This window comes from Lampris incognitus, chromosome 12, assembly GCF_029633865.1.
Source record: "Lampris incognitus isolate fLamInc1 chromosome 12, fLamInc1.hap2, whole genome shotgun sequence".
NCBI classification, from domain to species: Eukaryota; Metazoa; Chordata; class Actinopteri; order Lampriformes; family Lampridae; genus Lampris; species Lampris incognitus.
In genome coordinates, this window is record NC_079222.1 from 15,097,085 (window position 1) to 15,169,173 (window position 72,089).

Below are 72,089 nucleotides of genomic sequence, written 5' to 3' on the forward strand. Positions count from 1 at the left end.
TTTCATAATTAGCATTTATCCATTTATTTATTTACTACTGCTGCTTGTCTCCCCATCTAGATTCTGCATGCCAAAAGATCTGTGCACCACACACACACACACACACACACACACACACACAGATTGAAAAACTCATCAATGTCTTTGCCATGCCATTAAAACCCACAGATCCTAGTGCCCTAGCAAATCTCACAACTTGCTTCTCTGATATTAAATCCTGGATGTCCCAAAATTTTCTTAAATTTAATGATGATAAGTCCAGAGGGTGTACTCCAATTATCAGGGCATCACATTGTTCAGCCTCCCAGGGAAAGTATACTCTAGGGTGCTGGAAAGGAGGCTCCAATCGATTGTCGAACCTCGGATCCAGGAGGAACAATGTGGATTCCGTTCTGGCCGTGGAACAACGGACCAACTCTTTACCCTTGCGGAAGTGCTGAAGGAGACATGAGAGTTTGAACAGCCAGTCTACATGTGTTTTGTGGACTTGGAGAGGGCTTACAACGGTGTCCCCCGAGGCACTCTGTGGGGGGTACTGCGGGAGTATGGGGTACCAGGGCAGTTCCAATAAGCCATCCAGTCCTTGTATAACCAAAGTTGTGTCCGCATTCTCAGCACAACGTCAGACACGTTTTCAGTGGGTGCCAGACTCCACCAAGATTGTCCCTTGTCTCCGATTCTGTTTGTGATATTCATGGACAGGATCTCAAGGCGCAGTCAAGGTGAGGAGTATGTCCGTTTTGGGAACCTCAGAATTGCATCTCTGCTCTTCGCAGATGATGTGGTTTTGTTGGCTTCATCAGAACGCGACCTCCAGCATGCACTGGGGCAGTTTTCAACTGAGTATGAAATGGCTGGGATGAGAGTCAGCACCTCCAAATCTGAGGTTATGGTTCTCTACCAGAAAATGTTGGATTGCTCCCTCCGAGTTGGGAATGAGTTGTTGCATCAAGTGAAGGAGTTCAAGTATCTCGGGGTCTTGTTCAAGAGTGAGGGTAGGATGGAGCGGAAGATTGACAGGCGGATTGGTACAGCACCAACGGTAATGTGGACGTTGTACTGGACCGTTATGGTGAAGAGAGAGCTGAACCGGAAGGAACATCTCTCAATTTACCAGTCAGTTTTCGTTTGAACCCTCAGCTATGGTCATGAGCTTTAGGTAGTGACTGAAAGGGTGAGATCGTGGATACAAGCGGCTGAAATTAGTTTCCTCTGTAGGGTGTCTGGGCTCAGCATCAGAGGTAGGGTGAGGAGCTCAAACATCCGGAGGGAGCTCGGAATAGAGCCGCTGTTCCTTCACGACGACAGGAGCCGGTTGAGGTGGTTCGGGAATCAGATTGGGATGTGTCCTGGGCACCTTCCTTTGGAAGTTTTCTGGGCAGTGCAACTGGGAAGAGACCCCAGGTTAGACCCAGAACTTGCTGGAGGGACTACATCCCCAATCTGGCCTGGGAACACCTTGGGGTCCCCCAGGAGGAGCTGGATGGCATTGCTGAGGAGAGAGACGTCTGAAGTTCCTTACTTAGCTTGCTGCCACTGCGACCCGACCCCGGAGACACGACTGATGATGAGATGAGATGAGATGAGATGAGATTAGTCTGAGGTCATTCTGTTCAGTTCCCCAAATTCCATCAGCTCTTTTGGTACTAATCTTGGTGGTCTGTCAAATGATATTAAACAGGCTGCTAGGAATCTAGGGGTAAAGGTATTTGACGCTAACCTCTGTTTTGATGATCAAGTCAAAAATGTTGTTCAGTCATGTTTCTTCCAGCTCAGGATAATCTCTAAAATTAGGTCATTTGTGTCAATTGCTGATATACAAAAAGTTCTACATGCTTTTATCTATTTTCGGGTTGACTATTGCAACGTACTTTACTCAGGTGGAGGGTCCACCGTCTGCAGTTGGTACAAAATGCCACTGCTCGGCTCATTACCAGGTCAAAGAAGCATGACCACATCACCCATTTGCTTGCTTCCTTACACTGGCTCTCTGTTAGAGTTCAAATTGATTTTTAAAATTGTATTGTTCACTTTTAAGGCCTTCAACCAGGGGTCTCAAACTACCGGCCCGTGGGCCACATCTGGCCTATGTTTTAGATTTATTAAGAGATCCGGGCCACGTATCCATTTTGCATACTACTTTCGTGTTTTTTTTAAACGTTTCTGTTTCTAGTTCTAAGTACTCAGTTAAGATTAGTTGTAAGGCCAGTTGCAGATGACATAGCCTTATGTCAGTTTTGCAGGACTCTCTCACACACACACACACTGGAGCCACTGGCAACGCGAGTACATAAACCCAGTAGACTAGCCCACTGGGAAATATCTCACGTGACCTTGCTAACATAAATTGTTGTCACCACTTGCAGATGTTCTGTAAAAATGTCACTTTTAAAAGCCAAAAGAAAAGTTGACCAGGAGCACCGACAGTTCCAAGAGAAATGGACATGAGACTACTTCTTCACTGAATTTAATGTGTCCAAGTTTTGTCTACTTTTCCAGGAAAAAGTTGCCATCCTGAAGGATTTCAGTGTGAAGTGACATTACATTACTCAACATTCGGAGGAGTATGATCAGTTCAAAGGCGAGGAGAGAGAGAGAGAAAGGCAGCACACCTTCAAAAAAGTCTGTCCTGTCAGCAGAACTATTTTCACAAAGCCAAACAAGACTGTGATGCAACTGTCGAAGCTAGCTAAGTTGTAAGTGAGGCAATAGTGAAGGCTGGCAAGCCATTTACAGAGGGACAGTTTTTGAGAGACTGCATGCTGCAGGTAGTGAATATCATTTTGTCTGGAGAAGGCATCTTTATTCAGAAACGTCAGTCTCAGCCCAAATATAATGGCAGAACGGATCAGTGAGTTGTGGGGCAATATTTACAGACAGTTGTGCACTAAAGCAAATGGTTTCACGCACTATTCTTTGATGCTTGATGAAAGCACAGATGTAAATGACAATGCTCACCTCGCTGTATTTGTAAGGGGTATCAATGACTGTTTTGAGTTAACAGAAGAACTGCTAACATTATATCCAACGCAGGGAAAGACTACAGCCAAAGATATATTTCAGGTGCTGTGCAATGCAATTGAGGGTGCTGGGATAGGCTCCAGCATCCCCGCGACCCTGAGAACAGGAAAAGAGGTTTGGATAATGGATGGATGGATGGATGGTCTACCCTGGAATAAATTGACTGGAATCACCACTAATGGTGCCCTGTCAATGGTGGGACAAAAAATAGGCTTGTAGCACTGATTCAAAGAAAGCTGGAGGAAGAGAATATTGATCCTGCAATTGCACTGCATCATTCACCAGCAGGCACTCTGCAGCAAATCCTTGAAATTTAACAGTTATGACTGTTGTGGTGAAATGCATTAATTACATCAGATCAAGAGGTTTACAACACTGTCAGTTCTGTGCGTTTCTGGAGGAAATAGATGCAACACATGGAGATGTGTTGTACTTCACAGACATGTGCTGATTGATCAGGAGCAGTGTCCTGAAAAAGTTTTTTTTTAAATTGAGGGAGGCGATCAGAGAATTCATGAAAGAAGGCAGACTACATGTTCCTCAGCTTGATGATCCCAAATCGCTCACGGATTTAGCTTTATTAGTTGCTTTAGCTTTATTAGTCACACAGGCACTTAACACTCTTAATTTAAAACTGCAGGGGGCAGACCAACTTGTCACTGTAGCATTTGACAGTATGAAACCTTCTCTGTGAAACTCAGATTATGGTAAACACAGCTCACGGTAAAAAGATTTGTTCGCTTCCCAACATGCAAGTCAGTTATTGATGATGGTGCCAAAGTCAGTGCCGATGAGTATTTTACTGCCATTGGCAATCTGCAGCAGGAGTTTTGAGTTATCGCTTTTCTGATTTTAAGACTCACAGCACCACTTTCCAGTTACCGGCAGACCCCTTCTCCTTTGATGCGGACAGTGCTCCAAGCACATTTTCCAAATGGAGCTCACAGACTTGCACTGCAACACTGAGCTCAAGGCAAAGTTCAGAGAGGCACAAGGAAAGCAGGTGCTTCCCAGAACATTCCCACAGTTGTCCAAACTGTTCAGGCAGTTCATGTGTCTTCTCGGCAGGCCTTATCTGTGTGAGAAACTGTTCTCAACCATGAACTTTAATAAATCAAAGCATCGGTCCAGACTGACCAATGAACATCTCTCCAGGCTGTCCTCAGGGTGTCCACTGCCCAGTCCCTGAAAGCAAATGTGCCTTGCCTGTGTCAGCAGAACAAGTGCCAGGTTTCTGGCAAGAAGTAGGCTAAATATGTAGGCCTAGGCCAGGCTACACTATGTACATAGTTACCTATTCATGTGAAAACTCTGAAAAAAAAGTGAAATAATAATAATAAAAAAACGATGTGAAGGTTATATAATCAAACAGTTTTTTTCTTCATCCCTATTGCACCGGCCAATAAAAGTAAAGTGTAAAGTGGCCGCCAGATGAGTTTGAGACCCCTGCCTTAAACAGTCTTGCTCTGAAATACATATCTGATTTATTGACCTGGTATATGCCCTCTCAGCCATTAAGATCTGCAGATGGAGCCCTGCTAGTTATTCCTGTGTCACGGTTTGTTAGGAAGGGTTTTGCTGTTGGAGACCCCACACTAGGGAACTCTCTTCCTGTTGAACTAAGACTAACCAAGTCTCTAGTAGCTTCTTTTAAAGCTCTTCTTAAAAATGATCTCTTTGTAAAAGCCTTTGGAAATGTTTGATATTTGTTTTATTTATACTGTTTTTATTCCTATTTGTTTGATCTTATTCATTTTATTGTCTTTAATTCATCTGTGCTCATGCCCTTTGGCCTTAATCTCATTTTGTCTGCCTTGTCTGATTTCCTTTTGTAAAGCACTTTGTTACATTGTTGAGAAAAATACTATATAAATAAAGTTCATGACTATTATGATTATTATGCTGATGATTATTAATATTGTTATTGTTGTTATTGAGCGGCACGGTGGCGCAGTGGTTAGCGCGGTCGCCTCGCAGCAAGAAGGTCCTGGGTTTGAGCCCCGGGTAGTCCAACCTTGGTGGGTCATCCCGGGTCGTCCTCTGTGTGGAGTTTGCATGTTCTCTTTGTGTATGCATGGGTTTCCTCCGGGTGCTCCGGTTTCCTCCCACAGTCCAGACATGTAGGTCAAGTGAATCAGCCGTACTAAATTGTCCCTAGGTATGAATGTTTGTGTGTATGGGCCCTGTGATGGCCTGGCGGACTGGCCAGGGTGTCTCCCCGCCTGCTGCCCAATGACTGCTGGGATAGGCTCCAGCATCCCCGCGACCCTGAGAGCAGGATAAGCGGTTCAGCTAGTGGATGGATGGATGGATGGATTGTTGTTGTTGTTGTTGTTGTTATGCATTTAACTTTTATGATAGCTTTAAAGCACACTTGGTATGGTTATTGATTGAGGTTTTTTTCTTATTTTTTGTTTCTTTTTCTTATTACATTAAAAGATCAGGAATGAATCAACGTGTATTAGAAGTCCTTCTGTTTTTAACTTTAGCGCTTTGCCCACAGCATTATACTTACCTGAAGACGTCAGTCATTGTTTTAAGGTAAAGAAAGACCTTTGCAGTTTCTGTCATCTTATATACTTCAGTTGTTCTATGGGTCAACAATGACCAGTAACGGTGTTTCACAGCAGAGAAAACTCTTTAAATTATCTTTTTTTCAGTCTGAAATTTTATGACTTTTCCTGGAGTGACCCCAACATTAGAAAAAGAGGAACATTGTTTTTGTTCATTTTTCCATGAAAGCTGCACACCACTAGGGTACTAAGATTGTCTACTAAGATTAACTTAGGGTCATGTTTGACCCAGAAGTTGAAATCATAACCACGGTCAGTTACATACCACAAAAACCACAAAGACACACACCCACACCCACACACACCACACACATTAAGAAATTGAGATTATTATTACGCTTAGAGGATGCAAGTCTACACAGGGAAGCTGACCAGTGGAGGTAGGCCTGAAGAAGAACCAGGGGATGCGGGTTGTCCTTGATATGACAGCTTGACGGAGGAGCACAATGTCCCATGCGACACTTTCTTCACCTCTTACAAACTCAGCCAGCAGGTGACATCAGTGTTCGTAACGACAGGAAGTCAACCATCATCCTGGACTACAACCACAACAAAGGAGGCGTGGACAACCTGGACAAGGTGGTTGGAACTTACAGCTGCAGGAGGATGACTGCCAACTGGACACTGGTCGCCCTCCATAACATCATTGATGTGTCCTCATACAATGCCTTCATGATATGGAGTAAGAACAACCCTACCTGGATGTCTGAGAAGCGGAACAAGAGGAGGGTGTTCGTGGAGCAGCTGGGGAGGGCACTTGTAAACCCACAAACTGAAAGAAGGGAGTGCCCCCCCCCCCGCACAGCGAGTGGTGTCCTCACACTTCCACACTGTGAAGGGGGGAAACCCAGATAGTGAGTCTGTGATCAACAACAGGTTGTTTCTTCATGCAAAATAGATTTGGGGTTTAAAATTCAATTAAGATGCTTTAATTTTGAGGTTTAATGACCATTAAGACACGGGCAGTATACAGAATGTTAGGACAACACAATAAAGGTTTCTCAAACATTAACACAGTGGTTACATAAACAAAACAGCAACAATGGTTAATAGCTACTAAAACATATCAGTTAACAGTATTTGTTTTGTTGTCACAGACGTCGGATGCTTGACAAGCAGTGCGATATGTTTTATGTTGATTGTTGTTCAACAATTCAGTATAATTTCATGACATAATGATAATAATCATAATGGGTTACATTCATATAGTGCTTTATTAAGACACCCAAAGCGTTTCACAGTGAAGGGGGGAAACTCAGAGCCTCAACCACCACCAATGTGTAGCACCCACCTGGGTGATGCGCGGCAACCATTTTGTGCCAGAACGCTCACCACACATCAGCTTGAGGTGGAGAGGGAGGAATCATTGAGCAAATTACATGGGGGGATGATGAGGTGGCCAGATGGAGAGAGCCAGGTTGGGAATTTTGCCAGGACACCGGGGAACCCCCTACTCTTTGTGATAAGTGCCATGGGATCTTCAGTGACCACAGTGAGTGTAACAGCAGTTGTGAATGGCAGGCCAGATGGATACCGACACTGGTAATACAAAATGGCGCTAAGATTGAAGCCTTCAACATGTGATGAAAGTTGTTCAGTAGAAAAAAGAAAGGTCATGTTTTTTGGTTGACCTCCAAATTGGCTAACTGCTAAGCAGTTGGCTGTACTAGCCGCTCCGTCCCAGTGTGAGAGGTTAGGAGACAGCCTGTCGTGTTTTGTTTTTTTTAATATATTTTATTAGTCCCCGTGGGGAAATTCTGCATTTAACCACCCTAGCTGTGTAGCAGTGGACAGCCGCCGTGCAGCACCCGGGGACCAACTCCAGTTCCTCTTGCCATGCCTTGGTCAGGGGCACAGACAGGAGTACTAACCTTAACATGCATGTTTTTTTGATGGTGGGAGCACCCGGAGAAAACCCACCGCAGACACGGGAGAACATGCAAACTCCACACAGAGGATGACTTGGTATGACCCACAAGGTTGGACAACCCCGGGGTTCGAACCCAGGACCTTCTTGCTGTGAGGTGACAGTGCTAACCACTGGGCCACCGCACCACCCGTTTTGTTGTGTTGCAGGTTCCAAGTATTCCCAGAAGCCCCAGAAATTATGCTAGTGGATTTACTGTGGTCCAACTGCTAGCCCATGCAGACCGGCGGTTCCGACATCCATCCCGGCTGCTGTTCATTCCCTTGGACAGTGATTTCTTGTTTAGTTTTGATATACCATGTGTTAGTTTGGATATGTGTGTTCTTATAGTTTTTGGATGTGTTTTTGTCTTTGTGTTATGCTGCTGTGGGCTGGGGGAAACGGCAATTTCGTTTCATTTCATGTAGGCATGAAGTGAAATGACAAAGTGTTCCTGATTCCTGATTCCATTGTTTTGTTCAGGGTTTCCTTTTGCTTTATTAGAAATGTCCTGGTACACAAAGTGGAGTGAGGGCATAAAACACAATCAAGCATGACAGCACAGACAGAGAGAGAGAGAGAGAGAGAGAGAGAGAGAGAGAGAGAGAGAGAGAGAGAGAGAGAGAGAGAGAGAGAGAGAGCATACAGACGTCTGCTTGTGGATATAGTCACTTGTTATTACGGCGTCACAGCACCACTCCCTGGATGGGCTTCAATAATGAAAGCCTTTCAGTGCCGAATAGTATCTGCCTGTGTAAAATTCAGCCCATTCAGTGTTTTTCTAAAGTAAAGGGCCTGTCATTACCCACCTGGACACGCCTCAAATCTCAGCTGTCAAACGAACAAAGAAAAGCATACATACTGAAAACAAGCCTAAGTGGTGTAGGTTGAAACTACATGTTACCATGAAACTCTTACTTGTTTTTTCTCCTTTCTGTGATTATGGAGGGCTGAAAAGCCCTTTCCTCCACACAAAACAATCTTTGTTGCATCTCAGCTAATTGCAGGTGTGAGAGGTTCATGTGGGAGTTGGGGAGGAAGTGTACGTTGTAATCATTAAAAGATTTATAGGGGCCAAACTGATGGTGTAATTCTTCTGGGATAGGCAGATGGAGAAAACAGGCAGTAAGCCGTGCTGCTTGTGGGTGGCCAAAAACTGTTCTTTTCTATTAACAACAGATAACCCAGTGGTGCTCTTTACCTCTGAAAGAGATGGGAGAAGAATGACAATGAAAATGTCTCAATGGCCTATCACTCAGAGGACAGGAAGACCAAAACAATGTCCCAGATTGGGGAAGGATGTGCAGTAGTAGTAAAGAAGCGGTTCAATGGTTACTTAACTTGGCTGGCATCCCAGAGGAGGTATCCTTGTGACAATAGCTTTGCATCTTTGAAGGTACATTGTATCTCGGTAGATTGTTTTGACGAACTATTCAGCTGGGGGACCTTTGTTATATTCAGTGAGTCGACAACAAAACTGGAGGTCCACACAGTAGTTCGATGCAACATAAAAAATCTTTACTTCACAATGCACACTCCCGTAAAGCTGTCAACTGTCGTAAAACACAAAAACATGGTTCTCACATACACAAGATTTTCCCCCCTCCTATATAAATCTCTAACACAAAGGTGTGAACAGTGCTCATTTACCATAATTCAACCAGAGTCTAACACACCTGAGAGGAACAGACCTAGGTATGGAAAGAGGTTTCAAAGTCCTTAAGGTGGGCAGGGCGAGTCCATACCCGTGTAGACCGACCCTCAGCCTTGACGACTGGTTCTGGTTCTGGCTCCTGAGGCTCAGGTGGAAGGGTGGGTATGGGTTGTACTGGAAATGGCGCAGACCAGCCGGTTGCTGTAGAGGAATGTGGAGGAGACTCAGGTTTATAAACTGGAGGAGGTGCGGGCACTTTCTTGAGGCAACTGGCATGCCAACTTGAACCATCACTCAGTCTGAATGTGACAGCCCCCAGTTTGTGTGTGACTTGCAGGGGCTGAGACCAGAATAGGCTCATGTTGTTGACTCGCTGGTGCTGACAGGTTCGCACCCAGTCTGACACCTGAATGCGAGGCTTCTTTGCCCTACGTGCATCCGAAGCATTGCTTCATCTCCCTCTGGCGCCTAGCCATGGCCTGTTTTGCTTTGGCCCGCCGAGCTCTGTGTGCTGCCATGCCCCGGGCCCTGAGCCTATCCAGTGGGAGCTCCATCTCACATCCCAACATTAGGGATGCCGGAGAGGTGTTAGTGGTAGAATGCTGACTCGCCCGAAAGTGCATCAGCGTTTGATTCAGGGCAGTCTGGAACGAGTACCCCTGGGACAGGTGTGCTCTAATACCATTCTTAAAGAGAGACTGACATGCCCTTCCTGAACACATTTCTTTTTAACATCTGGAGTTGGAATCATAACCGAAAATAGGTGTGGTATTATGAATTCAAAGCTATTGGCTACTGTCTTCCTGGGTAATTGTTTGGGTGTCCAAGACATCGCCCATGTACAGCCAAGAATGGTGCCGGTGGCGTTAGACTAAACTCAGCCATCTCTTGTTATATTCAGTGAGCCGACAACAAACACGGTAGTTCATTCGATGCAACATAAAAATTCTTTACTTCACTACACACATACCCGTAAAGCTGTCAACTGTCGTAAAACACCAAAACAAGGTACTCACGTACACAACAAGCTTGATCTGCTGGGTCCTGTGAGACCAGGGACCACGGCTCTGCCCGGAGCTGTGCCCGAAGAGCAAACACCTAGAGCGGCCTGACAGGACGCGGTAGCGGGGCAGGCTAAGCTAACTACTAGCCCATGCAGACCAGCAGTTCCGATAACACCGAGGGCAGTCTGGCGGCGCCCTCGCCTGGCATTGACTGTGTTTTGGTGTCGTCATGTGGAGTGCGGGAGGTGTGTCGAGGGTGTGTGGCTGGGAGAGCTGGTGTTGGATCAGCTGGGAGAGTCTGGTCTGCTGCATCCAGTGGGCCCAGGGACCACGGCCCTGCCCGGAACTGCGCCCGAAGAGGAAACACCAAGGGTGGTCTGACAGGACGCGGGAGCGGGGCAAGCTAAGCTAACTGCTAGCCCATGCAGACCGGCAGTTGCGACAGTCATACTGGCTGGAGTTCGCTCTCTTGGACAGCTAACATTGATTGATTGATTGATTGATTGATTGATTGATTGATTGATTGATTGATTGATTGACTGACTGACTGATTGATTGATTGATTGATTGATTGATTGATTGATTGATTGATTGATTGATTGATTGATTGATTGATTGATTGATTGATATGTTGGATGCTATATGTTTTTGTAGTGTTGGAGTTTTTGTAGTTTTTTTTTGTAGTTTGGATATATGTGTTCTTGTAGGTTTTGAATATGTGTTATTGTCTTTGTGCTGCTCTGCTGTGAGCTGGGGAAACGATATTTCATTTCATTTCATGTATGCAAGTACATGAAATGAAATGCCAAATAAATGTTCCAGATAAATGTTGCTTCAGAAGCCATTGTGGTGATATTTTCATCACTGGAGGCTGCCTGATCATCAGTGAAGGGCATCAGGTTTTGTTTTATTACTACTAGTATAAAATGTGCAAGATGGGGTGTGAAAATGAGGAAAATCTTAATTATTGTTTGCATAGTACAATATTATGCATAGAATAGGCAATTTTAAAATGCAAAATATCATATAATGCCATTGCATTCTAAAGCAAATATCAGCCTTAAAAGCCTTGAAAAAGTCCATTCTGCTTCTAAGCAATTATCTCTACTTCTGAAAAAAAATGTAAATGTAAACATCCCTCAGCTAGACTTTAAGCGTCAAACATCTGTAAAAATTTGAAATGTACAATAGATGAGAGCACTGAAGACTGGACACTCAGTCTCCCACAGGCCACATCTTGGCTGAAGAGTTGGACCCTCACCATTACTGGTGTACAAACTAAAGAACTTTATTTCATTTTTAGATACAAATTAGGCTTTGGGGTTGACCCACTATGATAAAAATTTTGGAAAATGTGTACATCACCTATGAAATTTTTTTTTTAATAATTGTGCCAAATTTAAAGGCATTTTCAATTCAGTCAAGAATTGGGCTCTTGAGCATTAACCATTTGGTACCACAAGGGGGTGGTAGCGGCCTGGCTAAACAGTAAATAAGTGTCATACTATCTCCATGTACACCAGCAGCTGGACAGCTCAGTAGGTAAGTAGATAAGGCGAGGGCCAGGTTACGTGATGATGATAGGGAGATGTGTTAGGGAGAAATAGGGACAGAAGAAATAGAGGCAGCAATAGCAGGGTTAGGTAGGAACAAGAGACCAGGGATACATGCTTTAACTGGTGAGTTTTACATTGAGTTTAGAGAGGAATTAGTGCCAGTGTTAGATAGATTATCTAGGTGGATATAATAAAAGGGTAAGATGCCATTTAGTATGTCGACAGGGGTAGTTATCATTATATACAAGAAAAGAAGTAGGGATAGATTAAAAAATATAGGTTACTTAGCATATTGAAGAATGATTACAAAATATTAGCAAGGGTGTTAGCCAATAGGATCAAAAGAGTTATAGGAACGGCGGTGGGCAGCACACAGGCTTACAGCATACCAGGTCGGGACATAGCAGACACAATAAGTAGCATATGGGACACAACTGACTTCATGAATGGAGACAAAGGAGGGATAGTTTAGATTTGAATAAAGCATTTGATAGGTTGAATCAAATTATTTATATAGGGTGCTAGAAAAAGTTGGTTTTGGGCATAGGCTGGGAGGATGGATAAGAAGGACGTACTATAGGGCAGTTAGTTGTGTTAAAATCAATGGGGTAGTCACACGCACATTTAGGGTAGAGAGGTCAGTTAGGCAAGGGTGTCCGCTTTCGGCTCTGCTGTACTCCTTGTCGGCTGAGCCGTTAGCAGCACTGCTGAAAGGAAATTATAAGATTAGGGGCATAGAGTTACCAGGAGGGCAAGTGAGTTTAGTTTATCAATATGCAGATGACTCGACAGTTACAGTAAGGGACAGGGAAAGTGTAACTGAGGTATTAGATAGTGTACAGCTGTATGGTGGGGCATCAGGGGCTAAAGTAAACATAGGAAAATCAGAAGTTATGTAGTATATATGAGCTGGTAGAGAAGATATAGGAATAGGATTAAAAGAGGAGAAGGATGGGTGGCATGGTGGTGCAGGGGTTAGCGTGGTCGCCTCACAGCAAGAAGGTCCTGAGTTCAAGCCCCGGGGTAGTCCAACCTCGGGGGGTCGTACCGCGTCGTGCTCTGTATGGAGTTTGCATGTTGTCCCCATGTCTGCGTGGGTTTCCTCCGGGTGCTCCAGTTTCCTCCCACAGTCCAAACACATGTAGGTCAGGTGAATTGGCTATACTAAATTGTCTGTAGGTGTGAATGTGTGTGTGTGTGTGTGTGTGTGTGTGTGTGTGTGTGTGTGTGTGTGTGTGTGTGTGTGTGTGGGTGTGTGGGTGCTGTGATAGACTGGCGGCCTGTCCAGGGTGTCTCCCCGCCTGCCGCCCAATGACTGCTGGAATAGGCTCCAGCATCCCTGTGACCCTGAGAACAGGATAAGCGGTTCAGATAATGGATGGATGTGTGTGTGTGTGTGTGTGTGTGTGTGTGTGTGTGTGTGTGTGTGTGTGTGTGTGTGTGTGTGTGTGTGTGTCTGTACCGTGTTTAACTATCCTAACGGGGACCAAATGTCCCATTAGTATAGAAAAACCAGAAACCACCTAACTTGTGGGGCCATTTTTATGGGGCCCCACAAGTAAAAGGGTCTATTTTAGGGTTAGGACTTGGTTTTAGGGTTAAGGTTAGGGTAAGGGTTAGTGTTAGTCATGTAGTTTGCATGGTTAAGGTTAGGGTTAAAGGCTAGGAGATGAATGTAGTCAATGAGGGGTCCTCATAAGTATAGTTTTACATGTGTGTGTGTGTGTGTGTGTGTGTGTGTGTGTGTGTGTGTGTGTGTATGTGTGTGTGTGTGTTTGATTTGTTGAGGGGCCTGTAGCCTGGAACGCCAAAGGCCTGCTGGTTACCTCATTATTTTCTGTCTTATCTATTCATTTTTATTTTGTTTTTTTAATGGGATTTCTTTGATTTTGGGGGGGGGGGCTGTGGGCTGGAAACCATGCTAAAAGCCTGCAGGCTACCTCACTATTTTTTTTTATTTTGCCTCATCCATCTATGTATTAAACTTTATTTGAATGTTTTGTATTTTTATTTGTTCTTTGTTCCACGATTATGTATATTTTTGCTTAAATATGTAGATCTATAAGAGGTATGATATGTATTTTCATAATAAAAGAAAAAAATGTAGGTAAAAACTCCAGATTTCCCACCGGAGATCGGATGTTCAAACCCCAGGTGGGACGAGTCTCCATTGAGAGGTCGTGGCCTAGATTCCTAATGCTATACAAGCCAACCACTTGACAGATGTATGTTTCCTTGGATAAGAGGGTCCGCCAAATGAAAATAAACTCTTGTAAATTCTCGTACACTACAAGAATGAAGGCTGCAGTTAAGAACTCTCCCAGCCTGGGGCAGCATGTAAAACTATTGCTTAGAGTTCTCAGGATTTGCACACCAGAAGTCTGGGTTTTCTTCTTCTTCTTCTTCTTCTTCTTCTTCTTCTTCTTCTTCTTCTTCTTCTTCTTCTTTTTTGGGGGGGGGGGCGTCTATCATGCACTTCAGCGATGAAGCTTGCAAACTACCTTTGCATTTTTTGTAACGCTGATGTTAAATCCAACCACTCTCCTCAACCGCTTACAGACCTTTTTCACAACAGTCACATTGACATGAAATAGCAGGTATCCCAGCTGGCAATTTGTTGTTATAAAAACGTTCTGACAGTGTTAGGAGAAAAATCTCAGAATGTTCTCCTAGGATTACATTCTGGGAACGTGTTACAGAAAAACGTGCTGTAATGTCAGGCCTTTATAACATCCTGAAAACATTTTCACAATGTCGCTTTGCAGATGTTCTTCCTTTGTTATCATGCAACATTGCAGGAATGGTTTATAGAAGAACATTCTAGAATCTGTTACCTCAACAACATCCCCAAAACATCCTCAGAATGTTGCATCTGAAACGTTCTTCCTTTGTTGACCTTTAACCTTATAGGAACGTTATTTGAAATGGTAAACATCCTTAAAACGTTCTTTGAACCTTAGATGAAAACATCTTCTTTAAAACGTAAGCAGAACCTGTAGGGAATGTTCGCCAATGCTGTGGGAACATTCCCTGCTAGCTGGGTAAACACGGGTTTAATTAGTAAACTTAGTTAGTGTCCTATTCCATTTAGTGTAGCAGCGGCGTTCCGGTGAGCCAACATGCACAACAGCAGCACTCTGACGGTAGTTAGTATCACGGGTAACACTCATTATCAAGGATGCAAGCTGCCAGAAGGAGAAGGAGAAGAAGGAGACGGAGAAGGGAAATTATGAGAATGAGAGGGAGCGCGTGAAGGAACATGAGAAGGAGAATGAGAAGAATGAAGAGAGAAGAAGAAGAAGGAGGAGGAGGAGAGGGAGAAGAAGGATGATGAGCATGAGAAGAAGAATGAGAGGGAGAATGGTACAGAAGAAGAAGAAGGAGGATGAAAATGAGAATGAGAACGAGAGGGAGCATGTGAAGGAACATGAGAAGGAGAATGAGAAGAATGAAGAAGGAGGAGGAGAGGGAGAAGAAGGAGGATGAGCATGAGAAGGATAATGAGGGAGAAGGACGAGAAAGAGAATGAGGAGAAGGAGGACAAGGTACAGAAGAAGAAGAAGGAGGGGAAGAAGGAGGATGAGCATGAGAAGGAGAAGGAGGAGAAGGTAAAGAAGAAGGAGAATGAGGGGAAGGGGCAAGAGGATGAGGAGAGGACAAGAAGGAGAAGGAGAAGCCCACCTCTAGCTTCGTTTATAACCTGGGTCTTGGTCGATCCAGTATGGAAATCTGATCTATAATCCGCATATTTGATTTGACAAACGTTTTTAAGTTGGATGCCTTTCCTGATGCAACCCTCCCCACTCACCCGGGCTTGGGATCGGCACTAGGAATGCCCTGGCTTGTGCATCCTCAGTGGCTGGATTTAAACCGAACGATACAGCAATGAATAAACACAAGCTTACGCTGGGAGATGAGAGACGTTTATTAAAGCCCAGATATGCTTATTTTTTAGAGAGACAATCAACATAAATCATAAAGCAGCAGTCAGGACTGCAATGCTGTGGTGTCTTCAAACACTGGGAAAGACCCCTATTTAGATGTATATGTGTTGTATATGTTAACAAATGTATATGTATGTTCAGATCAGACGTGGAGTATCTTAAGCTAATTCATCTACTGTTTATAAATGACCTTTATAAATGGTATATATATATATATATATAGTTTAAATGTTTGTTTTGTTATGTCGAGTACCTATGTTTACTTTAGTCTTCATTTTGGTTGGTGTTTCTTGGTGTTAAATAGCCTAATTAAGAATGCAGCAGTCACTGTGGAACTGCTGGCGTCTTATGTAGAGTAGTTTTAGCTTAAAAAACCCCCAATAATTTAACGAAAAAAACAAAACAAAACTCATCTCTCCACCTGTAAAACCGAAATCCAGGATTCAACTTTTCCCCAGCTGGACCTTTTTACGTCTGGTCGTACACGCGTGTACATGGGCCTAATCTGAAACTTTTCTTTTTAAAAAATGATCTGCAACTGCTTAACATGATTCAGTTTTTTTTATATGAACTTCCGGACGCATCGATTTGCTGCAGATGACATCAGCTGTGAGTTTGCTGTTTCCACACATCACCCCCCCTCCCCCTCCCCCTCCTCTCTCGCACTCTTCCCTCCGGTTGCCAACGGGGACACGACGTCTGCGGGTATAAAAGGTCCGGGCCACTCCTAAACAGGGCAGAAAACTGCATGTCTGGCGACCACTACCGTGCTCCGCAGCGAAGCGACGAGGGTGTGGGATCCTAAGCTCTAGAGACAGGATGGCGACCCTTGTAGATCCCGGTGATTTGGAGACTTTGGACAGCGCGAGTAACGTCATGGCGTCCCCGTCGTCCGCAAGTCTTCCGCAGCACTTCGTCGACAGCAAATTTTACCTGCTGGTTGTCATCGGGGAAATCGTGGCGGAGGATAACTTAAAGTGTGCCATTGCGGATATCGAGAAAGGTAAGCGATGGGAGGCGGGAGATGGAGGTGGAGAAAGAGGACGCGCGAGTGAATCGGCCGCGTAGCCTAGTTATCGCGCGGTGCAGCCAGGTTGAGATTGGATTTGCAGCACGACGAGACGCCTTGCGGGGAAATGTCATGCACCCTGTGTCTCTGTGTGTGTGTGTGTGTGTGTGTTATAAATGAACTTTAATGCAAGCTATAAACGTCGTCTTGCATTTTAATCAGCTGGCATCTCCCGTAGTCAGCGTTGTTGTTCACACTGGGGCTACTGAGCGCGGACAAATGTGCTGCCGTCAAATCCTCAATGCAACATCTTTTCGGTTTACCAGGGCCAAGTTGCTTAGCGAGATAGCCTTGTGTTTTCTTAAATAACGTCTGCCGGGCCCCATGTTGTCATTTCTACACGTGGGTTGGGTCCTCGAATCAAGTTGGCATGGGTGATTCAGCATATCCAGCCTATGCGTCAAGAACGCAGCCCGCGTCGCCTCTCTGGCCCTGCGCCAGCGCATCAACAACTGCGCATTTCTCCTGTGCAGCTTGCGGTGTTTTCCGGCGGTGAGCGAACAGCTGTTGTCGCGGGGAAAACGTCTCGTTTCACGGTGACTGAAGTGAGACGGCGGGCCACCATGAGGAAAACGCCGCCCCCGCCCCCCCCCCCCCACATCGTTTTGTGCAGGCTACAGTCGAACCCCTTGTATCGTTGTCACATAATAGCTGCTCTGTCGGTTGTCTGTTCTGCATAGTACATCTGTTCATTGTTACAGAATAAATCATATTTACCCCCCCTGGCCCACCAAAGCCTTATTTCTTCGTTATTGTGCATCCTCTCCCCCTCTCTCTCTCTCTCTCTCGCTCTCTCTCTCTCTCTCATGAGACTAGGTAGGGCATAAAGCGGTGGTTGTGTTTATGAAGGAACAGGGGTTTGTCAACAAGCCGATAGAAAACGGCTTGCTTGTAAAGGATGGTGAGTTTACACTTGTTTCCCCCGCTGCTGCCGGTGCCTTCCACCCGGATCACCGTGCCCGGAGCCCCTCCTTTTACTCCCAAAGAGGCGCTGGCGCAAGAACTGAAGCGCTTCGGGAGGTTTGCGGGAGGATTCCGGGCGGTGGGTCTGGGCTGGAAGGACGCCAATCTGAGGCATGTTCAGTCTCTGCGGAGACAAGCGTTCATGTATTTGGACTCTCGGACTCAAACACTGGATGTCTCTTTCCGTGTTAAGCATGGGGAGGGATTTTATACGCGTTATGCTGGCTCCGGGAGTATGAAGTGTTGTGGAGATGTGGGTCACAAGCGGATTGCTTGTCCCCATAGACAGCACGCAATGGGGTCCGCTGCGGATGACAGCGGGGAGGGGGAGCGGCGGGCAACACCCCGCTGCAGCCGGTGTGGATGACAGTGGGGAGGGGGAGCGGCGGGCAACACCCCGCTGCGGCCGATGTGTCTGACAGTGGGGAGGGGAGCAGCGGACGGCGGACGCTGCCCGAGGCTGCTCCCCTGTACGGAGCGAGGCTGGTGGAGCCGCCGGTGCGTGCGGCTCTGTGTCTAAAGAACATTCAGCAGGGGAGGTGGAGGCTGAACCCGTGGTCAGGACAGTGCAGAGGAAGGACGACATGGGGAGTTCAGAGAGAGATGCGGAACGTTTTGCAGTACAGGAGGCCGAGATGCTGCAGGTCATACTGGACAGTGAGGCAGAGGAGCAGGTGATGAAGCCTGCTGGTTGCCATGGCAATGTGACTGACATGGAGTGCGAAGCTGTAGCTGAATATGATAGTGTTTCTGTAGCGGACAGCCTTTCTCAGAATGTGAACTGGTATTCATCCGAGGAAATTAATGGATTTCTGGATGACACATTTGGTGACTAAGCTAATGTCAATGATTGCTTTCCTGATGTTGAACATTTTTATTCAGCCAGTTACTACACTTCAAAAAGTTGTGGGGTTAGATTTACTGGATAGCAAAAATGTTATTGTCTCAAGAAGCGTGTCACTGGTCTAAGAAGAGGTTAAAAAGTGCCCAGGACAAAAATGGTAAAGAAGATTAAACTCAAATTAAAAGTGCCATGATCATACAAAACTGGGTGTTTCATTTCTGCCTTCTTTTTCTGTCTGACTTCTTGCTGGTCTGTCTCTCTTCGCCTTATATGAAGGGTTGAGGGGTGGCTTCATTAAATATGAATGGGGGGAGAGATACACAGGAAAGAGCCTTAATAACAGAAGTAATCAAGCAGAAAAGACTGGATGCAGTTTTTCTACAAGAAGCTCACAGTGACAGTGCAAATGAAACAGACTGGAGCTTATGGTGGGCAGGGCAGCACGTCCTTAGCCATGGGACAAATTTTAGTGCAGCAGCTTCCTATTTTATTTTCTTCTACTTTAAATGCAGACATCATATCCAGCAAAGAGGCTGTGAAGGGCAGAGTCCTTGTGGTGAAAGCTGAAATAGAGGCGTTTATTTTTACTTTGATTAATGTTTATGCACCAAACCAAGGCATGAAGGGCTTTTTAAAATGTTGAAAGAAAAATTAAGTGGCATTGCTCCAGGAGAGTGTATTGTATTGGGTGAAGACTGTTGCACGGATTGTACTTCAGCTAGGACTGGAGAGGAGCCACACCTTCAATCATCCTCTGTTTTGTCTTGTGTCTGAAAGAAAACCGATTTGGCTAGTGTGTTGAGGATGAAACACCCTTCAGTTAGACAGTACACTTGGGTCAAATTATCAGATGGCAGAGTTGGTGTAGCAAGATTACACAGGTTTTACGTATCTAGTTCTTTTACTGCTCGAGTTGTCAATTTTCAGATTCACCCTGTTATTTTTGCAGACCATCGTTTAGTTTTAATGGAGCAGATTTTATCTCCCATTGGAAAACCAACATTTTTTTGGTATTTTAAGGTAAAATTAGTACACGATCTACATAAATTATTACATGCCTGGTCTTACATGGAAAGGCGTCTTCAGCCAGGGTTAACTGGGGGGAAAGTGAGACTTTCTTGGGTGGGTCAGTGGAGCTTTTGGGGAGCACTTCTGATCTTCCTGGGAACCTTAGGTGGGGAGAAAGAGGCACTAAAATCCTAGGAGTATACTTAGGAAGTGAGGACTGCCACAGGCAGAACTGGGAGGGAGTGCTGGAGAAGGTGGAAACCAAGTTGTCCAAATAAAAATGGTTCCTATCCCAGCTGTCCTACAGAGGAAGAGCTCTGATAGTTAAAAACCTGGTCGCCTCATCTCTATGGCGCAGACTCATTCTTTTAGTACCACCGCCAGGCCTTGTGGAAGAGATGCAGAGGCGTCTGATGATTTTTTTTCTGGTCTGGTTAGCACTGGATGAGGGCGTTGCCCTGTATCTCCCTGTGGCAGAGGGAGGACAAGGACTAATACACAATCCATCCCGAACTGCGGCCTTCAGACAACAGACAGAACAGAGGCTGCTGTACGGCTGCGGTCAATGCTGGTTGGCCCCTGCTCGGCTACTTCTTAGGAAAGCTGGCTTTTTCTGCTAAGATCACTGAAGCTGATCTGACAGGACGTAAACCTTTTTACAGCTCAATGGTTGACACCTGGCAGATGCTGAAGGTCACGCAGACTCCTGACTCTAGACCAGGAATGTGGCTTTTTGAGGAGCCACTGCTTTTATAATGACTTCCTTAGAAATACCGTTTTTGCCCCCGCTACAGTAAGGACTAAGTTTGTTGAGGCTGGCGTCACTGAATTGGGCCATCTTATAAAAACATCAATGGTGGAACGAGTTACCAAACTCCATGCGATCCATTGAGTCACTCTCCATCTTTAAGAAAAAGCTAAAGATCCAGCTCTTTCACGAGCTCCTCCACACCTGATGGCATTAATAAAAATATGGCATCCGGGTAGCATAGTGGTCTATTTCGTCGCCTACCAACACGGGGATCATTGGTTCGAATCCCCGTGTTACCTCTGGCTTGGTCGGGCATCCCTACAGACACAGTTGGTGTGTCTGTGGGTGGGAAGCCGGATGTGGGTATGTGTCCTGGTCGCTGCACTACTACCTCCTTTGGTTGGTTGTGGCGCCTGTTCAGGGGGGTGGGGGGAACTGGGGGGAAGAGTGCGATCTTCCCATGCGCTACGTCCCCCCTGGTGAAACTCCTCACTGTCAGGTGAAAAGAAGTGGCTGGTGACTCCACATGTATCGGAAGAGACATGTGGTAGTCTGCAGCCCTCCCTGGATCGGCAGAGGGGGTGGAGCAGTGACCGGGGGGGGGGGGGGGCTCAGAAGAATGGATTAAGTGGCCAAGTACAATTGGGGAGAAAAAGGGGAAAAATCAAATAGATAAATAAATGCTTCTATGCGCTATGCATTGCCTTTGTGCACTGCCTGCCTGTTGACACCTATGGCCTATTGCAGTTGAACCTAGTTTTTTGGCCCTTACTTGCATTGTCGCCTGACTAGATCCTGGCTTGTGTTGTATTAACTCTCAGATGTACGTCACTTTAGATAAAGGGCGTCTGCTAATTGAAATTGTAACATTGTAATGGACACACTCGGCGGCATCAGTAACATCAGGTCCTCCTGAGTGCTGAGGAGGGTTGTGGAAGAAGTCTGGCAGTCCCTGTCTGGGCCGCTGAGAGTGCTCTAGCTGACCAATGGAATGATGACGATGAGGACATTTTTCCCTCCCTGGTTATCAGTGCTGCTGTTGAGCAGTGGCGAGAGGGGTGTGTGGACTGCTTCTTGCCCTGAAAACACCAGTGCTGGGTAGTTCCAGCTCTTGTGGGCAGAAGCAGCTTCATCACAGCTGTGTGAAGGTGCTCAACCTTCACTCTCTGGCTGAAGTCAAGGAGTCGAGGTGGACTGAGATTTTTCCTTCAGACAGTACCCCTAACGGCAGGTGGAGGGTCCTGTAAAGGCCTCCTGTTGAGAAATGGATGGCTGACCTTCAGTGGGGGATTAAACATGGAGCAATAGCTATAAAGAGACAAAGAGCTCACCTGGATCCAAGCACTGGGGAGGAATGTCCTTTTAGTACACAAAGGGAAACATTAGAGCATTTACTGGTCTCTTGTCCTCGATGAATGGGCTTATTTAGACTACTGGGGAATGGGGGGAAGCTTTGGGGGATAAATTATCTGTCCTCTTATTTGTTTTTGGGCCCAATTATGCAGTAAGAAAAAGACTTATTTTGGTTCTGGTCAATTATTTTTTTGTTTGGAACTGCTAAGCTAGCGGTCTGGAAGACCAGGAAGAATAAGACGTTAGGTCAGGGACGGAGCTGGACGGATGTGGTGCAGGTTATGAAGGGTTTGATGGTGGTTCATCCGAGGATAGAGTACACTTTCTACACCCTGACCGGTACTTTCAGGTCTCTGTGGGGGATCAAACAGGTTTTATGTTCAATGAGGGAAGATGGTTCACTTTTTCTTAATTTTTAATTTATTATGGTAGTGTGTATGTGTGTGTGTGTGTGTGTGTGTGTGTGTGTGTGTGTAATGATGCCTGAGAATTTACTGTTTCCGCTTCTCAGTTTGTACTGAAACGATGGGAATGGAAAATCTTTATAATGTGTTGTAAATACAAGTTATTTTAAAAGTCTCTCTCTCTCTCTTTCTCTCTCTCTCCCTCTTTCTGCCTATCTGTCTCTCTCATCCGTCATCGGTTAGTGGGCGTGGCACGACCGTGGAACGATTTTCAAACAAATCTGAGTATTTCAAAATGGCATATGATACACATTAAAGACCACCGCCATCAATATGAACATGACAAGGAAGAGTGAAAGTACTATATTGTTGGGGAAATTGTGTGGGTGGTGTGGATAGTGACTGAAAGAGCTTCATGCAAACAAAGGCAGAGTAAACGCTCATCAGGTGGGGATTGTTGACAGGTTTGGCCTATACCTTGCTACCTATGGTGCAAGTTAAAACAAAGGGGCACGGTGGCTCAGTGGTTAGTGTTGTTGCCTCACAGCAAGATGGTCCTGGGTTCGAACCCCATGGTTGTCTAACCTTGGGGGTCATCCCAGGTCGTCCTCTGTGTGGCGTTTGCTTGTTCCCCCCGTGTCTGAGGTGGGTTTCCTCCAGGTGCTCCGGTTTCCCCCACCATCAAAAAAGACACGCATGTTAAGGTTAATACTCCTGTCTGTGCCCCTGACCGAGTCACGGCAAGACGGACTGGAGTTGGTCCCCAGGTGCTGCACGGCGGCTGCCCACTGCTCCTAGCTACGCAGCTAGGATGGGTTAGATGCAAAGAATTTCCCTACAGGGATCATAAAGTATCTCAAAAACAAAACAACAAAAAGAAAAAAACACGAGCAGTAAGAAACTCAAGATATAAGTGGGCTTAATAAGCTAGGAAGTCGAAGAAAATGTATTTTAAAAGGACGGATGTAATTGTAAACAGTTTGCTTCTTGTGCATGCAAAAATTGGGCTATCATTGGCATTCAAGCAGACCAAATTGGATTTTAAGGTGCTGAGTATAGCAGTGTGATGGTATTACTCTTAGTGGGGGGTTTTTTTGTGGAGCTTAGCATGTTTGTATCAACCTTTAATCTGGGATCATTCTGGTTTCTCATCAGCGTATTAGTCAGTCTAACAGAAATAACAGACCTACCGATGTCTTCACTCTCTGTCTGTTGGTGATTACGTCATACTGCCACACCCTTGGTTTTCGGCACAGCTTAGTTATGACCGACTTCCATGTGTCTGTTGGATAGCTCGAGAAACAATGTTACGTTAATTAGTGATATATTTGCTGTATTTAAAAACACTGTGCTCCTCTATTAAAGTCTAGTTTTCTTGCCCCCTTCCCCATACATTTCAGCAACTCACCTTATACAGTGCCCCCTTCTTTTCTCCCCAATTGTACCCATCCAATTACCCTACTCTTCCGAGCTGTCTGGGTCACTGCTCCACCCCCTCTGCCAATCCAGGGAGGGCTGCAGACTACCACATGTCTCCGCCGATACATGTGAAGTTGCCAGCCGCTTCTTTTCACCTGACAGTGAGGAGTTTCGCCAGGGGGGCATAGCGCGTGAGAGGATCACGCTATTCCCCCCAGTTCCCCCTCCCCCGAACATCCACATCCGGCTTCCCACCTGCAGAGACAGCTAATTGTGTCTGTAGGACGCCCGACCAAGCCGGAGATAACATGGGGATTCGAACCGGCGAGCCCCGTGTTGGTAGGCAATGGAACAGACCGCCATGCTACCCGGATGCCCTACGATGGCCTTTTTGAAATTGATGATCTGCTTTATGATCCCAGAATGACACCATCAGTTTGCATGACTCAGCTCAATGGAGAGCAGCAGTGAGAAAGGCCCGTGGCGAAACAGACAGCAGCTATAGATATTTCCAAACATAGATTTTCTCTAAACATGCTCACTTTGGCTCGTCCAATAAAGGACGTGGAAGGGTAGGGTTAAAAGTAATGCGTCAGTGATAACGATGTGACTGTGGACTGAATCAAACACGAACCTGTTGCCAATTCCCCCAATGTAAAGTTCGATGGGTGTACGTACTATTGATTCCTGTTTCAGGCGGTACTGCACAGTTTGTTTTCTTAGTGACTGAAAAAAATAATTTGGTTTCTTTTTAACATTGCCATGCCCTTGGCTTTAACATTGCTCTTGTTCATTTTATAGGAATACGTTCCTGGGACACCAACCTTGTTGACTGTAACCTGGATCAAGAACTAAAGCTTTTTGTCTCCAGACATTCAGCTCGTTTCTCTGCAGACGTGAGAGGTAAGTCAGAGGGAAATAATAATAATAATAATTATTATTATTATTATTATTATTATTATTTATCATTTATAATAACTATTATTAATTTATATAAATTATTAATCTAATAGTGTATATTAATTATAATTATATTATAATTTAATATTAATAATATTATTTATAGTATCAATTATGATATTAATAATAATAATACATTATGATTAATTAAATAATAAAAGAGGGATGACAGCTCTGAAGATATTAACACTAGCTGGTGCATTTCTGATGCTGTTGTACTTTCCCAATAGCTTTCATTGTAATTTTATCTATATAAAACATGTTGAGATGTACACTTTTTTAAATAGCATTTTGTTTCTGGTCTTAGCTGGTCCTAAAAAGTAAAGCTAAGCTTTTGGGTTTTATTGCCTATTCCTGGATAATCTATGACAGGATATATTTGCATTGTAAAATTAATTCAACAGTATTGCTATTACAGAGCAAAAACAGGGATCCCATAAAGATGGGCTGGGTCCAGTAAAGCAGGACATGTGGTGTGTCAATTGGCAGTATGGCTTTGCCTGTCAGCAGCAATTCAAGCCTCTGCTTGGCCGTGGTCCATATTGGTGATGGCCAGCAGAGTTTCACGGTAGCTGATGGTCAGACCAACTATAGATTTTTATTTTTTTTCAGTCTACAAATGCTATCTCTATTGACTTTACCATGTGATCCGATTGCAGAGCAACAATTTTGCTGCCTCATGACATGAGGCACAATGTTAGCATAAATTAGATTCATCGGCGTAATACAATAGTTTGGGAGGAAAACACAGCACAGGAAACGGGGGATACATTTTCCTCTGATGCCATTATTATATGTCATGGTGGGTAGACAGGCTATTAAATCACTATTCACTAAATATACAGGTCTGTATCGACTGACCTCCAGTAGTTATATCTTTTAAGTAAGGGTTTTGTACCAAGTCTTGGATGATGTCTTATGAAGGACACACATACATTTTCCCCAGACTCTGTTTGAATTTGCATGTCTGGGAAATTACAGCTTGGGGAATTAAGGCTTGTGTGATGCTTAGAGATACAGCACAGTCTTCAACAAAGCTCAATTGTTGAAGTATTAAAAAAAATCTATGTAAGAATATCTAATAGATAATTTCAGAGAAAGAAAATAATGTACCCTCTGCAGAAAGCTTTGCTCTGTGGTAAATAAGGTAAGTTTCCGGCATCTGACTGACAAGAATATTGTGATTTCAAAATTACTTTAATATCACTCCACATTTATTTAGCTGTGTGCTCCTAGTGAAGTCGCTCCCCTCCCTTTCGTCTCATCTTGTGTCTGCCATTTTCTCCTCCGTCCTTCCTCCTGCCTGTGGATGGTTGCCTTGCAACGAGGTACAGATGCGGAGAAGGGATGGGGGTAATTAGTAGAGTGGAACTCCCAGTGGCTTGGCTTTGTCCCTGAAAATGAAGGAGGGAGGATAATAAGGGGAAGGAGGAGAGGAGAGAAGGTCAGACAATGAGGTAGAGGAGAGAAAGAAAAAAGAAAGTGAACAATTCAGTGATGGCGAGGTGACAGGAAAGATATCTGTGAAGGTTCTCATTCATCCAGGTCATGGTTATCCAAAGGAGTTGAATCAAGTGCAACTGGATACCAAGTCCAGTTGCACTTGATTCAACTTCTTTGGATGTCAGGAAAGATAGTGGACAGGAAAAAAAATGAACAAGATGTGAGTAGTGTATCTGAAAACTGAAACAGGAAAAAACACAGAGAAACAAGAAAAACAAGGTAAGAGTTTAAGTATCAAGAGTTGAATAAGCAGCCAAACTGGCACAATACCCTTCACTTTGAATTTCATGCTATACGCTTTTTCCTGCTCTTTCTTAAGGGGGAAGTTGTTTTTGTTTTTTTGTTTGCCTTCACTCTGCTGAAGTGTTATTTATTTGTACATGTAATACACATTTTAAAAAAAATCATGATATGAGACTATAAGTGTGCAAACAATATCCCAGGTTAAAAAAAATGTATTGAAGCATACTGCCAAACACAATAAGATTTTTTTTTTTAATCTGTGTGTTGTGCTGTGCTGTAATTGATGATTAGGGAGGTAAGAATGAGATGACAACTGATTGCCAGTATCTCTCATGTGCACCCCCTCCTCTTGCTTTTTTATTTTTGGCCTTATATTGCATGTAATTGAGTGTGGTTAATACATGATGCAGATCATGCTAAAAATGACTGCAATCAACAGGTTTGTAAACAGCCCACACTGGCATGCTGTTTTAAATAGACTAGTGCAGTCCCCGTCCAGAACCCGCCTGTTTGGAACGGGCCGGACGCTTCGCCTCCGGTAGTGCTGCTCGCAACTTTTTCGAGAACCACTCACTCAAACAACTTCACACTCGACACTGCACTTCCTGGGGTCCTTAAAAATAGAAAGACCAAGATGGTCATTATGACCATTTTGGATTTTCAAAGTTTAATCACTGTGTGAGAGAGAAAAAAAGATACAGACCTGCCACTCCCTGGATTCCCCTAAAATTCTATATATTTGCGTTTAAAATTAGTTTTAGATAAATTGCACAGACAAATATATATATATGAGATAATGTAACGTGCATGGATAAGTAGAAACGTTAGCCGTTGGCCAACGGAACGGACTCTTTGGTCGAGCGGTTAGCGATATCTCCCGCGATGCAGGAGATACGGGTTCGCGTCCCGGCTGCGGTGGTTCCTGTGTTTGCCCCCCAAAGTTGCTGCAATAATGTAAACTACACAAGACTTAGGGGGCGGCCCCCTTTAGTCTCGCGTTAGCGATGTCGCCTCGTGGTGCAGTACAACCCCGGATCAGAAAGATCTATCTAAAACGACCATGAGCAGTCAAAATTACCGTCTCGTAATTCTGCGCGTGACAGTGCGCATCATGTCGCGATTTACGACGTGTTTTGGTCGCATCATTTCCTTCGCGAATTTCATTGCTCTGTCCTAGAAGAAAAAAAACTAGCGTTCTCCAGTGCAGAGAAATAGTCTAAATTTGATTTGTGATTATTGCGAACATGTCTGGTTACAGATTGCGATGTCTTGAGTTGATGCAGTTGGAGGACAGTAGGGGGAGCTAGAGGACAATATAGGATGTAAGTGACTGTAAGAGAGGAGAAGGGGTGTGCGACGTGTGTTGTTCCAAGTAAAGAAGCGTATCTTAACAGACGTGTGTCTTCGAGTGGTCCCTTAGCAACACAACACAGATGCCGTTACAGACGCACCATGGCTACCGTTGCAGTATTTACAGGCGTTGGACAGCGGCCATTTTTAATTGTTTGAAAAATAGAATTAAAAGTTGTTAAAATGTTAATTTTGGTGTCAGTTTCTGAACAGCCATACTAACATATGTAAAGCATTGATATCTCAAATGAGTATTTATCTTGACAGAGTATAGAGTTTAAAAGTTTTAGGTAGGAGCGAAATCCTGGTCATTCTATATATCCAATATATCTGCCAAGTGTGAAGTTGAGCATATGAACAGTCATCGAGAAAATCGGAGGACAGCAGACAGAGGACTGTGACGTTACATGTGGGTGTGGCTAGAGCAGCCTCCATGCGTGCTCGCTCGACCTTTGTTAAAAGAGAAACCGAGTTTATGGTTGAAAAAGCCCGGTTGAGAGTGGAGGAGGCACGCATGGGGGCTGCTCTAGCACAGTGAAGCAAGAGAAAGAGGTTGCAGCTGCCTTAGCTGGGGCAGAGTGCCTGGTACATCTTGTAATGAATGAAAGGTCACGTGTTTAACTTGACCTACTCACGGGTGTACGTGCAGTGCGTGTGACGTATACAGGAAGTGAGAAGCGCATGTTATGAAGGTTGTATGTCGGATGAACGCTAGTAAAAGCTACACAGTTAAGAACCTACGAAGTCGGCTCGTTCTTGAATTATTCTTATGTCAGTAAGACAAGGCGTCTACGGACATTACATGGTGTCAGAATAGTCTGTGTATCGGAACACGAGCAGTCATGCCGAAGTTTAATCCGCCGAGTGAATTCAAGTTTGACTGCCCCGTTGAATGGCCGGAGTGGAGACAACGGTTTTCGCGCTTCAGGCTCGCGACAAAGCTGGATAAAGACGACGGGGAGATTCAAGTGAGTTCGCTGATTTATGCAATGGGCAGCGAGGCTGAAAAGATATTCAGCTCGTTTGACTTCGCGGCGGAGGGTGATAAAGTGGACTATGATATCGTACTGAAAAAGTTCGACGGCTACTTTATTCCCCGCCGTAACATCATACATGAGAGGGCGTGCTTCTATCAACGTAGCCAGCAGCCAGGACAGACAGCGGAGATGTACATCCGGACATTGTATGAGCTGTCTGAACACTGTGAGTTTGGGGACAAGAGGGATGAACATATCAGAGATCGTCTGGTAGTGGGCACAAAAGACAAGGTGCTCTCCCGTCAGTTCCAGCTCACAGCGGACCTTACTCTGGTGAAAGTCATTGAACAAGTGCGCCAGGCGGAGGCAATAACAAAGCAGCTCAGCCTCCAAGCTAACCAACCAGAGGCCCAGCTGGCTAACGTCAATGTTGTCCGATGGCGGGACGAACGCCAAAACAAAAAGGGCGGACAGCGTCATGGTGGCAGCAGACCTGCAACCAACAAAGTAGATGAATGCGGGAGGTGCGGCAAGACGCAGCACACCGATGAGCGGAAGTGTCCTGCAACGAACAGTAAGTGCAACAAGTGTCATAAAAAGGGACATTGGGAGCGTGTATGTCACTCTAAAGCGGTGAGAGAAGTCACTGAAGAGGTTAAACAGCTGTACTTTCTGGGAGAAGTTGGCAAAGAGAGCAGTCAGGAAGATTGGACTGTTAGTTTAACAATAAGTGATGTACCAATAACCTTTAAAATTGACACGGGGGCTGACGCTACTGTTATCAACCAAGGGACATTTAAAAAGCTGAAGCCAAACATAAAACTGGGACCTCCTGACACATGCTTCATAAGCCCAGGTGGAAACATCAGCTGCATAGGACAGTTTCAAGCCACAACCAACTACAAGGAGAAACAATACTCCTTTCCAGTGTATGTGATCAAGGGGAGAGGCAGCTGTCTGCTGAGTCGTCCAGAGGCAGTGGAGATGGGTCTAGTGAAGCGGATGAATGAGGTCAGTGGAGTTTTCGGTTCAAGTGGACTGCTGAAAACAGACCCAGTGAAAATAGCTCTGGTGGAGGGTGCCCAGCCATACGCGGTGCATACAGCCAGACGGATACCGCTGCCACTTGTACCACGGGTTAAGAAAGAACTGCAGCGCATGGAAAATGAGGGCATTATTGAAAAAGTGACTCAGCCCACAGAATGGTGCGCCGCTATGGTGCCGGTGCTGAAACCGAACAAGAAAGAGGTTCGCTGCTGCGCTGACCTCAGGAGGCTGAATCGAGCGGTGAAACGTGAGAAATACGTGCTGCCCACTATGGAGGAAATAATGCCAAGGCTCGCAGGGTCAAAGTTCTTCACAACGTTGGATGCAGCAAGTGGGTTTTACCAGATCCCCTTGCATGAAGACAGCAGGGGGCTCACCACTTTCATCACCCCATTTGGAAGGTATGCTTTCAGCCGCCTTCCATTTGGTATAACGAGTGCTCCAGAGATTTTCCAGAGAAAGATGGCGGAAACTCTGACCGGGCTAGAGGGCACAGAGGTGTACATGGATGACATCCTTATACATGGAAAGACTGAGGAAATCCATGACCGGCGCCTAGCAGAGGCGCTGGGGGTCATTGAAACAGCAGGTCTCAAACTGAACCAAGCGAAATGCAAGTTCAAACAGAAACAAGTCCGCTTCCTTGGTCACATCATCGACGAGGCAGGCATCAGACCTGACCCGGACAAAGTGGCCGGAATAGAGAACTTTCCTCAGCCCCAGAACGTGACGGAACTCAAGAGGTTCCTCGGGATGGTGAACTATTTGGCAAAATACGTCCCAGAGCTGTCCACTGTAGGTCAGCCGCTTTATGGACTGCTTAAAGCAACGACAGAGTGGCTGTGGGGACCTGCACAGAACACAGCATTCCAAGACCTTAAAGCAGCACTCGCCACCGCCCCGGTACTCACCTTTTACGACGTCACTAAGGCTACGGTGGTGTCAGCAGATGCCAGCAGCTACGGGCTGGGAGGCGTTCTGCTCCAGCAGCACGGGGAACACTGGAAGCCCGTGGCCTACTGCTCCCGACGGCTGAGTGACGCAGAGACAAGGTACGCACAGATCGAGAAAGAGTGCTTAGCCAGCGTCTGGGCATGTGAAAGGTTCGAGAAGTACTTGTTTGGGCTTGACAATTTCAGACTTGTCACCGATCATAAACCACTAGTGCCTCTCATGAACAGCAAAGACTTGGATAATGTGCCCATTAGGTGCCAGAGACTGTTAATGAGGCTGATGCGTTTCAATGCAGTGGCTGAATACGCACCAGGCAAAACTTTAGCTGTGGCTGATGCACTCTCCAGAGGCCCAGAGCAGCGCTACGGAGATGGTGCTTCTCATGATGATGTTGCAGCGCACATTGATGCCATCGTGTGCCAGGTGCCTGCCACACCTCAAAGGATGCAGGAGATAAAACAGAGCACGGATGGGGATCTGCAGCTCCAGACAGTGTTGGGCTTCATCAGACACGGCTGGCCTGAGTATGTCGATAAAGTGCCGGAGACAGTCAGAGACTTTTATCAGGTGAGAGGGGAGTTATCTGAGGTAGATGGTTTAGTCATCAGAGGCAGTCGTATCGTCATTCCCACAGAGATGAGGGAGGGGATCTTAGACAGAATACACGACGGGCACCAGGGGATAGTTAAGTGCAGAGAGAGAGCTAGCCAGTCAGTGTGGTGGCCCAAAATGACAGAGCACATTACAACAAAGATACAGCAATGTCAATTCTGCAGAGAACACAAGAACACACAGAGAAAAGAGCCTTTAATGTCAAGTGAGCTCCCATCCAGACCATGGCAGAAAGTTGGCATAGACCTGTGTGAGTACAAAAAGCAAAACTACTTGATAGTGTCTGACTATTATTCCAGGTTTTTGGAGATTCTAAATCTACCAACAACTACTAGCAGTCAGGTTGTAGCTAGGCTGAAGGCTACATTTGCACGTTTTGGTATCCCTGAAATTGTAGTTAGTGATAATGGGCCACAGCTAGTTTCAGAAGAGATGAGGAGGTTCAGTGAGGATTATGATTTCATCCATGTGACTTCAAGCCCACACTACCCCCAGAGTAATGGACAGGCAGAGAGGGCTGTTCAGATAGCCAAAAGCATATTAAGGCAGGAAGACCCTCTCCTCGCCCTGTTGACATACAGAGCTACACCCTCTTCTTCCACTGGAGCCAGTCCAGCGGAATTGCTCATGGGTAGGAGACTCAGAACCACCTTACCCACATTGCAGCATAACCTGAAACCGGCCTGGCCTAAAGAGGAACTGATCAAAACCGCTGACGCCGCAGCCAAATCGAGGCAGGCTTTCTACTACAACCGCAGGAACGGCGTGCGGACACTGGGCCCACTGAACTCGGGTGACGCAGTACTCACCAAACTTGATGGACAGAAAACATGGACAATGCCAGCAGTTGTTCACAGTCAGAGCTCCACTCCCAGATCCTACATAGTGGAGACAGCTCAAGGTGAACATTACAGAAGGAACAGGCGCCACCTGTTGGCCACACCCAAAACACTCACCTTTGTCAGCAGGGATCCTGACCATGTCACTCCAGGGGAGAGTGGAAACATGGATGAGTCCCGAGCAGCAGAAATGCCAACTTCCACACCATATGTTACTCGCTCTGGCAGGGTGAGCAAGCCTGCAATCCGGCTGGATTTGTGAGGCGTATGGACTTGTGTACTGTGGGGGAATTTTTATTTTTTTTGAAAAGGGGGGTGATATACAGGTTAGAAAATCATCTTAGAGGGGGAGATGTAATGAATGAAAGGTCACGTGTTTAACTTGACCTACTCACGGGTGTACGTGCAGTGCGTGTGACGTATACAGGAAGTGAGAAGCGCATGTTATGAAGGTTGTATGTCGGATGAACGCTAGTAAAAGCTACACAGTTAAGAACCTACAAAGTCGGCTCGTTCTTGAATTATTCTTATGTCAGTAAGACAAGGCGTCTACGGACATTACACATCTGTTTAGCTATCTATCACTTCGTGTACAGCCACGCATGCAGGGGACAGAATAGTGAAAAATCAAAGCTTCTCCAAAGCTCAACACAGGCGGATGCAAACGTTTAAACAGAGCGTTCTGGAGCATTTTACTGTGCAAAATCTCAAGACAAAATGGCTGGTCTCGAACTATGACCCTACCCATGTGATCATAAATGACCAATAGGGAACAATGTCATTTAAAGCTACAGTATTCAAAGCAACCAGGAGGTGCTAAAATGCTCTTCACCTACATTTAACGTCACATTAACAAAATAGGTAAGTAAAGTTTTTCAAAATCCGTTAAGTGTGCATTTTAACTTCTGGAGTGATTCTGAATTGCTGGTTCATCTAGAATAGAGTAAGTATTATCTTTCTTGCTTATGCTTGCTTAGATGCACTTATGACCTCTGATGACTAGTATTTCTCCTGATTTCCTACGTTAAATGCACTTATTTTAAGTCGCCTTGGATAAAAGCGTCAGCTAAATGACTGTAATGTAATGTAATGTAATGTGTCCCAGGGAAACTAAAAACTTACTGCCTTCCTCTGTTTAAACCACCAACCTAAAAAACAAAAATCAACAAAACAATGACATAGTATTTATGTTTTATGTTAAGATATACTGTAGCGAGTATCATTTTTACTTGCTTAACTAGAGATTAGTCAGCCTTAGTCCATTTGTATAGAAAACACAAGATGCCAGTTGTTTTTTTGCTGGTACCACGTTTCGCAAAGAGACAGGGGAAAAGTGATGGGTAATGCAATTACCCATCTGCTTGTTGGATTATATGCTTTGCATCACACTGCGTTAGGGCTCCTCCCTGGGAACAGGAAGTGCAGACCCCACAGAGGGGAGGAGGGATGAAGGGTGGAGAGCTCGGCGGGGAAGAAAACAAAGAGAAAGGGAGAGCCCTGGTGTCAAACAGAGGATATATGATCCTCCCTGCTACATATAGATTTTCTTGCCCTCTGTCTTCACTGCAGACAGCACAGCAATTTTAAAAGCAACCCGAGAATCAAATCACCCTATCTCGTAAACACAGATCTATTAAGGCCCATCCCAAGTGGGTGGGTTGAGAACAACATTACAGTTCATTATCAAAAACCAATTTGGGATCATAAACCTGATTTTCATCAAGGGGTCAGTCTCAGATAATTTCCCTAGAATGTTTGAGACATTCAGCATATTTGTTTCATGCTGGCCCCTTCCCTATACCCTGCACCACGTCACAATATATACTTTACACATACAAATTCAAGAAATTGTGTATCTATGAAGAATGGGATAGGAAGGATGTAAACGTTATATTGTATTCTATATTGCTTTTCCCCCTGTCATGTTCTAATTAGAAATTTGCCAGTGTTAGCCCCGTTGTCAACTGAATAATAATTTGAGACACTGATACAAATTAGCAGGTGGCTAATCATACTCGGCTGAGCTGGTAAAGGAGAGTGAGAAGCAGACTCTCTTTTGTGCTTCTGGTGGAGTCACCCATGACACTGTAAGAAAAGATAAACTGACAATTTTCAGTAAAAATGTCTTACATCGTTGCAGCTGAAAGTCAAGTCAAGTCAATTTTGTTTGTATAGCCCAATATCACAAATTACAAGTTTGCCTCAAGGGGCTTTACAGCAACACAACATCCTGTCCTTAGACCCTCACGTCTGATAAGGAACAACTCCCTAAAAAAAATAAAAATACAAGTCATGGAGTCCAACATTTTGTTGACATAGACAAAGATGGGGTATGGAGAGATGGTGAAGAAAACAGAGAGCAAATCATCCAGGACTTATTTTATATACACAGTGGAACTGTTTTTTTTTATTCTGATGATCTGTTTTAATGCCTTCATAAAAGAGGCTCCTCAGTCTGATGGCTCAGCCTGTGGTGGGATACGCTTGTCTTGTATTTTCTGTTCAGTCAGAAAGAGAATGCTCTCTGATGCATGGTACATTACCTTGCAAGAGAGAGAGACAGAGATTCACGGAGCCTTTGGGGATATTGCTTATTGATGAAGATGATTGTTATGGTCAAGCAAGCTCCAAAGCCCACTGCTCCCACCCTTATTTCTCTCTGCTCATTTCAAATTCTGTCATTTTTTTGATGGTGAGGACACAGAGAGATGCACAGTAAGTGTGGTAGTGTGGATCATCAGCTATTTTTTTTCCTGCTAATTCCCTTACAGGGACTTTTGTATTTACCCCCTGTTCTCCTCAGATAAATACTGAAAGCCAGTGACCAAAAGGCTTGTTCTGTGAGGAAAGTCAAATTTGGCCAACAAATGTTCCTTTCACATGGCTGGGTTGTTTAATCTACACAAACACTGGGTTGAGTCTGCTGGGTCATTTTATTGGGTTATTTACACAGTGCTGGGTAGTTTTTCTGCGGACCAGCTCATGGGTTAGTGGCTGGGCCATTCTCAGTGACAACTGCAAACCGTCCATCTCCTCTCTACCACTACTACCACGTAGCCACCACCTCGTACCTACCCAGTGGCTGGGTCACTTTAATCCAGCTCCTGGTTTATCTAATGCTACAACTACTACTACTACCACTACCACTACTACTACTACTACTACTACTACTACTTTTGGCTGCTCCTGTTAGGGGTCCTCAAAGCGGATCACTTGTTTCATTCTCTTTCTGTCCTCTACATCTTCTTCTGTCACACCAGCCACCTACATGTCCTTCCTCACCACATCCATAAACCTCCTCCGCCTTCCTGTTTTCCACTTCCCTGGCAGCTCCATGTTCAGCATCCTTCTCCCAGTGTAACCAGCATCTCTCCTTCACACATGTCCAAACCATCTCAATCTTGCCTCTCTTGCTTTGTCTCCAAACCATCTATCCTGAGCTGTCCCACTAATATACACATTCCTAATCCTGTCCTTCTTCATCACTCCCAACGAAGATTGTGGCATCTTCAACTCTGCCACTTCCAGCTCTGCCTCCTGTCTTTTTGTCAGTGCCACTGTCTCAAAACCATACAACATAGCTGGTCTCACTATCATCTTATAAGTATTTTCTTTAACTCTTGCTGGTACCCTTCCATCACAAATCACTCCTGACACTCTTGTCCACCTACTCCACCCTGCCTGCACTCTCTTCTTCACCTCTTTTCCGCATTCCCCATTACTTTGAACTGTTGACCCCAAGTATTTAAACTCATCCACCTTCGCCACCTCTACTCCTTGCATCCTCACCATTCCACTGTCCTTCCTTTCATTAAAGCATATGGATTCCCTCTTGTTCTTACTGACTTTCATTCCTCTTCTCTCCAGTGCATACCTCCACCTCTCCAGGCTCTCCTCAACCTGCTCCCTACTCTCATTACAGATCACAATGTAAAAATCATAGTCCACGGAGACTCCTGCCTGATCTCATCTGTCAACCTGTCCATCACCATTACAAACAAGAAAGTACTCCGAGCTAATGCTTGACATAATCCCTTCTCCGCCTTGAACCCATCCATAAGTCCTAACACAAACCTCACCACTGTCACACTGCCCTCATACATGTACTTCACTACTTTTACATACTTCTCTGCCGCTCCCAACTTCCAGATGCAATACCACACCTCCTCTCTCGGCACCCTGTCACATGCTTTCTCTAAATCCACAAAGACACAATGTAACTCCTTCCGACCTTCTCTGTACTTCTACATCATCTCTTCTTCACATCTCTCACTGCACATCAAGAAGCCCACAACCTCCACCTCTCTGCCTACATAGATGCCCTCACCGCCGCCAAGTCTGCCTATTTTTCCACCATCATTAATGATTCCAACCACAACCCCCGCACCCTCTTCGCCACTGTAAACAACCTCTTCAAGCCCCGTGCCGATGCCCTCTCCAACTCTACTGCTGAACAATGCAAGTCATTTCTCCAATTTTTCGCAGACAAAATCACCACTATCAACAAATCACTGTCCCCTGCGTCTGACTCAGCAGCACCTACTCCGGCCCCTCTTCTCCCCATTCCTCTTGACCTCCATACCCCTACTCCTGATCGCCGCCTCTCCCGGTTTGTTCCAGTTGCCCCTACCACTATCTCTGAACTCATCAGCTCATCAAAATCCACAACTTGCTCCCTTGATCCCCTCCCCACCCCCCTACTGAAGAAATGCCTCCCTGCCCTATGCCCCTACCTCACCAAACTTTTCAATTCCTCACTGTCCCATGGAATTGTCCCCTCTTCCTACAAAACTGCAGCTGTCACCCCAATTCTCAAGAAACCTGGTCTTGATCCATCCTGCCTCAACCACTACTGGCCAATTTCCAATCTCCCCTTCCTCTCTAAAACCCTGGAACGCATTGTCGCCACACAATTCCAAACCTACCTACACTCCAACAACCTACTTGAACCCCTCCAGTCTGATTTTCGCCCACTCCACAGCACTGAAACGGCACTCCTTAAAGTACTTAATGACCTCCTCATCTCTGCTGATACTGGAGCCCTTAACATCCTCATCCTCCTTAACCTGAGTTCAGCCTTCGATACTGTGAGTCACAACATCCTGCTCACCAGATTGTAAGATGTCGGTATTGAAGTCACCGTACTCAGCTAGCTCCAGTCTTACCTCTCCAACAGGTCACACTTCATCTCACTTCACAACCACTCCTCTGTTCCATCCACAGTCACACAAGGTGTTCCCCAAGGTTCTGTACTCAGCCCACTCCTTTTCATCATCTACATCCTCCCTCTTGGTCAGATTCTCCCCCATTTCAACTTGGACTTCCACTGTTATGCTGATGACACCCAGATATACCTCAGCACCAAATCCCCTCACAATCCACCCCTCTCTCACATCGACTCCTGTCTGTCTGCAGTTAAAGTCTGGATGCAGCAAAACCTCCTCAAACTCAACAGTGACAAAACTGAACTCCTCTTCATTGGCTCCAAGTCCACTCTCAGCAAAATCAACAACCTTGCACTCACCATCGATGGCACTACTGTCTTCCTTCCCCCCAGGCACGCAACCTTGGTGTGATCCATGATCCCACCCTCTCCCTGGAGCCACATATCCGCCAAATGGTCAAATTCTCCTTCTACCACCTTCGCAACATCGCAAAAATAAGATCCTCTCTCACACACCCTGCTGCTGAGATACTGATCCATGCCTTCATCTCCTCCTGCCTTGATTACTGCAACTCACCCCTCTATGGCATCAGTGCTATCTCTATCAAGAGACCCCAATTGGTCCAGAACGCATCCGCCCGACTTTTAACTTTCACCAAATCCTGGCACCACATCACCCCAGTCCTAAAAGACCTCCACTGGCTACCCATCTCCAACCGGAAAAATTACAAACTCCTGGTTCTTACCTATAAAGCCCTTCATAAATTGGCTCCCCCATAGCTCACCGATCTCCTCTCCCCCTACCAACCCTCTCGGTCCCTCAGATCTACCTCAGCCTCCCTTCCCTCTATCCCCAGGTCCAACCTCCACGACTTTGGTGACCGAGCCTTCTCTAGAGCAGCTCCCAGGTTCTGGAACTCACTTCCCCAAATCATTAGAGACTCAGAATCCCTCTCACTCTTCTAATCCCATCTTAAGACACACCTTTTCTCCATTGCCTTCTCGTGCCCCCCAAACAGCTCATACACCCCTGGACTGGGGCAGGCTGGAGACTGAGCGCTTGACCTGCATCTGTCATTTATGTGATTTATGATGTTTGTTTTTCTTTCCCTTTATATCTGTCCAAGTCGGAGAGTACTGCTGGCATCGTGTGTGGCTGCCGCTTCTCCCTCTCGTAGCCCCCCTTCCCATTCACCCCTTTATGTCTGTGTTATGTTCATCTGTCGTCTTGTTTCACTCCATTTATTGTAAAGCGACTTTGAGTACTTGAAAAGCGCTATATAAGATTTATTTATTATTATTATTACATAAACATTTTCTCAAAGTGACCGCTTCAGTCTGAAGAGGTCACTTACGTAGTTGAGTGATGAAACATATCTGTCAATAAACGTTGTATCCAGGTGAACTTATTCAACCATCTTTGATTTTCTTACCTGGATTATTGAGCATGCATAAAGACATTTTCTCAAAGCAAACATTGCATCTGTAGTGCTTTTTCATGGCATGAAACCACATTGCTGCTCGCCAATCATTACCTGTCCTCCTAACCTAGCTCCTACTACTCTTTCCCATATCTTCATATATAGGCGGCATACTGGTACAGTGGTAAGTGCAGTCGCTTCACAGCAAGAAGGCCCTGGGTTTGAGACCTGGGGTAGTCCAACCTTGGGGGTCATCCTGGGTCGTCCTCTGTGTGGAGTTTGCATGTTCTCCCCGTGTCTGCGTGGGTTTCCTCCCACAGTCCAAAGACATGTAGGTAGGACGAATCGGCCATACTAAATTGTCCCTAAGTATAAATGTGTGTGAGTTTGTGTGTGTGTGTGTGTGTGTGTGTGTGTATGTCGGCCCTGTGTGATGGCCTGGCGGCCTGTCCAGGGTGTCTCCCCGCCTGCTGCCCAATGACTGCTGGGATAGGCTCCAGCATCTCCGCGACCCTGAGAGCAGGATAAGTGGTTCGGATAATGGATGGATGGCTGGATGGTCTTTTCAACTCGTCTTCAGCAGAAGTCATCGAAGCTCACTACACAGTAAATTCCCCAACGTAAATCATATGCAGTATCAAATACATGGACTTTCAGAGTTATACAACAAAAGCTTGTGGATACCCCCAGCGTTGGGGAATCTTTTCCGTATTTAGAAGATGTATTCTGGAAAGCCCCGCCCATCCCCTTCTTCTTTCAAACCGACCAGAATTTTCCCATTACCATTTTTTTCACATCTGAAGACTTCACAATTAACCAAGACTTGCGGTTGAGAGGTTTCTCGTAAACAGATTTTCATTGGTTCTTTTTAAATCTAACCAACATCCATTTATTTTTAACATTGTGATCGTGTCAAAATATAGACCCCCCCCCCCCAAAAAAAACCCACACTTGAAATAAGGATGGCTATCAGGATTTATGTAAAAGCACAAGATTAAAACTAGAACGACCAAGACGGTCATTATGACCGTTTTGGATTTTCAAAGTTTAATACTTTTGTGGGGGGAAAAAGATACAGACCTGCTGCTCTCTAAATGCTCCTAAAATTGCATTTATTTGAATTAAAATGAGCTTTAGATCAATTGCGCAAAAAAAAGTTATGATAAGATCTCCCTAAAACAACCATGGGCGATAAAAAGGACCGCCGGTTTTTCTGTCAAGATATATACCCAATTGAGATATCAATGCATTACATATGTTAGTATGTCTGTTAGGAAACGACTGACACAAAAATTACCATTTTAACAACTATAATACTATTTTTAAACAGTTTAATCTTGAGAGAGACATGGTCGAACTTGAATAGCAAAATTGAAAAAGTGAAAACATTACAACAGAGGTCGTTTTAGGTAGGAGTGAAATCCCTGTCGTTGTACTGTTAAGGTCAAATCAAAAACAAGAAATAGTTTTCCTCCAGAGAACCAACTCCGCATAAATGGAGTGCCTAAATTGAAACTGCTAAAGGTCTGACATATCTCTGGGGTAGAAGTGCATTGACACTCGGTATTTCTCCCTTCAACGTTGTCAGCTGATTGGAGGGCAGTCTCATAATGTAGGAGCCAATTCAGTATTGCCAGCACTGAATGAAGCACTTTCACTTCCATGCGGAGTGACAGCCCTCTGGGAGGCAGTACCAGGGTTAATGGCTATACCTCCATAATGAGAATCCGCTATATGAAATATGTATTGAATCAGCCAGGCAACCAGACAGCTACTTCAGGATCACATCCCCAGAGACTAGACACACTCTCGCTTTTGATAATCACAAGACTGCGAAGCATTTACTTCCCCACACCCTCCTGTCATCACCACCTCAACTCCAAAGGGAACGTGTTCCTGGAAATTCTCATTGTGGTATTATTTCTGGTACCCCTAAATGTGACAAAATACCGAACACAGCTTATCTCAACTATATTCCTGCAGTGTATGTTTATTTGTACCTTTAATGAAATGAGATGTCAAAGCCAAGAGATGTAAAGAGTATTTGAGAGGTTAGCTTAGCCAAGCATGAGGTGTTGAGTATTGAGTAGTCACCGTAGCATGAGTAGCAGCCCTACGTTTCAGCAATGTGTTCATTGTCTGAGGCCAGATGATAACCGTTTTGCAGTATGCGAATTGCGTATCATAGTCTTAGTTTTTAGCTCGACTGGAAACATAGACGTTCATGTGCTGTTATTCCTGTGATGAACAGTTGTATATTTAACTTCTGACAGTTTTATTAAGTTGTTTCCTGTTTTATATGTGTCAAAAACCCCACTGAAAATATAGGATATCTACTGCAGTAACACTAAAGTTAGATTTTTATTTATTGATTTAACCAAATACAGAATCTCTTGATTAACTCTACAGCTACAGGGTATATTATTATTATTATTATTATTATCATTGTAAATTCATGTTTTACATCTTGTGGAGCCAGGTCCAAACTATGGACCTGAGGCACTATAGGGCAGATATTACTTGATTGACAGTACTCATCGTAATATGTGAGCTGTTCCAAGTAGGGCGATCTTCTTGACTGCATGGATGTTGATGTTTCCTGGGATATGGTTGGTGAACTTTTCCTTTACCTTCTTTATGAGTCCTAGAGCTCCGATTACCACTGGTGTTGTTTCGGTCTTCATACCCCACATCCTGTTGATTTCAATCTCCAGGTCTTTGTACTTGGTCAGCTTCTCTGTGACTCTCACTGAGGTTTTTGGGTTTTTTTTCGGATGGTATTGCCATGTCAATAAGCATGCACCTCTTTCCCTTCCTTGGCTTTTATCTCTCTGTCAGTGTGGATGGGCATGTCCCAGAGGATGGTGACATCATTGTTCTCAGTGACCATTTTTGGCTGATGTTCGTACCCCTTCTCAGTTGTCTTGATCTTGTAACTCCTGCAGATCTTCCAGTGCAAGTATGCTGCTGCCTTGTTGTGCCTGTATATGTACTCGGTCTTTGCCAGTCCCAGGCAGCCTGAGACAATGTGGTCGATGGTTTCTTCGTACATTCCACAGATTCTGCATTTTGGGTCTGTTCCATCTTTGATGATGCGATGGTGATAGGATCTGGTTGCCAGGCTCTGGTCTTGTGCAGTGATTATCAGGCCCTCTGTCTCTGCTTTCAGTCTGATGATCCTCAGCCACTGGTGTGTCTTTTGCTGGTCCACATCTGTGTCTCTCATTCTTTTTGGGTACTTCCGGTGCATTGCTTTGTCCTCCCAGGATTTTTGCAGTTGCTGCTGGCCATGGTGTTTTGCCTTCTGCTTCACTCATTTGGCGTAGATGGTAGTTGCATCATTTTGTTGGTGGGGTTTCTGGGACATCAAGCACTTTCTTGAATTGCACAGCTTCTTTATTGATGGAGTAGATCTGATGTTTTACTATTTGGAGGAGTGAGTCATCTGTTTTTTCAGGTATGCGTCCAGCCCGATAGTGGTAGTCTTGAATATCAGTTCGAGTTGGACTAGGCCTCATCCTCCTGAAGCTCTTGGTAGGTACAGCCTGTCGACGTCTGCTTTCGGGTGGTGCATCTTCTCCATGGTCAGCATCTTTCTTGTCTTGTCTCTTGATGTCGTTCACTTTCCAGCTGATGTTGAAGCTGTACGTCACTACAGGTATCACTAGGATGTTGACAGCTTCAATTCTGTTAGCCGCATTGAGTTCGCTCTTCAGTACCATACGCACTCTCCTGTGGTACTCTTTCCAGATCTTCTCCTTCATGGTTGAGTTTTGTATGCCGTCTCCTTCGTTCACTCCTAGGTACTTGAATGTGCCATCTTGTTCTAACTCTTTGTATGTGCCATCTTGGTCTATTATTATTATTATCATTGTTATTATTATTATTAATGCCATTATCATTGCTCTCAATGGTACCATTTTAAAAGCCATCGGTACTTTTCATAAACAAAATTATGTCTCAGTAGCCACAAATGGAGTCATAGTCATGTGAATTAATGCAAGAAGAATAAAACAAATGATGTAGTTTAATTGATAAGCTGTATGATAATTATACATCATCCACACTCCCCAAAAAGTGTCACATCACTCACATAGATTGACTGAATAATCAGATGGGTTAGAAAAAAGGTTGAGTGAGGAGCAATATAATATTGAAATAGGTAATGATACTGCTGTAGCAGATAAAGGTTTGTTCAGGCCTTGTTATCCTTCAAGCACTATTCATTTCCCTTTCATACCTCGCAATGATTTACTATATGTCCTGTTGTCATGGTTAAACAGTGTTTTCAAGTCTGCCAAGTTTGTTGTTTGGTTATTTTATTTTATTTTATTTTATTTTTTGTCAAGAATAGCATGATGAAGCCTAATCTACTCAAAAACATAGATTGGGCATCTTGTAGTATATCAATAAATAAAAAGTGTGTGTCAAGGATGATATAAAGGAGAAGGCATATGTTATCCAAAGGAGTTGAATCAAGTGCAACCGGACTTGGTATATATCCGTGAAGACGTTTCGCCTCTCATCCACATATGAATGAGAACATTCACAGATGAGAAGGCATATGGTATCCGGTTGTTAGACATGCAAGAGTGACCTGACAAGACAGTAACAAAATCACAGCTTTTTTTCTACACATCAGGCTGGATTCACCTGCTTATGCCTATGCATCGTATCTCTATGTTTCAGGGAGACAGTTCCCACTGTGAAGGCTTTTGACCGAATGGTTTACAAAGATTACAAAGATTGTGTATGGATATTTAGTTGATAATAACTTAAGATTTACTGGACTCTCAAACCAGTAAATTAAGGTACAGGCACAACACATTAGAGAAAAAATGTAGTCCATTCCAGTCCATATAATGTTGCTATTTAATGAGCATTAATTTCTCCAATGATTAAGATTTTTGTTATTTAATTCTGTGTGTGTTTTTTTTTTGTTTTTTTTTTACAGGGCAGAGGATTCTTCACCACAAAAGCAATGTCTTGGAGACGGTGGTGCTTATCAACCCCTCAGATGAAGCAGTCAGCACTGAGGTGAGATCATTTCAATTCAGAAATTATGTTGAATTCTCTCTTCCATGTGACCTTGTATCCCCTCTTCCTTCGCCCTCTCAAGAGTAGACACAAATACATATGTGTAACACAATTTACTCTTTGCTGTCTTTTAGGTGGATTACAAAAAAAATAATAATAATAAGCAAGCTTAGCAGACCAGCCTAATGTCTTTTCCGGAGCTAAGTTGCAACAACATAAAATCTTTTCTGTGTTGACGAATCCTTGTAATGCTGTGTATTGTTACGGTACAATTTATATTTTTGTAGCAATTTTAAGCTAAAAGAAAGAGATGAGAAATGAGAAATCACACCAACACCAAACATCTTTTGTGTTCACTTTGGCCAACACCCCCCTGCCCCCCCCCCCCAGCTGTCTGCAGTCATAGTGTGCATTAATTACATCTCACAGCACTGCAGGTTTGACCTGGCCAGCAGCCTGGAACAGCTGATGTCACTGAAATGAAGGAGAAAAAAAGATCGTTCCAGCAATAGCCAGAAGATGGAAGAGCAATAACAAGAGAGGTTGAAAGGAAAGAAAGAAATAAGGAAAGAAGGGTGGATAGAGGAAGATCCTTTCAACTATGTATCCAATGGACATGATGGAACCTATTTTATATCTGATAAAGCTGATTATTTAACTGATGCGGATGGTTGCTGTAGTAACAACATCTGTGTAATATGGTTACTAATGATACATCATTAGTTACCATATTACCTCCTCTTCAACAGGCTATTGCAACATGCCATTTTTAGATATTGATTTTTTTTCTACACCCGAGCCCGGAGAAGTGGCTGATAATGAGATGAGATTTTTTTTTTCGCTTGGATTTTCCCCCATTTTCCCCCCCAATTGTACTTGCCAATTACCCCACTCTTCCATCCCAGTTGCTGCTCCACCCCCTCTGCCAATCATTGGAGGGCTGCAGACTGTCACATGCCTCCTCCGATACATGTGGGGTCGCCAGCCACTTCTTTTCACCTGACAGTGAGGAGTTTTGCCAGGTTGACATAGCGCATAGGAGGATCACGCCATTCCCCCCAGTTCCCCCTCCCCCCTGAACAGGCGCCCCAACCGACCAGAGGAGGCGCTAGTGCCACAACCAAGACCCATACCCACATCCGGCTTCCCACCCACAGCCACAGCCAATTGTATCTGTAGGGACACCCAACCAAGCCAGAGGAAACACAGGGATTCGAACTGGCGATCCCCATGTTGGTAGGCAACGGAATAGACTGCTATGCTACCCGGACGCCCTGATATTTTTTTTTTTTTAAATAAAATCAGCTATTTCCCAGTGTCTGAGTTTGTTTCTTCTCTTGCTGTACCTCAAGGGGAAATATATTGGGCACTAAAATATAAAATGTGTTGTCTTTTCTTTTAATTCCAGGTCCGTTTGATGATCTCAGACACTGCCAGACACAAGCTTATAGTACTCTCAGGACAATGCATTGAAAACACTGGCGAGCTTATTCTTCAGTCTGGATCTTTCTCCTTCTTCAATTTCATCGACATATTTACTGACCAAGAGGTGAGACCTTTTCCAGTTTCTAGAGAGGAAGCAAAATCTTGCACTCAACATGTGACTTAATATGCTCATAAAATTAATCATAGTCAAACAAATGTCAACAAATGTTATTTATTTTATGTGTATTACATAGATAAATAGCAAACCACCTAATTTATTTTTTTTAATGTCTAGATTGGTGAATTGCTCAGCACCATTCATCCTGAAAACAAAGCCAACCTTACCCTCTCCTGCCCTGAACAAGGTGACTGGAAAAACTCTAACCTGGACAAACACAACCTACAAGATTTCATCAACATGAAACTGAATTCTGCTCTTATACTTCCTGAAATGGAGGGCCTCTCAGAGTTCACAGAATACCTTTCTGAGTCAGTTGAGATCCCAACTCCATTTGACATGTTAGAGCCACCCACATCAGGGGGTTTTTTGAAACTCTCCAAGCCATGCTGTTACATCTTCCCTGGTGGTCGTGGTGACTCTGCTCTCTTTGCTGTCAATGGGTTCAACATGCTCATTAATGGTGGCTCTGACAGGAAGTCGTGCTTCTGGAAGCTGGTGAGACACCTGGACAGGGTGGACTCAATCCTCCTGACTCACATTGGTGATGACAACATGCCAGGCATCAACAGCATGCTGCAGAGGAAGATCGCAGAGCTGGAAGAGGAGCAGTCACAAGGTTCCACATCTAACAGCGACTGGGTGAAAAACATGATATCACCAGACATTGGTGTCGTGTTCATGAACCTTCCTGAAAACCTGGGGAACCCTGAACCTAATTACAGAGTGCGAAGGAACCTTGAGGAGGCAATATTAACTCAGCAATTCCTTACCAAACTGAATTTGAAAATAGAGTCTTTACACCGGCCTGTTGGAAACACGATAGAGCCAATCATACTTTTTCAGAAAATGGGTGTGGGTAAGCTTGAGATGTATGTGCTTAACCCATCCCAAAACAGCAAGGAGCTGCAGCACTTTATAAAGCAGTGGACAGGTAGTGAGAAAGACAAAGCCTCTATTCTGTTGCCAAATGGTGACGAATCAGAATTCCCTATTTCCTACTTAACTTCCATCTCTGCACTGATTGTGTGGCATCCTGCAAACCCCTCAGAAAAAATAATACGTGTTCTCTTTACCGGCAATGCCACTCAGCATCACATCCTTGAAGGTTTAGAAAAACTGAAGAACTTGGACTTCTTAAAGCAGCCAATAGTCACGCAGAAAGAAATGTCTCCTAATGTGGCACCAGTGCTAAAGCAGGCTAAGATGAAACACCGAACAGACAGCAAGGAGAGCCTCAGATCTACCCCCAAGCCATCACCAAGTAAGACTGTCAGAAAGGAATCAAAGGAGGAAGCCCCTGAAAAGGCAAAGAAAGATGCAGAATCAAATAAAGAAAAAATGCAAAAGGTAGAAAAAAAAGAAAAGGCCCCTGTGAAAAAAGAAAAGATCAAGGCACCTGTCAACATTAAAGTGGATCATACATCCCAAAATGAAACTCCAGAAAAAAAGAAGACTGAAATGAAACCTAAGGTGCAAAAGGAAAAGATTAAGAGAGAACCCAAAAGTCCTCTGGAAAAGAAAATCGATGAAAAAGAGGCAAAAAAAGATGTAGTGAAGAGAGATGAGAAGCCTACACTTAAAAGGGAAAGCAAAAGGGAAGAGAAAGTCAAGAAGGAGGAAATAAAGAAAGATGTAAAAATGGATTTCAGGAGGGACTCCCCCATGAAGGAGAAGAAGGAAGAGAAGAAAAAGCAAAAGAAAGAGGAATCCAAGAAAGATTTAAAAAGACCTTCTAAAGACATAGAAAAGGTAACGGCTGCAGGAGAGGAAAAGAAGGCAGCACCAAAACTAAAGCCCTTAAAAAAACTTGCTGCCTCAAAAAAAGATGCTGGAAGCCCCTCCAGCATAAAAGAGAAGGGGAAACCAAAGGTACCAAAGAAGGAGACAAAGGTGGATGATGCCAAAAATATAACCCAAAAAGTGATTGGTGTTGTAGAGGCTCCAGAGTCAGAGATATTCTCTGAACCTGAGATATTGATGGTCACACCAGAAAACCTCAGCAAGGATCTTGAGGAGATGAAATCTGATGGGTCAAGGGAGGATGCTGAAACTGTACAGCAAACCAGAGAGGAAGAGTCTAGGAAGATCCAATCTGAAGAAATAATGCTGCCCGAAGAGGAGACAGCAGAGTATGTGGATGAGGGTATAACAACCACAGAAGCCGAGGGAGACAATGAGGATACTCCAGATGAAACAGATCTTAAGGGAAAACTGAATGGTAGTGGAAGTGAGAAGTTTGAAGATAAGGGCATTGGATTGGAGGAGGCATCTGAGGGAGGGGATTATGAAGAGAAAGGAGAGACAGAGGAGGATCATGAGCCACAGAAAATGGAATCAATTCAATATAAACCTACTTACAGTCAGGATGAGGAAGAACAACACAGTCGTCATGAGGTCAAGCCTGAGCATAAGGCTGAGGAAGAAGTTGAGGATATTGATGTTGAGCCGAATAAACCTGCACAGGGTCTGTATGTAAATGAAAGAGAGATGGAGAAAAAGTGTCTTTCTGTATCAGCCTCACCCAAGGTGTCCTCACCTGTTTCTCCACCTGCATCTATTCATGATGAAATGTTGCCAGTTTGCTTTGAAAGTGAAACTACCTCAGATGATGAGAACAGAGATGAGCCCCCTGAGGAGTACACTGTTACCTCTGGCCACACTCAGTCTACACTAGAGATCTCCAGTGTGCCAACCCCAATGGATGAGATGATGACACCTAGAGACATTACAAGTGATGAAACTACCAATGATGAGACTGACTCTCCTTCTCAGGACTTTGGTAGATTTGGAACATCCACATCTAGGGAGTTTGATAGGAAGAAGCTTTCTCCACTTCATGATGGCCCAGAATCACACAGCTCAAAGAGTAATGCCACAGAGGGCAGGGACTACCATCCCTCTGCTTCCACAATATCTCCCCCCTCATCAATGGAGGAGGATAAATTCTGTCGGGAATTGACTGAGGAGAGTGTGGAAGGTTTTGCTTCAGCTCAGGAGACATGTAAGAAGTATGACCTTGACTCAACTGGCCTCAGCTCTACTTCCACAACATTACCTATTGTACGTTCTCCCTCAGTGGACCACAAGGAGGATTTTCAATCTCCATCACTTTTTACTGCACCAATAGAACTGTGTACAACACTGACAGGGTCACCTAGGGGTGCACTTGAATCCTTCAACAGTCCAGAAGACAAAACACTAGAGGGGACCACTTCACCTCATTCCTCTGGTCACACACCTTACTATCAGTCTCCAGTGGATGACAAATCTGGAGCTATGCCATCTGCGTCAGAAGAAAAAGCCCAGGGTCCCATAATTGTTGAGGTCATTAGTGATAAAGAGGACTCTTCCAACAGGGTCAGCCCAGAACCTGAAGATGACCACTCCTTCCCTGTAGAGAAAATGTCTCCTCTCAAAAGTCCAACTCCAGTTGAAGCTGATTCCCCAACAAAGAGGGAGAAATCACCATTTGATGTGGATAATAAGAAAAATGGAGAAAATAACCATGCTGTCTTACCTTCAGCATCATTACCAAAGCATGAATCAGACACAAATCTTTTTACTGCTTTCAAAGAAGAGAGTAAAATGTCAATATCAGAAGGCACCACATCAGATAAATCTGGCACACCACTGGAGGAAGTTGTGGCAGAGGACACATTTTCTCATTTAGCTTCAGTATCCACTGCCTCCCTGGCAACTAGCTCCTTCCCAGAGCCTACTACTGACTCCCCTTCACTTCATGCCGAGGTCGGTTCTCCCCACTCAACAGAGGTGGATGACTCCCTGTCAGTCTCTGTGGTGCAGACTCCAACTACTTTCCAAGAAGTGGAGGGTTCCCCATCTAAGGAGGACAGTCCCAGACCCATGTCAATTTCCCCAGACATCTCACCAAAGGCCAAAACCAGGACTCAGACACAAGACGCAAAATCCCCAGGGCAGTCTACAATGTCAGTAGAGTTTGACCAAGAGTCCCCTGACCACTCTTTAGCTCTCGACTTTAGTAAGCAATCTCCAGAGCATCCATTTGTAGGAGGCAGCCTACGTGCCACAGAGAATGGCCCAACTGAGGTGGATTACAGCCCCACAGATGGAACTGATGTAAGACCAACTGGCCAACATAGTTCTACAATAGAGAAACCTATGTTTTTCAAAGAGATCGATGCAGTTTGTGCCACCTCTGCTTCCCCATCAGATGCATCTCAGTCCACTCCCTCGGTTACCACACCCTGCCAAATGACAGAGATCTCACCAGGTATGACCCAACAAACAGATAAATCTCCAGTCACCCCAAAGTCAGTATCTCTCACCCACTCTCCTCTTTCCAACGATTTATCACCTGTGTTAGGAGGTCCCCATGCTAAAGATGACTCCAGCTCAATCTTACCATCTGTGGAAGGGATTTTAAATAAATCTGACATGCAGAAGAAATATGACAAGTCACCCTCACCTCCCAAAAGTACCTCCCCATCACCTCCTTTTTCCCCTTCAAACATAGAGGGACATTCCCCAGCAAGGGAGACTAATCCATTCAAATGTGAGGATTCTACATTTCAGTCCAAATCCTTCGTCAGCCCCAAGGTCCCTTCTCCATCCTATCTGCCTTTCACTTCCAATATGTCTAATGACAAGTTTACTGCTGGCGTTCTGGACCCAGACTCCACAAAGAAGAGCCCCTCTTCTCAGTCAAAGACAGATGTGGACCTCTGTCTAGTCAACTCATGTGAGTTCCGTCATCCTAAAACAGAACTATCCCCATCTTTCATTAACCCCAGCCCTCTAGAGTACTTCATGAATGTGGAAGACCCCATAGATGAAGAAAAACCTCTGACCAAGTCAGGAGGAGGACCCCCACCCCCAGGAGGTAAGCTTCACACCAAGCAGTGTGAGGAGACCCCGCCCACCTCCATCAGTGAGTCTGCCCCCTCCCAGACTGACTCTGATGTTCCTCCAGGTACCGAGGAGTGCCCCTCCATCACAGCAGATGCTAACATTGACTCTGAAGATGACTCTGAGACTCTGCCTACTGACAGAACCCTGACCTACAGGCATGCAGATCCTCCTCCAATGGCACTGAGGGACTCTGCTCCATCTTCAGCCCACCCTGATGTCTGTATGGTGGACCCAGAGGTTTTCAAGGCTGAGAAAAACAACCAAGATGTTAAAAAAGATGGAGGAGAAAAACAAAAGAAGAAACTGACCAAAAAGTCCTCCTCGCCAGCCAAAAAGAGTGCGCTATCAAAAGTTGGGGATTCAAACACTGCGTCTCCAAAGAAGAGTGTGGGAGAAGGAAAAGATGTCAAAAATGCAACCAATACCTCTGCATCCAGAGGTGTGAAAAGTGCCACATCAGGCAAGTACAGCATTCAATACATTTTTATGTTTTATGCTCAGTGTGGCATTTTGCTGCAGCATATAACCTCGTGGTATTTTTTCTGAAAATGACCACACACACATCTTCCCATGTCACAGGCCCAGGCAGTGGCAAGACATCAGGTGGGGTGCCAGTACCCAGTTGTCCTCCCATGTACATGGACATGGTTTACATCCCCAATCACTGCAGTGCCAAGAACGTGGATGCCGAATTCTTCAAGCGGGTGCGGTCTTCCTACTATGTGGTCAGTGGCAATGATCAGACAATTCAGGAGCCAAGCAAGACGGTCTTAGATGGTCTTTTGGAAGGAAAGGCCCAGTGGGGAAACAATATGCAGGTAGGACTGAAGATCTATAAGACTGTTATATATCTGAATATATGTCATTACTGTGTTTGCATTTTAAGCTTCACACTCAAACTCTGGAATCATTTTCTCATTTTACTCCTAATGTAATAATGCTATGAAGCCAAAAAAAAAAGTTGTTGAGCTCATTGTATGTGATATATTTCATGATATGATGTGATATGTGATACAATATATTTATTATGAAAGGATTGGATTGTATCAGATAAGGTAGAATATGATAGGATAGGATACAATGATAAAGTAGTGTTGAATTGACATATATTAGAAAGATATTCTCTTCTTTCGTGATGTCAGGTTACGCTGATTCCAACCCATGATTCTGACGTGATGAGAGAGTGGTATCAGGAGACCCTCGACAAGCAACAAGAGCTTAACATCATGGTCCTGGCCAGCAGCAGCACCATCGTCATGCAGGACGAGTCCTTCCCAGCTTGTAAGATAGAACTGTAGGTCTGTCTGTCACATCTAGTGACTGGATGATAATGAGGAGGACCATTGTTTGTAGTAGAAAACACGATCCACATAGAATAAAACTGGAAGGATGTATGATTTAGTCATATACTAAATGATACGCTTTTTGACCTAAACTAACCACTGTAAGAACTGCAAACACTACTGCATTTTAGTTTGAGGGGGAAAAAAATCAGATAACTTAATAGAAGTGGTCTGGTTCTCTTTATTTAAAAGGATTGTAATGAGTAGGGGGGGGGTGAAAACCAAAATGCTACCCTAATCATGATTGTCCAATGATGCTAGTGTAACAGTGTACGACCACAGATGTGTAACGGGGGCGGCAGTGGGATCAAACCTGGGTTCCCCGCACCACGGGCGACTGCACTAACCAGTCAACTAAAGGGTCCGACCCGATAGCCAAGGGCTAGCAAGTCTGGTTATCTATGGTCGTACACCTTTACCCTAGCTCTGGTCCAGTTAATGTAATAATTTATTAGTTTATTAAATTTTTTGTATCCTCAGGTACATCAAATAACCCTAGACAAACAGTTTGACAGTTTTTGAGGAACTTAACTGCCATCCAAGAACAAAAATCCTTAAACTGTATACATTTGAATATTCCATGATATTCACATCAAAGGATCACAAGGAACACATTTTCTGTTATTGCCTTAGAGTGTCAACATGAATGTATGAGAAGTACTGCACTGAAAATAGCAGACAACAAATAGCAGCCAGGTAACTATGCAAATTGGAAAATACTGAACAACACACTATATGAAAACAACACACTAACGCTTAACAAAGAAATATTTGGAAACCGCAAATAAAGTATTGTAATGGTAATTATAAATTTAAATTAAAGGATACGCTCATTGATACCACTGGGGAATGTTTTCACGCATGCTCAATAATCCAGGTAAGAAAATCACAGAAAGTTGAATCAGTTCATCTGGACACAACCTTTATTGAGAGGGAAACATTTCATCACTCATCTAAGTGACCTCTTCAGTCACAACTGACTGCAGGCATCCCCACCCTTATAAGCAATACAGTGGCATAATGTCCGAAAACAGGCCGGAGTCCTGGCCTGACACGTTAGTTCTTCTGTGTCGCCAAGAGGATGGCACAACACAGGAGAGTTAACATGCCCGGCCAGGACTTTGCGGTCTACACCCATCTACAGGCCCGGTGGCCACTCTTTCAAGGATGAGGATGTGCACATCCTCGATAGGGAGGAACACTGGTTTGAATGGGGAGTCAAAGAGGCCATCTATGTTAACAGAGAACGGCCATCCCTGAACCAAGGGATGGTCGTTATGCAACTGTGTTGTTTATAAGGATGGGGATACCTACAGTCAGTTGGGACTGAAGAGGTCACTTACATGAGTGATGAAAAATATCTGTCAATAAACGTTGTGTCCAGATGAACTGATTCACCTTTCTGTCATTGGGGAATGGTTACTTCTTTTTTTTCCTTCAAAGTCTGCTGGTTGATTTTTTTTTTTAATGTATAATGTGCACAAACAAAGCACTTTTTATTTAAGGCCTGGGTTTGGTTTTTGTCAATATGGAAGTTATTATTTAATATATGTTCAGATTAATTGCTGTGTTTATTTGCCAAGCATTTAGAGTTACATGGCAGGATTTTTTTTCCATGCCCTTTTGTCTTATTTGTGAAATCTCACAATCTTTCCAAAGGTCAAACTTGGTTCAGAAGAGATTATTGAAGGAAAAATACGTTTAATTTCAGTTTATTTATTTAAAATTTGTTTATTTTGTGTCGGTCCATTACTGTTTAGTTTTGTGTCAGGTCTAATCTCTTATCCTAGATTTTTGTGTAGTCGTAAGGCTGTTGGGCAAAATGTCTTTTCCCATTTCCAAGCTAGTAATATTTTCTTAATGTCTTGTTTTTCTAAAGCACTGTACTATAATTATAAATAGTTTTGTGGCAGAGGGAGTGGTTGGAAAATGTGCATGAGCAATACGATATATTAGGCTTTTCTTAATTTTTTCAAGGATGGAGAAATTGCTCAGAACTGAGCTTAGAACAGCGAGGCTTTTTTGGTGTCAATGGGAGAGTGTTTTTGGCAAGCCTCGCCATGACATTGTGTACCCTTGGCACGATATCGGTATGAAAATTGGTAGTGGGGGCAGTTAGTGCAAGTGTGGATCGACAGATTTACGAGAGCATTTAGTCAGGGACGCTGACTAATTCTTGTAAACTAGGTGATAACTCTACCAATGAGGCTGAGAAATAGACAGAACTCTCCATAGTGAAGCCTTCAGAGGAATTCAACCAAGGGAGGAGATAGAGTGACTGTGTTTAGATGAAAGTATGAAAAAACAGAAACTAGACACTTTTAAATGTTAACGCAACACGAAACAAACTTAATGACAATACATTAACAACAAATCAACTCTGACAGGCAAGTTACTTGAGAAATATTCAGCATTTCACAACTGGAAACAGGCTACAATCCTAAAATAGAGGCTATGGACTATTAAATCAATCTTAACTGGATAGATATTTAGCTATTGATCTCAAGTGTCCATGATACCGCCATAAACCGGTTTTCCTGCAGAGGAACTTCTGACCAATAGCAAGACCATACAGTCAACAACAAATCTGCAAGCTCTGAAATGACATGTATCTGTCTCTCCCTCTCTCCCCCCCCCCTTCCCCCTCTCTCTCTCTCTCTCTCTCTCTCTCTCTCTCTCTCTCTCTCTCTCTCTCTCTCTCTCTCTCTCTCTCTCTCTCTCTCTCTCTCTCTCTCTCTCTCTCTCTCTCTCTCTCTCTCTCTCTCTCTCTCTCTCTCTCTCTCTCTCTCTCTCTCTCTCACACACACTCACTCTTTCACTCTCGATCTCCTTATCTGTCTCTTGGGCGATTGTTAATAATGGTTGTCTGCAGCAGTGTGGTATATTTGTCTTGTGATCTTGCATCCTTCTTCCTTTTCCCCCAAACTCATGTCTAACTTATAGCAACTAGTTTCAAGTGAAAATATTACTTAGTGCTTTTCTGATGTGTGTGTGCAATATCTCCTCTGCCTTCATGGGAAATTTGATGTAAAGGGAACTGCTACTAAAAAGGAAACCCTGAAAAAAAGAACCACAATAAAGTCTATTGAGGAAATTATGGATTTATGTCTTCTTTTTTTCTTCTTTATGCTAAATAATCCAGGTAAGAAAATCAAATAAAGTTGAATCAGTTCTTCCGGACACAATGTTTATCGAGAGAAACGTGTCATCACTTAGATGAGTGATGACACGTTTCTCTCAAACGTTGTGTCCAAATAAGTTGATTCAACTTTTTTCATTGTTTTTCATTGTTTTGGGGTTTTTTTTGGGGGGGGGGTTTGTCTGTCACCTCAAAGTTGAACTTTGCTGATGTCTCCCCACCTGCCGCCCAATGACTGCTGGGATAGAATCCCTGCGACCCTGAGAGCAGGATAAGCAGTTAAGATAATGGATGGATGGATGGATGGATGGATGGACGGACGGACGGACGGACGGACGGACGGACGGACGGATGGATGGATGGAGGATATAGCCTATATGAATAATGTAGCGCTTTTAGAGTTCATTTGCCTTTCGACATCTTGTAAGTCCACACGGTTTCCTGAACACTGTGCTATTTTAAAAGAATCAATCTGCTCCATGGCTGTTAGATATGCAAATGAGCCAGAACACGGCGGCACGTCTGGTCTTCAACCAACCCACAAACAGCACACGTCACTCCGCTGTTCATATCCTTCCGCTGGCTCCCAGCAGCTGCCCGCGTCAAATTCAAAAACTTGACGATCACTTACAAAACAGCAACTAAAACGGCTCCCGCCTACCTGAACTCCCTCATTCAGGTCTACACTCAGTCCTGCTCACTACGCTCTGCCAATGAAAGGCGCCTGGGCACTTCCGCCACATCGGGGCCCGAAGTCACCAGCCAGACTCTTCTCTTCTGTATAGTTCCCCGGGGGTGGAACGAGTTACCAAGCTCCATTCGATCCGCTGAGTCCCTCTCCATCTTTAAGAAGAAGCTAAAGACCCAGCTCTTTCTCTAACACCTCCACACCTGATGGTGTTAATTATAATAATGATAACAATGCACTGCCTGTTGACACCTATGTCCTATCGGACTTGAACATAGTTTTTTTTTGTGGCACTTACTTGCGTTGTTGTCTCCTGAGCCTTGCTTGTGTTGTATTAACTCTCAGATGTGCGTGGCTTTAGATGAAAGCGTCTGCTAAATGACATTGTAACATTGTAACATTGTAGATTAGTCAAGATTTCTGCCAAGTCTTATTGGCTACACAGTGTTTCCTAGCTCAAGTTAAGTTAAGTTAAGTTAGGTTCCTGCTGCTTTTGGCAAGTATCTTCCATTGTCTGCACAAATGACGCCTGGTTTGTAATTGTCCATCTCAGTTACAAGCTATGCTGGGCTTGCCCAACTGAGTTAAATCCAAACCAGCACACCGCTATGAATCAGTGAAGCAGCACATAAAGTATATAGCTGGTAATTAGCCAAACATCCCTGACACTTTATATTCTAATTCTGGTTTTCTATAGTGTATACCATAACAGAGTGGATGTCTCTTCAAAGAGGTTGACCATGAAAACACAAATAAACAAAAAAGCGATGACAATGAATAAAAACAGTGTCGTGTAGCTTCCAGGGTGAGGTGTGTCTCTGACAAAAAGACAGACCGCATGGAGACTTTAGGTTCCTAAACAGAGGGGGAGAGAGAGACAGACAAAAACAAAAAAATAGAGAGGGCGAGAGAGAGAGAGAGAGAGAGAGAGAGAGAGAGAGAGAGAGAGAGAGAGAGAGAGAGAGAGAGAGAGAGAGAGAGAGAGAGAGAGAGAGAGAGAGAGAGAGAGAGAAGGTATTGAACACCCCGGTTTTCTCTTCTTTCTTATTATTGTAATCGGATATAAAACCAGGCCCTGCCAGCTATTCTGATTTACAGCTTTTGTTTTAAGAACATTTTCAGATTTTTCTGTAAACAAATATGAGAAGGAAAAAGAAAAAGCTCTCCCTGCAACGCCCCGTGACCCTGGGAGTGACCTGGCCATCATACCCTTAAATACACACCGCTGAGTCACCTCAATGATTGCTGCTGTTTAATCCAGGAAGTGGGTAAGCACTCGAGTGCACCCGAAGTCAGTGCAACGTTGTTTACAGGTGTGTGTTTGTGTTTGCTATGCCTCCGGGGTTATATTTTCACTGAGATGATTCATTTATACAGCAAGATGATAGCTTTTTATTTCATTTCATTTTATTATGATCGGCATGCCCAGGATAAACAAATATGTCCACATCCTCCAACCCCAGCTGCAACAGAACGAGACACTGGTTAAATAAACATTGCATTACAATATCGGTGAGAGGTGTTGACGCAGTTATAATGCGTTGCTTGACAAATAAAACAGATATTTTGCCGTCATCATACTTCCCAGTCTCTTTGCGATGACATTCAATTGCACGGGGGTAACAGACAGTTACGTCCATGCCAAAACTATCTCTCAGCGGTGACATTTATTAATGATGGCTTACCCCAGGCACTTTCCAAAACCAAGAGGAAGTGCATATGGGGATAAATCAAAGAGGATGTTACAGTGAGTGGCTGACCTTTGGCAGAACCTGGCTATTTGTCAAGGGAAATCAGATTCTGGGTCCTACAGCTGACCCCTTTTTTTCTGTTATACAATCAGCTGTGTCTTTACCGCTCACAAAGCACAGGCCAACAAATGTTCATCTACACAATACCTACATAATAGTTCACTCCATATACACCATAAAAGGAGGTGGCACGGTGGCCCAGGGGTTAGCGCCGTCGCCTCACAGCAAGAAGGTCCTGGGTTCGAACCCTGGAGTTGTCCAACCTTGCTCCGGTTTCCCCCACCATCGAAAGAAACATGCCTGTTAGGGTTTATACCCCTGTCTGTGCCCCTGACCGAGGAAGTGGTGAAAGAGCTGGAGTTGGTCCCTGGGTGGGGTGCAGAATGAAGGCGGCAGCCCAATGCTCCTAGCCACACAGACCACAGCTAGGGTGGGTCAGTTTGCAGTAGCTGGATTTCCCCAAGGGGATTAATAAAGGAAACTTAATTAACTAAAACTTCTACGACTGATAGGGATGGTAGATGTTTCCTGTGGCAGAGAAGAGCGGTTGTTGATCTATATGTCAACCCAGATACCATTCTGCCCCCAGTTTTTTACAAAATCTAATTCTAAAGACTTCACCATTTTGAAATCTTTTAAGAGGTGCATACTGTTGCAACTCGTTCAAGTAAAGGCAGCTTAATGAGCACAACAGGGACGAAGAGATTATGTTTGCCAAATACAACTGAGCTATGGAGGTCTGTGTCGTGGTGCAATAAAACCTGCATGGAACACGATATTGGAACAAGGGTTTGAACTGGTTACACTTGTTTGCACACAACAAGCTAAATGAAGATTCAAATCAATAAAACTATGTGGAGAAAAACCGACCAAATACGGGCCTGCGTTTTCCAAATGTTGTATGAAAGGTATGGCATGGATGGAATGGTATGAATGACTGTTGACTGACATACACCATAAAACAGGTTGGCACAGTGGCCCAGTGGTTAGCGCTGTCGCCTCACAGCAAGAAAGTCCTGGGTTCGAACCCTGAGCTTGTCCAACCTTTGGGGTCATCCCAGGTCATCCTCTGTATGGAGTTTGCATGTTCTCCTCGTGTCTGCGGTGAGGTTTCTCCGGGTGCTGTGGTTTCCCCCGCCATCAAAAAGGCACGCATGTGAGGGTTAATACTCCTGTCTGTGCCCCTGACCAAGGCAATGGAAAGAAGACCTGGAGTTGGTTCCCGGGTGCTGCACGGCGGCTGCCCACTGCTCCTAGCAACACAGCTAGGATGGGGTAAATGCAGAGCATAATTTCCCCAACGGGGATCAACAAAGTATCTTAAAATCTGGAATAGGCTCCAGCATCCCCGCGACCCTGAGCAGGATCAGCGGTTTGGATAATGGATGGATGGGTGGATGGATGGATGGTATGGCACATACTGATTTAACGATTGTAGCATTGGCATCAGTGCTTAATTAGTTGGTTATCAACTTCAATAAGTGACCAAATTACTGGTCATTGAAGTTACCTTTTTTTTTCTACCTATGTAATGATTCTGTTACCACTGGGACCTGAGCATCCTCACAGTCACCAGTTTGTGTGAATGTAAAAATATTGTCAGTTTAAGTGCAAATTGACAAACCTCACTCTTTGCTTAGAGATGATTATGTACCATGTTTTAGCCTCAAATCTATGCGGAGAAACCACCGACAAATCAATGCTTTAGCCTCTGTCCTGAGAATGTGCAGAGAATCTGCTGAGCTCACCTGCGAGGAAGGTATTATTGTCAACTGTCCACAAGCGACGGGACAAATGTAATTTTGAGTGACCGTCCTTTTTCAGTAAGACTAGCTATAACTAGACGCCTCTATCCTGCTCTCCAGTTACCTACTTCCCTCTTGATAATGCTCTGCAGATTACACTTGCTTCAGAAGTAATGTAGTTAATTTAAATTATACAACATATTTCAGAAATCACAAGGTCAATGTGCACATGCACTGTATTGTAGTGAGAAAAAAAATCCCAGTATAAAATCCATGTAATTCATTGTCTTGATGCATGCTTAACGATAATGCACACCAGGAGGGTTGCCATGTCTTGTGCACTGGGGAAACTAAACAGACGCCGGCCAAAAGGATGGCACAACGCAGGAGGGCTAACGTATCAGGCAGGAGTCTACACCCATCTACAGGCCAGCGGCCACTCTTTCTCCAATGCACATCCTTGATAGAGAGGAACGATTGATTTGAACGGAGAGACCAAGAGGCCATCTATGTTAAGTGGGAACGACCATCCCTGAACCGGGGGGGGGGGGCAGGCTAAGTGTACATCTGTCGCCATCTTACAATACTGTGATTGCAACCATTCCCCAATCCTCTGTGAATAGTCCACATGGCCTTTGAAACTCTAGTTAATGGTCACACCCGTATTTGCATATGAAACTGGTCGTTGGTTTCGGCCATTATGCAGTTGTAGTATTTATAAGGGTGGGGACACCTGCAGTCAGTTTAGACTGAAGAGGTCACTTAGATGAGTGATGAAACATATCTGTCAATAAACAGATGAACTGATTTAACCTTCTTTGAGGTAATTCATTGACTTCCCATGTTTTCTTGTTGGTTAACTGCATCTTTAACTATATTTTGTAAGTATTACTTTGAACATGTCATTGTCTGCAAAGATCCAGATTCACTACTGAATTACTTAATGAATCGCTTAATTAAGCAATTCATTATTACATGTTGATGTGTTTCACATGGGATGTGTCAAATATCATCCTAATAGCAAAGTCATCACGTCCAGGTAGCGTGGCGGTCTATTCCGTTGCCTAGCAACACGAGGATCACCAGTTCAAATCCCCGTGTTACCTCCGGCTTGGTCGGGCGTCCCTAAAGACACAACTGGTCGTGTCTGCGGGTGGGAAGCCGGATGTGGGTATGTGCCCTGGTCGCTGTCTCTGATTGGTCTTGATGCCTGTTCGTGGGGGGGGGGGGTAGCGTGACCCCCCCCCCACGTGCCACGTCCCCCTGGCGAAACTCCTCACTGTCAGGTGAAAAGAAGTGGCTGGCGACTCCACATGTATTGGAGGAAGCATGCGGTGGTCCGCAGCCCTCCCCAGATCGGCAGAGGGGGTGGCGCAGTGACCGGGATGGCTCGGAAGACTGGGTTAATTGGGCGGATACAATTTGGGATTAAAAAAACAGGGGGGAAAGCCAAAAAAACATAACAAGTTAAATCATCAATAATAAGAACTCACAGGTTTTGAAATTGCTTGAATAATCAAGCAAAACCTGACAGCAGATACTACGATGTTATGTTGACCAAAACTGCACACAAACCACCTCACAGCTGCAGTGCAAAGTTTTCCTCGGCTATGCATAATTATTTATTTAATTCAGTCCCAGAACCTTATAGTTCAGAATGACAGGGTCAGTAAATATCCCGTCTCTTGTAGTTCTTCTTTGCTGTGAGGTTGCATGGGGCTGTAAGAGTTTCTAGGCCATGTACAAATTTGCAGCAAATGGAAGCAGTTGAGAAAACGCAGTAAGGTTAGAGGCTATCAGAAAGGCCCTATCCAGTACACATGTTTAATTCTGTGCTGTTAAATAGTCAGTGTTAGATAAAGTAAACTGGTTCTGATTAGGGAACCATATAAAAAATAACCATTATCTCATACTTTATTATGCTTTTGCTATCTATTTTGTCTTCCCGTTGAATTATTTGAGTGATCCAGCAACTAGTCAATAGTTCTGGAAAAGAATGATTGTAATTTGACTTTGATTGTTCTATTTATTTACCCTTTTGTGCTTGGGTGCACACCAGGAAGGTATTCCTTCTCACACAAATTAGGTTCATAGTAAATTCATTGTTCTTCTTTCTGTGTGTGTGTGTGTGTGTGTGTGTGTGTGTGTGTGTGTGTGTGTGTGTGTGTGTGTGTGTGTGTGTGTGTGTGTGTGTGTGTGTGTGTGTGTGTGTGTGTGTGTGTGTGTGTGTGTGTGTGTGATAACATCAAGGCCCACATCAAAAGGTTTGACATCGACGTTAATACCTTGGAACAAGCAGCAAAACATAGGGTGGCCGGGAGACTGGCTGTCACTGAAAACAAGTGCCGACTCAGAAAGGAGTGATCAAAGCAGGTTGAATCAGTTCATCTGGATACAATGTTTATTGACAGATATGTTTCATCACTCAACTAAGTGATCTCTTCAGTCTAAACTGACTGCAGGCATCCCCACCCCTTATAAACACCACAGTACAATACATATTGATGCATGCTCAATAAGCCAGGTAAGAAAATCAAGGAGGGTTGAATCAGTTCATCTGGATACAACGTTTATCCCGATGAACTGATTCAACCTTCTTTTAAAATAAAAAATGGCTACAATGTTTATTGACAGATATGTTCCATCACTCAACTAAGTGAAATATCTTGTCTAAACCGACTGCAAGCATCCATCCAGATGGATGGAAAATCAAAGGAGGTTGAATCAGTTCATCTGGATACAACATTTTATCCAGATGAACTGATTCCACTTTCTCTGATTTTCTTACCTGGATTATTGAGCATGCATCAAGACACCAGAAAGGAGTGAGTGACCAGAAAGGCCCAAACCATGCCCTCAACTACTTCTTCACACCCTTGCCCACATTGCCCCAAAATATGCAGCTCCAGGATCGTCCTCTACGCCCACCTGAAGTCCCACAAGGACCTAGAAAGAGGACAGCCATACTCGACTCCGAGTGACCGCCGATGATAATGATGGTGTGTGTGTGTGTGTGTGTGTGTGTGTGTGTGTGTGTGTGTGTGTGTGTGTGTGTGTGTGTGTGTGTGTGTGTGTGTGTGTGTGTGTGTGTGTGTGTGTGTGTGTTCAGAGAAGAGGCAGATGAGTGATTTTGTTGGAAACTATGGGTAACTTTAGGACAGAGAGCTGTGCATTAATCTCCTTGTGTCCTACTTTGCTGCCACGGTCTCCTGTCCAGAAAGTGGGGAGAATTCAGTCAAAGTACATTAATAGTATAGAGTGTACAAAAGGAGAGTACACAAGGAGGTAGAGAGTATGCTGGAGCAAGTTGGCTGCCACTTCTGTCTGGGGAATTTTTTTTATTTTTATCTATTACCGTTTTATGCTAATTCATAGGATAGGTCTTTTATTTATTTATTGTTTTTCTTTAGCCCCTCTTATTATGACAGATTACCCTGATTTTAATGCCAAACTTCTTGTGGATGGCTGCCGGTGTTCACTTGGATCTACTCCCTACCCGCCGCTCCCCTGCCTGATTGACCTCCCCACGCTCCGTCACTCTACTGCTGCTGGCTTCTCAATCTTTCCATGACCTGCAGTTACCAGCCTAGCAGGCCCTGACAGATCTAAACACTTGTCGGGAATCAATTGGACTCCTTCAACCACGGTCGGTTTGCTCATTTTAATCATGGTTACCTTCTCAAACCCTTCTGCCTTCTGGCACATAAACGGCTGCAGAAACCGGTGTTTCAATAATCGAAACTCTTCCAAAAAAAAAAAAAAAAAGCATATGCACAGGGGCTCTGGCCAAGGTTACAGCATTAACCCAAGTTGCAATATTAACATCAACTGCATAACATCACACAGACGCACACATCATTTGCCTCAGGCTGTAGACTACAGTCTACTGCAGCCTTTGCAAAAATGTGTGGCTGCCTCCGCCCCCACAAACCCCATTCACATTGTACTTTTTAACACCCAGTCTCTGACCAATACATACACTCTGATGCATGAATTTATTACTGACGATGGCTCTGACCTGATATTTTTAACCGAAACCTGGCATAAAGAGGGTGATTTCTTGTGGCCATGATGGAGACATTGCTGCCCTGTACAAAGACTCCATACTCCTCCAACCACTGACTGTTTCTGAAACGCAGTCCTTTGAGTGTCTTGCTTTTACATGTTATCCACCAAAATCCCTAATGGTTATACTTGTTTACTGCCATTTCAAAAGCCAACTCATCCTTAATCCCAGAGTTTTTTAACTTTCTTACCTCAGTATGTGCGATTCTCACCAACATTTTGATATTGAGTGATTTTAATATACATGTGGATTCTCCCAAATGTTACATGGCTACTGATTTCCTGACCCACCTTGACTCAATAAATTTTACACAACATGTGTATGGCCCCACACACAATTATGGCCATGCACTGGACCTCATTATCACTATGTACCTGCCTCTGACCTGAGGATCTTTGAGCTTGATGTCTCTGACCATAAGGCTGTATCACTATCACTGGCAATTCCATCCTCCAATCCCCCCCCCACCACCACCACCAAGAGGGTCATGCAGTACTGCAATCTGCATAATCTGGACCCTGCCCTCTTTCTTGAATCCATAATTTACTCATTACCCAATTTCCCCTCGGAGAGGAATAAAGTATTCTGATTCTGATACTTAACTGATTTTAGCTCACTTTCCCCTGATAAAATTATCAACCTCTACAATACGACCCTGACCACCTGCTGCTTCCCTAAAAGCTGCCTGCTCATCTTACTACTCTACAATAATTAGCAATGGCAAAGGCAATCCCAGAAACCTATTCTCCACCATCAACCGCCTTCTCAACTCCACCAACTCAGGGCCCCCTGCTGTCTCTCCAGAAATTTGCAACGATTTCTCTGTTTGTTTTTTTTGTTTTGTTTTTTTTGGGGGGGGTTGTTTGTTTGTTTTAAAGACCATAGTCTTCACCAACCAGAGATATCATTGGGGGAGGGGGGCAGGTTCTAGGTCTGATGACACTGCTGTGACATATGGTGTCCCACAGGGGTCAGTGCTTGGGCCCGTCCTGTTTTTAATCTACTTACTCCCACTTGGTCGTATCATCAGACAACACAACAACTTCCACTGCTATGCTGACAACACCCAGGTCTACATTAAAATGCAACCCAATCCCACCAGCACAATTTCCATGCTCAACACCTGCCTGGAGGACATCCGCTTCTAGATGAATAACAACGTCATCCATCTCAACAACAGCAAGACGGAGGCAATCCTGATAGGCACCACCAAACAACTCTCAATACTGTCAGCATTGGTGTGTTCCTTGATGGCCAACTCATTCCTCTCTCCTCTGTTGTCACCAATCTTGGTGTTAAGTTTGATTCCACACTCTCATTCCAGGCACATATCAAACATATCTGCAAGATTTCCTTTGTTTACCTTAAAATGTATAGCCACACTGAAGCCATCACTTTCAAAAGATGACACCAAAAAATGTGGTCCATACTCTACTCTTCTCCCAAATTGATTATGAGCCAGTCAACTCTATCAACCATCTACAATTCATTCAGTATAGTATCACCAGAGTCTTCAGTGGCTCAAAAAAGTCAGCCCACATAACCCTCAGAGTGGAGCCCAAATCCACTGGCCCAGGGTCCACTACAGGATCCATTTCAAAGTCCTCCTTCAGGCCTACAAAGCCTTAAACGGTCAAAGCCCCAGTTACCCCAATGACCTCATCACCACCCACACACCCTCCTGCTCTCTCTGCTCTTGCCATTCCCCTTTGCTCCACATCCCCCCTAAACGTATCTAGATGATGGGAAATCGAGCCATCTGCTGTTTTTCCCCTCACACCTCTGGAACTCCCTCCTGGGCTGTCTTAGAACTACCTCCTCCATCTAGGTTTTCAAAGTGGGCCTTAAAACCCTTCTTTATCGACAGGCCTTCTTTTAAGCCTATTATAGTGGCCCACCCTTGTTTTAATCCTCTTTATACTTCATTGTATTCTATTCTTTTTTCTTTTCTTTTTACAGCAGCCCACCCTGTTTTTATTCCCCCTCCTTTATCTTTTTGGTTTTTATTCTATTGCTTTATTTTTTGAACCTGCTTTGAGATCTGTCTCCACAGATAAGAAGCACTGTAAAAACTCACTATATTACTATTATTATTATTTCCATTATTAGTGTTTGTGAAGTCACTGTTGGTTGCAAAAAAATGTATAGTCCCTATGATGGATGCTGTGAAGAACACCAACAATGAGGCAGAGGCACTGTCTCAATGAGACAGTTTAAAACAGAGGACGTTGGAGCAGGGAGGTACCCTACTGTTGCCTTAGCAACAGGATCTCACCCCATCCAGCTGAGATTGCCTCATGGCCAATCAGATGCAGAGCCTTGGATAATTCATGATATTTGGTAGGTCTGTGTCCCTCTCTATGGGTTTCTCGCTGTCTTCCTCTAGGTGTGTTCTGCATGCATGCAATGCATGTACATGGAAGATACAAATGTAAGTGTGTGTGTGTGTGTGTGTGTGTGTGTGTGTGTGTGTGTGTGTGTGTGTGTGTGTGTGTGTGTGTATATTCCGCTCCTCATTTGTTGAACACTTTCATCAACGGTTACAAAAAAACGCTATATATATATATATTGGACATAGATAAAGTTTGAAGTAAACTGATGGTACCAGCCTGGTGGTCAGACAGAAAGGATCAAAACATTTAGGCCACACTGAACACACAGTGTTAGAGTGAGAGGTCACGTCAGTGCTGTGAGAATCAATGGGATGCCAGAAAGAGAGAGAAAGAGATTAGTGGACTTTCGACTGTGCTTGTTCAGGCCCTGTCTGCAATATGCAGGCCAAAAAATTTAAGTCCACAGCTATGCCAAAGACTTAATAGTTGATAATAATTATCATCGTTAGCAGTTGTTTTATAATTATTATCGCTGGTTTGAACAGGGAGTCAAAGAGGCCATCTAGGTGAAGAGGGAACAACCAACCCTGAACCGGGGTGGGGGGGGGGGGACTAAGAGTACACCTGTCGCCATCTTAGAATGCTGTGATTGCAAACATTCCCCAGTCCTCTGTGAATAGTACCCATGCCCATTGAAACTCTAGTTAACGGTCACGGTAATTCGCATATGAAACCGATCGTTGTTTTCGGGCATTATGCCACTGTGAGGTTTATGAGGTGGGGGTACCTGCAGTCAGTTGAGACTGAAGAGATCACTTGGGTGAGTGATGAAACGTTTTCCCTAATAAACAAAGGAGAAGTATAGAGAAGGCCAGAAGGAGGTGCATTGTGTCTTTGTGGATTCAGAGAAAGCATATGACAGGGTGCCGAGAGAGGAGGTGTGGTATTGTATGTGGAAGTCGGGAGTTGCAGAGAAGTATGTAAGGGTGGTGCAGGATATACATGAGGGCAGTGTGAGAGTGGTGAGGTGTGTGGTAGGAATGACAGATGGGTTCAAGATGGAGGTGGGATTACATCAAGGATCGGCTCTGAGCCCTTTCTTGTTTGCAATGGTGATGGACAGGTTGACGGATGAGATCAGGCAGGAGTCTCCGTGGAGCGTGACGTTTGCGGCTGAAATTGTGATCTGTAGTGAGAGTAGGAAGCAGGTTGAGGAGAGCCTGGAGAGGTGGAGGTATGCACTGGAGAGAAGAGGAATGAAAGTCAGGAGGAGCAAGACGGAAAACATATGCCTGAATGAGAGGGAGGACAGTGGAATGGTGAGGATGCAAGGAGTAGAGGTGACGAAGGTGGATGAATTTAAATACTTGGGGTCAAATGTACAAAGTAATAGGGAGTGCAGAAGAGAGGTGAAGAAGAGAGTGCAGGCAGGGTGGAGAAGAGTGTCAGGAGTGATTTGCGACAGAACCAGCAAGAGTTAAAGGGAAGGTTTACAAGATGGTTGTGAGACCAGCTATGTTATATGGTTTGGAGACAGTGACACTGATGAAAAGACAGGAGGCGGAGCTGGAGGGGGCAGAGTTGAAGATGCTAAGATTTTCACTGGGAGTAACGAAGAAGGACAGGATTAGGAACGATTATATTAGAGGGACAGCTCAGGGTGGACGGTTTGGAGACAAGGCAAGAGAGGCAAGATTGAGATGGTTTGGACGTGTGTGGAGGAGAGATGCTGGGTATATTGGGAGAAGGATGCTGAATATGGAGCTGCCAGGGAAGAGGAGAAGAGGAAGGCCAAAGAGGAGGTTTATGGATGTAGTGAGGGAAGACATGCAGGTGGCTGGTGTGACAGAGGAAGATGCAGAGGACAGGAAGAGATGGAAACGGATGATCCACTGTGGCGACCCCTAACGGGAGCAGCCAAAGGTGACAGTAGTAGTAGTTGTTGTTGTTGTTGTTGTTGTTGTTGTTGTGGTAATAGTAGAAGTAGTAGTAGAAGTAGTAGTAGAAGTAGTAGTAGTTGTTGTTGTTGTGGCAGTAGTAGTAGTAGTAGTAGTAGTAGAAGTAGTAGTAGAAGTAGTAGTAGTAGAAGTAGTAGTAGAAGTAGTAGAAGTAGTAGTAGAAGTAGTAGAAGTAGTAGTAGAAGTAGTAGTAGTAGTAGAAGTAGTAGTAGAAGTAGTAGTAGAAGTAGTAGTAGTGGAAATAGTAGTAGAAGTAGTAGTAGAAGTAGTAGTAGAAGTAGTAGTGGAAATAGTAGTAGAAGTAGTAGTAGAAGTAGTAGTAGTAGAAGTAGTAGTAGAATTAGTAGTGGAAGTAGTAGTAGACTGATTGAGGTTTTGTTTCTTTTTCTTATTACATTAAAAATCTGGAATGCATAAATGTGTATTAGAAAAGTCATTTTGTTTTTAACTTTAATGCGTTGCCCACAGCATTATACTTACCTGAAGATGTTAAGCCGTTGTTTTGAGGTAAAGAAAGACCTTTGTAGTTTCTGGCACCTTTTAATATACATGTTATCAGTTTTTCAAACATTAACACAATGGTTACATGAACAAAACAGCAACAATGGCCAATAGCTACTAAAACGTGTCATTTAGCATGATTGTCATGGTTTTTGTCGCACATACCTGGTGCTTGACTAGAGCAGTGCGATACTTTTTTTATGTTTATTGTTTTTCGAAAAGTCAGTATAATTTCATGAAACGTGTAACATCAGTTGTGAAATACTATAATGTACATGAAATAGTACAATGGCAGGCTAGATCGATAGTTGCACCGGTAATACAGAGAAAAGTTACAATGGGGGCGTCTTGGTAGCGTAGCGGTGTAGTATGTTGCCTACCAACACAGGGATCGCTGGTTCGAATCCCCGTGTGACCTCTGGCTTGGTCAGGAGTCCCTACAGACACAATTGGCCGTGTCTGCGGGTGGGAGGCCGGTATTTGTCCTGATCGCTGCACTAGCGCCTCCTCTGGTCAGTCGAGGCGCCTGTTCGGGGGGGGGTGGAAGAGCGTGACCCTCCCACACACTACGTCCACCTGGTGAAACTCCTCACTGTCAGGTGAAAAGAAGCGGCTGGCGACTCCACATGTATCGGAGGAGGCATGTGGTAGTCCGCAGCCCTCCCCAGCTCGGCAGAGGGGGTGGAGTGGTGACCGGGACGGCTCGGAAGAGTGGGGTAATTGGACCAGTACAATTAGGGAGAAAAGGAGGGGGGGTCACAGTGGCACTCAGACTGAAGCATTCAACATGTGATGAAAGTGTTTCAGTAAAAGGAAAGTCCTTGTGTTCTTTGGTTGACCTCCAAATTGTGTGACTGCTGAGCAGTTGGTTGTATTAGCCGCTCCGTCCCAGTGTGCGAGGTTCAGAGAGGGCCTGTCGTGTGCTTTGTTGTGTTGCAGGTGTCAAGTATTCCCAGAAGCCCCAGAAATGATGCTGGTGGATTTACTGTGGTCCGTTGTTTTGTTCAGGGTTTCCTTCTGCTTTATTATAAATGCCCTGGTACACAAAGTGGAGCGAGGGCATAAAACACAATCAAGCATGACGGATACATGAACACACACATACAAACACATACACAGATCACAAAACTTACAGACACACACAGACAGACACACGTCCACTTGTGGATATCGTCATGTTGTTATGATGGCATCACAGCACCACCCCCTGGATGGGTTTCAATAATGAAAACGATTCGTCCACCCAGCCATTATCCAAGCTGCTTATCCCAACTGGGGGTCACGGGATTTACCGCGGGGCTCGAACCCGGGACTTTCTTGCTGTGAGGTGACCGCGCTAACCACTGCACCACTGTGCCGTTGGAAACGTTTCAGTGCCGAATAGCATCTGGCTGTGTAAATTCAGCCCGTTCTGTCTTCTTCTAAAGTAAAGGGCCTGCCATTACCCACCTAGACCCTCCTCAAATCTCAGCTGTAAAACTAACAAAGAAAAACATACATACTCAAAGCACGCCTCATTAATGTGGGCTGAAACTACATTTTATTTTGTTTTTTCTCCTTTCTGTGATTATGGAGGGCTGAAAAGCCATTTCCTCCACACACACACACACACACACACACACACAAAAGGAACTTCGTTGCATCTCAATTGCAGGTGTGGGAGGTTCATGTAGGAGCTGGAGAGGAAGTGTATGTTATAATCATTAAGGATTTATAGTTTATAGGGGCCAATCTGATGGTGTAATTCTTCTGGGATGGGCCGATAGAGAAAACAGGCGGTAAGCTGTGCTACGTGTGGGTGGCCAAAAACTGTTTTTTTCTGTTGAAATCAGAGAACCAGTGGGGCTCTTTACCTCTGAAAGAGATGGGAGGAGAATAGCAATGAAAATGTGTAAACTGCCTATCACTCAGAGGACAGGAAGACCAAAACAACGTCCCAGTTTGGAGAAGGATGCGCAGTAGTGGTAAAGAGACGGTTCAGTGGTTATTTAACTTGGTTGTCATCTCGGGGGAGGGGGGGGGTATCCTTGTGACAATATCTTTGCGTCTCTGAAAGTACATTCTATCTCGACAGATTGCTTTGATGAACTATTCAAAATTAAAGCATATCTCCAGGTTTGCTTCAGAAGCCATTGTGGTGATATTTTCATCTCTGAAGGCTGCCTGATCATCAGTGAGGGGAATCAGGTTTTGTTTTATTACTGCTTGCATAAAAATGTTTCAGACGGGGTGTGAACATGAGGAAAATCTGAATTATTATTCGCACAGTACAAATATCATGCATGTAAAGAATAGGTCATTTTAAAATGCAAAATATCATACAATGCCATTGCATTCTAAAGCAAATAACCTTAAAAGTTAATTGAAAAAAGTTCATTCTGCTTCTAAACAATTAACTGTACCTCTGAAAGAACGTAAAACATTAAATGTAAAATTTCCCAAAACATCTATAAGAATTTGCAGTGTACAACAGATGAGAGCACTGAAGTCTGGACACTCATTATTCTCCCACAGGCCACATCTGGCTGAAGAGTTGGACCCTCAACATTACTATATATATATATATATATTACTTGGATACCATTTGAAGAAATAAGTTTTAGATACAGATTAGGCTTTGGGGTTGGCTCACTGTCATAGAAACTTAGGAAAATGTGCACATCACCTATCAAAAACATCTTCATAACTGTAACAAATCCAAAGACGTAATATATTCAGTCAAGAATGGGGTTCTTGAGCTTTATCCATTTGATGCCACAAGGGGATGCTAGCGGCCTGGCTATACAGTAAAGCTGTATAATAGCATCTATAATAACAGCATCTATAATAGACTCGCCAGCCAGCGGCCAGCGTGTCTTCTCATCCATGTACGTTACACTACCCCCCCTCCTTCGGGATGCGCGTCCCCGCGCTTAAGCATATCAGCCCCTTCACGCCTCAGGGCGCATACGTTTTCGATGGCCTTACGGTCGCTCCATCCCACTTCTGACACCAATGTAGCGAATTCGGGGGACAACGCAACCACAGAAACTGCCGCGGCCGGGACGCGAACCCGTATCGCTCGCACCGCAGGAGACGTCGCTAACCGCTCGACTAAAGGGTCAGACCCGCCATCCAGCGGCCAGCGTGTCTTCTTAACCATGCACGTTACACTACTTCCCTGTTGAAACCAGTGAGTAGTCAAGTCAAGTCAAGTTTATTTATGTGGCACGTTTAAAACAACCACAGCTGAACCAAAGTGCTACATAAACGTAAAATACAATATAAAATAAGTGACACATATGAATCTAAAAATATCTCCCTCTTAAGGGGGAACGACCATCCCTGAACCGAGAGGGTGGGGTGGCGCGACCAAGGGTGCACACTTGGTAGTTCTATTTTCATTGAGGGACACGTTCACACAAATGTTTTACTCGCTTACAAGTTGTTGTAGTGCGTTGCATAATCACAATGCTGTCTCCCATCAGTGAGTCTGGTTGGCGAAACAGGGGAGTAGCAGTTTCCTCTGATAAGTGGCACGTATGTTCTCTTAATGGTCAAATGAACTGCATAATTGTCTTTCTTGATTGTGATGTTCATTTTTGCTGCAGATAACTTGTTCTGGTTTAAGGAGAACGTTTATGAAGGATACTCCTTGTTTAAAATGTGTTAGTCGTATTTCTTTTATGTGATTATTAAGCCTAGTGGGAAGGGGGCTTACCGGTTTAAAGGGGCCGCCTTTGGCCCTGGTGGAGTCAGAGCTAGTTTGGTTACAGAGGAGGTAACAGCTACTTTGCTTTGGTACAGAGATTGTGGTACTGTTGTAAATTTTTGTATATAAAGTTTTGTATATAAAGGGTTTTGTTTTTTTGTTTGTTTTTTAAGATATTTGAGTTATGTAGGAACTTCTTTTTGTAATATTTTTCCATTCTGTATATTGAATATTTTGTTTTTATGTTTTTCATCTTTTTGCACTTTTTTTTGTAAATATTCTCACTGTCTGCCCCTTGGGAGGCGGCCATAATAAATCACACCATCATCATATTTTCCGACTACGCCCGTGTTTTTCCCATTTTTGAGGAGTTTGAAATAGACCCCCATGACACTATGGGGCAAAATGTCTTTTCCCATTGTCAAGCTAGTAATATTTTCTTAATGTCTTGTTTTTCTAAAGCACTGTACCATAATTATAAATAGTTTTGTGGGAGGCTGAATGGTTGGAAAATGTTCATGAGTAGTACGCAAATGCACAAATGCAACAGAACAAGACACCGACAAAATAAACATTAATTACAATATCGGTGAGAGGTGTTGACTGACACAGTGAAAATGCATTGCTTGACGAATAAAGAAGATATTTTGCTGTCATCATACGTCCCCGTCTCTTTGCTATGACATTAATTTGCACTCGGGTTACAGACAGTTATTTCTATGCCAAAACTATCTCTCGGCGGTGACATTTATTAATGATGGCTTACCCCAGGCACTTTCCAAAACCAAGAGGAAGTGCATAT

General features: G+C 44.3%; 1 protein-coding gene across 1 annotated transcript; it reads left to right on the forward strand.

Moving 5' to 3' along the window:
• Nucleotides 1-16,477: 16,477 nt before the first annotated feature.
• Nucleotides 16,478-51,370, forward strand: map1b (microtubule-associated protein 1B). The gene is made up of 7 exons (XM_056291030.1): nt 16,478-16,661; nt 24,271-24,372; nt 43,494-43,576; nt 44,985-45,125; nt 45,297-50,532; nt 50,652-50,890; nt 51,215-51,370. Exons 1-7 carry the CDS (start codon nt 16,478-16,480, stop codon nt 51,368-51,370), a joined length of 6,141 nt encoding a protein of 2,046 aa, XP_056147005.1.
• Nucleotides 51,371-72,089: the final 20,719 nt, after the last annotated feature.

Coding starts and splice junctions, on each gene's coding strand:
- map1b (XM_056291030.1), top strand. CDS start 16,478: ATGGCGACCCTTGTAGATCCCGGTGATTTGGAGACTTTGGACAGCGCG. Junction 45,126..45,296: donor ACATATTTACTGACCAAGAG/GTGAGACCTTTT, acceptor TTTAATGTCTAG/ATTGGTGAATTGCTCAGCAC. Junction 50,891..51,214: donor AGTGGGGAAACAATATGCAG/GTAGGACTGAAG, acceptor TCGTGATGTCAG/GTTACGCTGATTCCAACCCA.